Source organism: Nilaparvata lugens, chromosome 8 (genome assembly GCF_014356525.2).
Source record: "Nilaparvata lugens isolate BPH chromosome 8, ASM1435652v1, whole genome shotgun sequence".
NCBI lineage: Eukaryota > Metazoa > Arthropoda > Insecta > Hemiptera > Delphacidae > Nilaparvata > Nilaparvata lugens.
In genome coordinates, this window is record NC_052511.1 from 1923897 (window position 1) to 1987553 (window position 63657).

A 63657-nucleotide genomic window follows, 5' to 3' on the forward strand; every position below is an offset into this window, starting at 1 on the left:
TTCACCTCCTTCTCATGGTTCGTTCTCACCTTATGTCACTAGTCCCCAGCCCATCATCTTTTATCTCACTTGCTTCAATTGATGAATCTGTCTCTTACTCTCTCACTTTTCTCTCTCCTCCCCCCTCTCTCTCTGCTCCTCTCTCTCACCCCATTTTGGCAGGTCTATTTGTTGCCCGGAAAATGCGGCTAGATTGTGTCGCGTCGCGACGCTTTTCACGATGCCCATCATTACTACTTGTGAAAGCCACTTTTCCAATTTTCACTCCTGTCGCTTCTTCTTCTTCTCCTTGTTCTTGCTCTTCTTCTTCTTCTTCTTCATCTTCTTCTTCATCTTCTTCTTGTTCTTTTGTTGCTTACCCTTCTCACCTCTATTTTTCTCTTGTGCTTCGTTCCTGCCGTCGCCTTTCTTTGCTTTCCTGGTAGTCCTTCTCATTTATTTTTTCTTCTCTCCCAAACATATCTTCTCCTTCTTCCTATTCCCATTTCTTATCCTTCTCTTTCTTTTCATCCTACTATTTTTCATGTGTTCGTATCCTGTCTTCTCCATTTCCCATTTTTTCTGCTTATCAAGTCTCCTCATTTTCTTCTTTTTCTTCCTATCCTCACAATCTTATCTATTGTCCTTATCCTGTATTTTGGTCTCATGTGCTTCTGTTGTCTTCTTACTTTCGTTCTGTTTATGTTTTCACCTCTTCATTCATATTTTTATTCATGATATTCTTGAATATCTTCTTGATATTTACATTCGTCTTCGTCTCCACCTCATCGCCCCTTCTTCCAATTTTTATTCGTTTTTTCTTTTCCATATCTACCTCTTCTTCTTTGTCTAGGCCTATTCCTCCTCACTTCTTCTTATGATGGTTTCTACTATTATCTTCTTGTTCTTCTTCTTTTTCTTCTTCTTTTTCTTCTTCTTTTTCTTCTTATTTTTCTTCTTCTTTTTCTTCTTCTTCTTCTTCTTCTTCTTCTTCATCTTCTTCATCATCTTCTTCTTCTTCTTCTTCTTCTTCTTCTTCTTCTTCATCTTCTTCTTCTTCTTCTTTGTTTTCTCTCCGTTTCAGTTGGTCGGTTTTCTCCAATGGAGTAGAAGACAGTAGCCTACTATAGTCGTTTTTTTCTGGTGAAAATTTCTTCGGTTTACCGTACTACGCTGAGACAATGTTTTGGTGTTGCTATTTAGAATTGCGGCGAAAATAGCGAGCGAACTCAATATTTTAGAGATCGAAGACGGTTTGATGTAGTTGTCAATGGTTTCTGGAGGGATCTGGTGGTTCGGAACTCACCTAAAACGATGGAGGATGAATAGATCATGACTTGTTTGATGTTTTCACTTCGAAAACACATGACGTGTGTTTTTTATAAAAATATGTCATGAATCTTGTTATGCTAGTTTATAAATTGGTGTTTTGGAACTCAACTAAAGTCATGATTCTTGTCATGCTAGATAATAAATTGGTATTTTGGAACTCAACTAAAGTCATGATTCTTGTCATGCTAGATAATAAATTGGTGTTTTGGAACTCAACTAAAGTCATGATTCTTGTCATGCTAGATAATAAATTGGTATTTTGGAACTCACCTAAAATCATGGAGGAAGAAAATTGATCAATTATCAACTGTTTTTGGACTAACTTTTGGACAAATTGGGTGGCTTTAAATCAAACTTTAATTACAGGAGTAAAATAGACTAATTTTTGGCATCTGTTCAAGTTTGGGGCTATAGTGAGGTCCCATGTTATGATAGCGAATGATAGGATAACATTGTTGCTGATTATCTGCCTTGCCACTGCCTTCTGTAGAGGATAGCTGATATCGGTGTATCTCATGTAATATTAACTAACTGTTCCTTTTTGTTTAAAATGATCAATAAATTATATTTCATACGTCAAGAAAATATGTTTTTGATTAAACAATAAATTTTCATATTTGAGGTTAAATATTTGGTTATTCACTATTGTATTTCTTCATTGTCAAAGAACGATCTGGCAATGTTGCGGAGCTAGACAATGATAGCGTTATCTGTTTTGTCGAATGGTAGACAAGGATAGCAACACCAATGTTAATCAAATACTGCAATTATAACGTGGACCTAACTGTAGTAAAGAAAAAATACAGTTAGAGAATACCAACATTATCAGTCTATAGCTAGCCTATACTTTATCTTGGTATTAGCCCTCATGATCCCATGAGTAAGTTGAAATTTCTTATCACCTTTAACAGTAAAAGTGTTTGGGATGGACACGTTAAGCCGTCGGTCCCGGCTGCCTAAAAAGCAGTCGTTAGGTCATGTCAGAGGCCCTGAAATTGATCAGTTGCGACCTGAAAAATCTTACACCAGACCTGAGCCAGCCAGGTCACTCGATATTATTATTATTTTTTTTTTAGTTAGAGTTTTAAATCAGTTACTGATAAATATTAGAGAATTTGTTGTCTCAAATGTTATTGTTCTACGGTTTTGCGTTAGATGCATATTATATCTGGATTTTTTTCGACGTAGATTGTTGGTTGTTTCAATATTTTTGCTGTAGTCTGCAATATTAATAATATTGTTATCGTTGTGTTTATCGGCATTTAATGGGATTTTCCTGTGTTGGCGTAATTCGATTTAGATGTCGTTAACCTGTGGAAAATAAAAGTTCAAATATTTTTCAAATTGTTTTCTTTGAATTGTGTATTCTCAGAGTTGCGTTGGTTGTTCCATCATTGAATATTTTGTGTGGATTTTTACAAATTTATCATTCATTATTGAAGCTCTGAAGCTAGTTTGGAAGCTATATTGGATTTTGATCAGTCTTGTAGTTTCTCAAGTTTTGAATTCTTTAAACATGAAGCATAATTTTTTCAGTTCTCAAATTTAAGCCCAGTTCTCAGTAGCAAAAATCGGTTGATTTCAAAAGAATATCCTAAAATCATTCTTAAATTGAATTTAGGTGATAGGGAAATGAATCAGTTCATAGGATTTGAATTCTCCGTGGATGTAGCCTTATTGTTCATCAATTTTATTATAGAGAAAAGATATTTTTTAATAAATTACATTGCATTATTCTTCTCTGATTTTATCAAGTGGATATTTTTTTTTATTATGTTGCATAATTCTATAACTTTTAATGTAGATAACGTCTGTTAAATACTATTCGGTTCCAAGTACTGATGATAATTAGTTTGGTTCATGATTTTTATAAATGTTGAAATATTTCAGTAGTGAGATCTACATTATATTATAATCGCAGTGTTTTATTAACATTGGTGTTGCTATCCTTGTCTATCATTCAAAAAAGCAGGTGGCTCTATCCACTTCTACTTCCGCAACGTTGCCAGATATTTTTAACAATGTAGAAATGTAATTAATTAACAATAGTTTATCTTTCTTTTGCAAATTAGTTATTTAATAATTGAAAAGTTTATTTTCAACGAATAAACTATAATAGATTACTTTAAACATTAATTAACAGTTCATATTACATCAGATATACCGGTATCAGCTCTCCTCTAAAGGAGAAGGCAGTGGCAAGGCAGAGAATCGTCAACTATGTTCTCCTATCTTTCTCCACTGCCATTATAATGTGGACCAGATAGGCATTGAACCGTATGTTAGAATTTTTTCGACTGTTCCATATTGTGACTGTTGACATTTTGATTGTTGTGATCATATTGTCAGTCCAGTCAGTACGAGAACAATGACTGACTACTGTTTTAATATCTTAGACTTGCATTTACAAATACATCATCAAGCATTCATTAAAACTCTTCGTCCACAAAAAATGATTGTTACAGAAGCAGCAAACTATTATCTCTGCTCATTGAAATTTGATACAATTAAAAGTCGGTTTCAGCACAATGGTTATCGCAATATAAACAGTATTTTCAAATTCAACCTTCTGTCTTGTCTCGAGTAAATCTTTTTGTATCGCAATATAAAGCAGTATTTTCAAATTCAACCTTCTATCTTGTCTCGAGTAAATCTTTTTGTAAGTGATTTCAATAAATAAATAATATTGTGTTGCATCTAGAATAACCAAGAGAAATTTTGTAAAATTATTGGACTGTTTCCAGTATTTTAGTGGCTTATTCTATTGGTAAAGTAAGTTCCACGTTATAATGGCAGTGTATGATTAGCAATTGTATTGCTATCCTTGTCTATCATTCAACAAAGCGGATAGCGCTATCTCTTTCTCGCCTTGCTCTGTTGCCAGATCGTCTTTTAACAATGTACAATAAAATTAATAAATTAATCTTAACTATGAAAATGCATTATGAAATTATTGAAAAATATAATTTATTGCTTAATAAAATATAATTGATTATTTTAAACGAGAATGAACAGTTAATATCACATCAAATGGATACACATCTAATGAGGAGTGCACTTGATATTTTTTATGTTTTATGCTTTGTAAAATTGTACAATGAAGTGAATAAAAGTTATTTTTTTATCAATAAACCGGTATCAGTTACCCTGCATAGAAGGCATTGGACAAGAGAGAGGATCGGCAAAGTTGTTCTCCTATCTTTCTCCACTGCCATTATAACGTGGACCTCACTATAGTGTTGTTACAAATGGAAACAAATCATTATCTAAGCTCCAGTTTATTTCAAGTAAACAGTTGCTTCGAATAAATGAAACTAATGTTATCAGAGAAGGTCCAATGTTGTGATACACGGTCCTATTTTAATGAAATTGATCCAAATTTTATCTCAGAGGTCTAGTGAGTTGATACCCTGTTGTTGTTTCAAGCAAATGAAACCAAATTTAATCAGTCCAAAATATTTACTCCGCACTGATAGAGTGAAGGTTTCAGGATTGGAGAAAAATTTCCCTTTCTCACACGAGGTTTCCCTTCTATGAACGTGTGTTTTCCCTTTTCCTACCGTGAATTTTCCCTTTTGGTGACCTGAAATATCCCTCTGTGGCTATCAGGATCTGTGAATTATGAGCAGTTTGCGACCCCTGGCCTAGCTAACTCAGCTGCCCTGATCTGGGTCACTCAGGGTTGTGTGGTAGAGAGGACCAGGAGTCCTAACTCCGCCCTAATAAAGGCATATAATCAATCAATCTTGCAGCAACTCTTGTTACCTTTGCTCCGAAAATCATAGAAATTTATCAATTTGGACTACACTCCTTCCAACTCGTGCATTTAGTACGGTTTAATTAACTAAGCTGAACCAAAATAGCAATATAGGATTTGTTTGTTGTTGTATTTGAAATCGTTTCCACTGAAAATTTATTTTAAGTCACCTCATTACCCATGCACAAGTCTGTTGTTCGAGGGTGGCATCATCATCATCATCTCTTAGAAATGAGGGAAGCTAGTTGGAGGTATCCCCCAGTTTTGTGTTTTTGTTGGAATTTTACAACATTTTCGTCTCTGAAAAATCATCAGAATCCACTCAATTAGGTACTAATCTCCCAGTCTCAAGCTCACGTCTCTTCGAATTTTCTTAATTGAAAATTCATCATAATCAATTTTAAATTCCTCGCTAAAGTCTCTGGATCGTGGTTGACATCATTATCGTCCCTTGAAATGCTAACAGAAACAGAATTATTATTGGTGAAGCCAGGTGGAGGTGTCCTATTTCAAATTTGGACGTTTCTTTGAACCTGGAAATTGTCTGCTTTGAGAATTGATCGGAACTTGATTATCCGAAGTCTGTAGCTTGTGGTTGGACATCATTTCATGAGCGGCTGAGAGACAGTTTGAAGGTGTCTTACTTTCAAATTTGAATCTTGTGTATTCTCTGAAAAATTCTGTGTTATCCATTGAAAATTCATTGTAATTTATAATCCGCCTCATTATTCATGCACAGGCTACAAGCACATGATTTAAATGAATCAAACAATTTAAACGACTATAATTATGTGACCTAAAGAATTGAGAGGAAGTGGGTGATCGATTGAGGTGTTCTATTATTAAATTATTTTTTTTTTTATATTTTATTCCCTGAAAATGCTTGATTTTTTCACTCCTCAACTGTCACTGACTCTCCTCGAGGTCAATGCCCTCGCACAAGTCCCAGGATTATGAGGGCATCATCCTCAACAAAAAAATGAGGTGGTGATTCTCTCCCAGGTGGAGGCGTTTTGCCCCTTTTGGAAGATTCGTTGAACACAATAAAATACCCAGTTTTCCTTTAATTGATAATAATTATTACTCTTGGACTTTTCTGGATTTATGTATATGCCTTCTTGTGTGAATGGCATATTTTTATGGTAATTAATATTCAATCTGCAACTGGGGGGTCACAAATAAGGTGAGGTGGTTAGTTTGATGTAAAGGCGGTTTCCTTTTTTTGAATGAGTTCCAAGAATTCTTTTGTTGGATAATTGAATCTTGTAGAGTTTTCCTTGATTTGAGAATACATTGAGGCTTCATGTATGCATGGAACTGTTATTCTAAATTTGTCTCCAGGAGAGAAAAATAGAATTCGTCATCAAAAGTGGTTGCTGAGAGAAATTTTTACTGATTCTAGTGGAGTTGATTTTATTTGTGGTTCTAGTAAGTTTATAAAAATATTCTTGAGATTATTTCAGTTGACCTCTGCCCTACCGAACTGGTCCTGACGCATGCAACAAAAATATTGGAATACCGTATGCTGGCCAAAGCTACAATACTGCGTTCATTATTCTATTTACAGCATTCTTTCAACTATAAATCCACCTCTAGCATGCAACCACCAGCCGATAAAATCCAACCATTTTTCAATATTATCATCTTATTCGTTTGACGGTTGTTGAATGATATTTTTTGTGTAAAAAAAGAAGCTCTATCAATACAAGAATCGCGTCGTTTTTTTTCGTCGGCTATGCTATCGTGTTGTGGCTCTGATTTTCGTGGATGGTGAGAGGGGAGAAGCTTGCTGGGTTAAAATACCCCACTCCGCATGCTCCTAGTTTTGGGGAGGAGTCTCGCTGTTTGGCTCGGCCAGCTGTTCAGCTATGCCACGTACCGATCAATATCCTAGTCTTTACGCTGGTGAAAAGCACATTTCACTTTAAAATTGACTGATATTACTTGAGAAAATATGTGCAATCGTTTTTAAAAATCCTGTTCTTTGCTTGTGCAGTGTTACATTGTTTAGTTATTTCTTAGTTTTTGGAAACTTTTGATATAAAGTTGAGTTGTGCGAAAGTGGGGCGTAGTCGCAGCGCTCGGAACAGTCGGACTGGTAGTCGAATCGCGATCGCGACGATGTCCTTACGAGATGGGCAACTTGGTTTTGGCTTCTAATTTTTGCCAGATAGAGTGGTGAGTAGTTTTATATTTGTGCTGAATTAATTCTATTGAAATCACTGGAATTAATTTTTAAAACGTTTATCAAGATAGGTTTATCTGTTCATCTGTCAGCAGTTTGTTTTAATTGCGTCTTCTGCTAATATGGTCTCACGGTTTCGAAACCTTTCCACCACTATGTTGTTTCCCTGTTTACATTCGCAGTGACCAGTGGGTAGGATGACTAAAATGTTCAATTATTACGCGCAATGCTGCAATTAACAGTATATTGTTAGAGAAAATCAGTGTCTGTGATAGTTTTGTGTCATACTTTGTTACATATTTCATTTACCGTACGGATTTGTGGCTTCCATTTGCTCACCTCTCATGCATTGTACAGAAAATCTCGTTTACGGTATCGTATTTTCTTGTATGCTGCCTTCAGTTGTTAATTATATCGCTTGAATTATAACCTCTAGTAATCTGTTATCAAACTATGGTTGTTCTCTTGTAGTAAGCGCTTGTTTATTTGATTTTTGGGTTAAATCTCGTTTTATTACCATCTTGTGTTGTATGGTACAGTACGGTAGGCTTATGTTAGCCATGAAGACTTGACAAAAATTGAATTTTTGTATTTTGATGTCTAATTTTATGGTATTTGTTTGGATTGACCTCTACAAGTAATTTTTTCGTTGATTTTTCTATTTACCTCATGTATCTTGAGCTTGTACTGTAAGCGAATATCATATTTGTGTTTTATTTCATTCGTAAAAAAGTAAAAATTTCTTTTATAATCAAATACCCCAATTTTTGCTAATATTAATCATTGCTCTAAGTAAAAAAGCATTAAGTTATTTGTTTGTTCTTATTTACCAACCTATTTGAGAAAAATTAGCCATTTTTCCAAATGTAAAAAAGTGACCTAACCTAACTTTAGGTACAATACACTATTGACGTACCTTATCCGAAATGTTCTACAAATATAATAAAGCAAATATTTCAAAATATAATGAGGGCTTTATACATTGAAACAATGTCTTAATAAATAGATTAAATAACGATAAATAAATGTAAAATTGATGCATTTTGTATAATTTTCTTGTATTTCTTCTGTTTGTTTCAGATCTCCATCAACAATCATGGGATATAATTCCCAGGTATAATATCTTAGTCACCAAGGTAATTAGTCATTTTTTTTATTAATTTATTATCTCAATTGGAACAAGTTTAAATTGGGTCATATAAAATTCCAATAATCAAAATACTTGATCATTCTCTATAGTTTGATAAAAATTACTAGAGTTTAATAATTCAGTCGATATAATTAACAACTAAGGGCAGCATACAAGGCCTCGTCTCGTCCCAGTACACAACATTTTGTTAAATCAAACTTTTAATAGACGAAACATTAAATTTAAAGTTGAGCTTCATCAAAAGGTTTTGCCAATATTGTGTATCATGTTTTGTTATTGTAGAAATAATATACTTGAAATCTATTGGAAAATGATGAGTTTTACAAGTAAATTTGATATTTTTCATTGCCTAGATAAACATTTTCTAAAAATATCAATTTTTGAAAAAGTTATTCAATTTACCAAAAATTACCAGAAATAACTAAAAATTTACTAAATTTTACCAATTTACTAAAAATTACCAAAAAATAACTTATTTGGTTATTTCTGGTAATTTTTGGTAAATTGAATAACTTACAAAAATTGTAATATTTAGAAAATTTTTGTTCAACTAGATCAACAATATCACAAACAATCTATCCTCTAAATCTCATGGATTTATCTCTTACTGAATTTGTAATGTTCTGTCCCGAAAATTTTAACTTTAGGCGCTCATATCTCAAAAATTAATGATCGGAGAAAAATTGTTTTCCTGAGAAAACTTTTTTATTTTGATAGCTTGAATGATATTCAAATCGAAAAACTTGAAAAATATCACCAGTAGAAAGTTTATTTTTAGCCTTTGCACAGCCTTAAAATCACAATGCTGTAATATTGTAATTACATATTTTTTTACTGTACATATTTTTTAAAAGTATCTATGTAATTTTAATACAGCTATGTTCTTTGTTTATTGATTGGTTTGCTATTAATTTGATTGTGTTTTTTATGACAGGTGGAAGGTGAATGGAGAGTAGTGGTTGGTGTGAGTGCATTGGCAGTATTATCAGCTAGCAGCAGGGAGGAGTCAGCACAAGCACCAATCAGCTGTTGTACCTATCAAGTGCCTGTGAGCAGCAGTGTCAGGGATGCCGTATCAGTATCAGTATCAGTGATGATCCCCGAGCAATCCAACCAAATCAAATGTTCGCACACTGGTCAGTCATTTTCATCATTCAACTATACTCTGTACAATATTACTTTTTACTTTGGATGGACATGTGCAGCAAAGAAAGCATACACCGGTAGGGATACAGAGGCGCGATGTTGCCGTTTTGAAGCGGCCAGCGTTCTCCAACTTCTAGTGTCTGTTTATGTGCTTATAGGTGTGCCAAATACAGTGATTAAAAGTCATAGGTAGAAGCGCATTTGCCAATTTGTCAGTCGTCTGACTGCTTTCAGACAGGAAACTTCGCATGTGTTAAGGTGTGTACAGATTTAGGCGCCGCGAACAAGAGCAATTCACTTTTAATCAGCTGATGCCAAGCGTTTTATATCTGTATGTTACGGTTTCTGTAGAAATACAGATATAGTCAGCTGATTAAAAGTGAATTGCTCATGTTCGCGGCGCGTATATCTGTACGCACCTTATCACATGCGAAGTTTCCTGTCTGAAAGCAGTCAGACGACTGACAAATTGGCATCTCCGAGGCGACCTATGACTATTAATCACTGTATTTGGCTGATCTCCCTCCATTTTTCTGCGCCGCATATGTCTCCCAAGTCAGAAGTAATTTTTTACGGACTATAATAGCCTATGGGCCCGGACACACAGATATTCTATAGGTATTTGAACCTATAACTCTGAGAAAAACTAAAATTGAAACTCAATTGAAAACTTGAAAATAGAATCCAGTATAGAAACAGTAAATTTGAAACATAATAGAAGCCCTAAAAACTAGAGTGAGTATTAAAAAGTAAATTAGTGTGGCTTTTTGGTGATGGGGAGTCTTTTGCGAGAAAGTCGTACCTCGTCTGGAAATATAATTTGAACCGTCAATGGGTCTAATTACGACTTTGGTCGAATACGATTCAATGTATAGATGTCGAAACCTATAGGATCGCAGATCTCTCTGTGTGACCGGATCTTAATATATTGATAAAAAACATCTGGACCATCTAAAAATTGGAAAGTAAATTCAATAGGAAAAACTTGAGACTATCACACAACGCATAATATTATTCATTTATTAGTTCATAACCCAGTTATGAGTAGAATAAAATGCTTAGGGCCAAGCCATAAAAAGCGTTTTTCAGATGATTCGACAGGGCAGGAAGCTCTCAGATTGGCTGATTGGATTGGCGTTCGGGAATCAGCTGATGATCGGCCAATCGTCAGAATACACCTGAAAAAGCGCTTCGTCATGAACCACTTTTCATATTCTTTCTTTAGTCGTGGAGTGATAAACCGTGAAAAATACGAAGTAGGCTATATAAGGGAATAATTTTTACACAGAAATTATGTTGAGACATTCACCAGGGAACCAGTCTACTAAAATCGTCTTCATGAAATGCTGCCGCCAGATACGTTTAAATGGGCTATGACGTTGATTTGGAGCTCCTTATTAGTTTGGAAGCTCTACCCTCAAAGTCGTGTTGTGATTTTGGGGAAAAGGTATACGTTACTAGTGGCAAAGTCAGGTTTTTATGGCGGGTGATCGAAATTATCCCATTTCATTTACTGGAGAAGCCGTTTGGTTGCACCACCAGTACGGTTGTCATGGATAACAACGATTCCGGAAGTCATTTTAACTGACGTCTTTGATTCTCTGACACCATTCACGCACATCATGAATAATTATAAACTCTCCTGTGTTATATTTCCATGAACGTTGTTGAACGAGGCAACCTGCTATAGATGATTTTAATTTTGTAATGTCAGTTATTTATGTTCATGTTTATCAAACTAATTACTTGATTATTTTTTGATTTGAACCAGTGATTTGTGTTATTAATGTTGTTTGTTTTGTTCTGTTTGTTGCAGTAGGCTGTGAGCGACGTGTGGTGGGGCAAGCTACTAGGGGCAAGGAGGGGCGCGGAGCTGGCCCCCTCCTCCCCCTTGCAGTCCAGCCTCCAACTTTTTCTCCTTCTTCACCACTTCTCTTCTTCTATTTGTCTCCTTGTTCTCGTTTGGCTTTTGTTGAAGCAGCGTCTGTGATAATAACCAGCTCAACTACAACCGTGTCGACAACGTTAGGTGTTGATGACAATGATGATTTGATGATTATGATGATGACGACGACAGCGCGGTGCAGCTCGACACCGTCTACTCCGTCCGCGCTTACCTTCGAACTAAAAGTGAGTTCAATTTCCTAATTATTTCGGCTTAAAATGAACTAAGGGCCGGTTTCCGAGCTCGGGATTTAGCCAAGTTCTAGCTAGACTTTGAACAGCTGGAGTCAGAAAATCGGCTTTCCGAAACGGGGCGTAGTCGCAGTCCACGTTTAAATAGAATTTCGAAAAACTAGAAAATTGAACACAAAATAAAATAAAGAGAAAATAGTGTAAAGTTTAAGATATTTTGAATTATTTAAGAATGTTTTATTTCGTCAAGTATAAACGTTTTCAATTATAGAAATGAGAAAATATTGTAATAAAAATTGCGACTACGCCCCGTTTCGGAAAGCCAATTTTCTGACTCCAGCTGTTTAAATTCTAGAACTAAGCTAAATCCCGAGCTCGGAAACCGGGCCCTAAAAGCTTCTATTATATTTCAAATTTACTTATTCTCATAGTTATAGGTTCAAATACCTATAGGATCTCTGTGTGTCTGAGTCCGAGCTCGGAAACCGGTCCTAAAAAGTGAGTTCTATTTCCCAATTATGAGGATTGTCTCAGGATTAAGTTGAACTATTGTTTTATAACCTTGTATATGGCGGTAAAAGGCTGAAATTCTCAGGGAACTTTCATCGAGGTTTAGTGGCAGTAGTAAAATTTTCTCATGCGGCAGCCTTGGTTTATTCGTCAGTTACAAGCAATACCATAGAGAAAATATAGTATAAGAGGATATTCCATTGTATAGGGCGTTTGAGTTCCAAATTTCACTGGCAACTCAAGTCGATAGTTCTAGCTAGTAGTTGATTTTCGTCAAGCTATGTGACAGCAGCTCATACTGTGCTGTTCTTACACTCTCACCCGGTCAAAACAGTCATAATAGACAGTAATCGGCTTGAGTTGATAGAGAATCGGCTTGAAACAGAAACGACTCATACCATGGGTTGTCTGCTTTTGCAATCTCTGTATGGTAATAATAATATCGAGTGACCTGGCTGGCTCAGGTCCAGTGTCAGAGTTTTCAGGTCGCACCGGTGTCATGAGTTTTCAGGTCGCAACTGATCAATTTCAGGGCCTCTGACATGACCTAACGACTGCTTTTTAGGCAGCCGGGACCGACGGCTTGAGGTAGGCGCACACAGATCGTCATCGGACGGACGGCACGCATCGGACGATTAGATTTGATGCATTGTTTTGAATTGGAGCGCGCAAACCTATCCGCATCCAGGTATGCGCACTCCAATTGAAAACAATGCATCAAATCTAATCGCCCGATGCGTGCCGTCCGTCCGATGATGATCTGTGTGCGCCTACTTTCAACGTGTCCATCCGAAACACTGGAGTGGCCCGTTGTAAATTGGAGTGGCCCGAGATAAATATCTTGCCCGGGCCGGGCAACATCTCTATGGTGATAGCTTTAAAATGTTCATTTTCAAGTTGACAAAGATACTGGTAGAAGTGGTTGATGTCGATGTCAAACGAGGACACCGACAGTAGAGGACTCTTCTAAAAGCACAGTAACGATAGTGGAGGACTCCGACCGTAGATGACTGCAATTCAGTCCTCGACTGTCGCGTCCCCGGTAGAAGTATATCCTCGCGTTCACAACTGATAAGTGTTTGAATGCATTCAAATCATTCCAGTCCTGAACTTGACATGCTGCATGCAACTTGAGCTCCGCTCAAATCTTGTTGATGAATGCAGCTAATGATGATGATTATGATGATATCACTCCCTGCCGTGTTACTCTGTTACAATGTCTAGAAAAATCGCTATCCAAACTCTTTACAGTGGCCTAAGATGAGCATTTATCAAAATTGCGACGATTCCTCGTTCATCCAATGTCCAGGATGTAAAATTAGCTTTGACCGCTCATCCAAATCCATTGTTCTACAATTGAGGCACGGCTTTGTAGCGACACATTAAGCTGCGTACACATATTCGCGCTTCCAACCCGCACCGAGCACGCTCCTCCCTCGTACCGCCCTCGTACCACCATCGGACCACAGTCGCCCCGCCCACGCACCCATCATGAACGTTACGGAAGATGTTAGATTTTCTCGCGTTCCCCGGTCGAAGCACTCTTGCTCGCCGGTCGATCATCAATCGCTCTGCTGGAGTGACGTTCGGTTGCGGAGCAGAGCGACAGTCTGTACGCACCTTTAAGCTATTGAATATAAACGTCATACTTTGCTTCAAATCCTAATAACAATTTATTTTAGATATATATTATCACAATTAACGAATCAAGAATATTATCCTTGTATGTAATATATTTTAAATAATACCACCGATCCCAGAAATGTATAATAGATTACTTTGAACTCATGAATGAATTTGATTTAGTTGTTTTGTTGTGTGTTGCAGTTGAATGCAATGTAATAAATAATACTACCGATTCCAGAAATCGTCTGAACTAATGAATGAATTTGATTACCAATTCCAATTCACTAGAAATTTACAAAATAACACTTATCAACTAATATACATTGGTGTGGCTGGAAAAAGAAGCCTTGAGCTCCAGCCACGAGTTCGAAAATATTCTTTAATTATTGATTGAGTTGTATTGTTGTTTGTGTGTTGCAGGTGTCGAATGCAATGGTTGCCTCCGATGGCAATACTTGCAGTCTGAGTGCACAAATAGGGCACCACCCCACTAATAATCTAGCAAGTAATAATAACCGACAACTACTACCACACATCACTTCTCAGGCCAAGGCCACGGCTACAACTACTACTCACAAGTTTGGTGCTCCTTATTTTCACAATAATAATCCTACTGATGGTGAAGATGATGATAGATTTAAGATAGTTTGTGTGAATGACGAGTGCACTAGCAATGTAAGGTCATGCCCCCCGGCGGCGACAGAACATAATACAAACATTCCAATGCAAGAGAGAGAGAAATCTGTCGCTGCAACAGTCGGGCAGAAGAGCTTTAAATACCACTGTGATCATAACGATAGTGTCTCTAATAATAATTGTAATACTAGCGATAAGATTAATGTAGGTGTGAGTGAGTATTGGATGTATGCGAGACGATGGGGCATAGCGGCGCCCCGGCTCATGAGACTGGCCGGAGGCGGCGAAAGCTCGCTGAACAACTCCAGTGCCGCCCCCGGCGGCGGTGGCGCAGGATGGGGTGGTGGAGCTGGAGGCGGCAACGCGGCTCAGAACAACAATAACGCAAACCAACAAACTGGTTCTTGGGGTGGCAACGCAGCTGCTCAGCAGCAGCAGACTGGCGGTGGAACCGCCCCTCAGCAGCAGAACAACAACGGATCTGGCGGCGCCCAGTGGGGCGGCAGCGGAGGCGGCAACGGTGGCCAGGGGCGGCAGACGGGAGCCGTGGCGGGGGCGGGAGCGCAGCCAACTAGTCAACAGCAGGCAAACACTGCCCAACAGAACAATTCAGGCAAGTCAAACCAACTATATTAACTTACAATAAAATAAGAAACTTCTACTCTACTTACAAATTTATATCCAAAGAACCCTCTGGCACCTTGGGCCAGATCACATTGAGCTTTTCTTTCGGACGCCAATCCTATCAGTCAATCTCAGGGAAATATCTCGCTGGTATGAACCCCGTCATGACTGATTATTGAGTTAAAACTCTATAATGAGTGCAATAAATAGACTGCTCAACTTTCAAATAATTGTGAAAATAATGCAAGGCCTAATAAGAAAAGATCTGAACACAATTCAGTATAATAAAAGAAACAAGCTGTTTTTGTAAGAATATGTTTGCATTTAAGCAAGGAAGTGGAATGTGGAGACGGCAAGTTACTGATAGCTTGTGCTTTTTATTACTCCACATAAAATCAATTTCCATTTATGGAATTGGTGGAAAGTGACTTGATGAAAAGTACTGGCCGAAAATTGATTGCCGTGTTTACTTTTCTCGAAAGTGTATGATGACTTTGGTCGCACTTATATGCAAGTTGACGCGTGGTCATGCATGACCCCAAGCGTGTGCACATGAGAGACATAATCTGGAAAAAGACATAGGAACACTCACACTAACGCATTAATTTGCTGGTGGCTTTCAGTGTGAGTGTGAGCAGCTACAGACAGGTCACATGCTTCTTTGACTGTTTCCCAATATTGTTTCTCATCTGCACGCTTGGTAGTGCATGATCTCTCGCGAACTATGTCCATCGAATGTGATATCTTGATAAGCCGCATATGTTTGTGAATGCACTTCAAGTTTAAATTGAGCACCTCAGACGATTGACAGACCATGAGTGATTGTCTGTCGAAAACCTTGAAGAAATGAACTTTCAAATATAGATGTAGCCTTATTTTTCATCAATTTTACTATAGAGAAAATATTCCTTTCAATAAATAAAATCGCATTATTCGTCTCTGATTTTATCAAGTGGATAATTTTATTTATTGGATAATTCTATAACTTTGGGCCCGGTTGCACGAAAGCCGGTTAAATATTAGCCATGATTAATATCACGAGAACCAATTAGAGAAGATTTTTTGAAAAGACGGCTTCTCTGATTGGTTCTCGTGGAATTAATCACGATTAAAATGTAACCGGCATAAAGACATTTTCAAGAAATCGGAAATGAATATTGATCCATTTTTTGTTGTTTTCATTAAAGACACTATTTTTATTCTATTGAATTGGCAACATTTGTGATGAGAATCGTCGGAGGAGGTGTGTATGATTTCTGCCAAAATTGAATTGTGGACTAATTGAATGGTGAATGTGTTTGTAGGTAATAACGGCGGCATGAAGCCGGCTGTGTCAAGTGGCGGGGGTCCCGCCTCCAACAACCAGCAGTCACAACAGCCGACGTCCACCTCGCAACAACAGCAGCCCAACAACAACCAACCGAACAACCAGCAGCAGGCTGGCAACAACAACAGCAACAACAACGGAGGCCAGCAACAACAGCAGAACGGAGGTGGATCTTGGGCGGCGGCGGCTGGAAAAGGTTTGGCCGCGTCCACTCCGCCGCCTTCGGCCTCGTCGTCTGCCGCCTCCGGTGGTGGTAGTGGGGGTGGCAACGGTGCCGCCCCCGCTTCGGCATCCACCGCGGCGGCTGCTGCCGCTCAGCAAGCCGCTACCAACAAACAGCTAGAGCAGGTGAGGCAACTGCTCAGGTTAAATACCTACGCTGTAAGTTTCGTTTTTATATTTGAGTTGTTTCTGGCATTGTTAATAATTTGAATTTGAATTTATTTCTCATTGCATGTACAATAATAAAATTGTTTGGCAATCGTCACTTATAAAACAAAAGTGTTTTATGTCATAAAACCATCTAGTCCTTCAATTTTCTCTTGAGCTTCACTCCATTGTCAATATACCTTAGATGGTGCGGCAGGGAGTTGATCAATTTTTTGCTCATATGGGTTGGATTTTTCTCGTAGAACGATGTCCTATGTTGCTGTATTTTGTAGTTCCTTGAGCGAGCACGTTTTATGATTGTGTAACAAGCGCTCATGGAACAACTACAGAATAAATCAACATAGGACATCGTTTTACGAGAAAAATTCAATCCATATGAGCCAAAAAACCTGATGTTCAAGTTTTGATTGAAATGTGGAGCTTGACGAAATTTTATTTGTAGAAAATCAGAGGTGATGACAAAAATGCTCTGTTGCTGTAAATACATTTTTTCGCTTGTGCGTGGGTAATTGGAAGTGCGAGGGTGATTTGATGTGATGAATGTCCATGCCTTTTCGGTGGGATTCGAACCCGCGACCAGGTCGCACTAGCAGACTGAAGGGTGCAACGAACGCCTTAGTCGACTCGGCTATCCTGGCCAGACTTTGATGAATATCTTTTATAACTGCGATCAATATAGATTGTTCACTTCAATACCGACTTGTCTTCATTCTATAGTTGGTTATGGGAGTCTAGAAACGTACTAAACAAACATGCGAGTGTGAGAGTAGTTTTGGAGCAGCAAGACCGATTCACATCGATGCGTTGGGCATAATTATTCCATACAAAATATTGAAGCTTGAATAATTGTAAAATAGAATAATTGTAGAAAATCATGCCTATAAGACGCATCGGTGTGAATCGGTCTTGCTGCTCCAAGAACCACTCACACGCGCACAATATTCATCGCACCACTTTTTCTATATCTTCTATTGTTTTCGGAATATCCGCTCTTGAAGGTGTGACATTTATTTATTTCTTTATTGTAAAAAAGGTTGTAATCATAATTTTATGATCATGGAGGAAAACCTAGGCTGTGCCTGTACCATTTCTCTCCAAAATTTCGATGGAAAATTGATGTTCACCAAAGTATTATTAGGTTTTGAAATTTCTCATTACTGCTTGTCCACTTAATTTCCGGTCCTGGAATAGTTATTTGAAAATGTTGAAGGTTGACGTAAGAGTAGAATAAATGAATGCACCATAGAAAACGATAAATTGAGAAATATTGCTCTTATTTGAATACAAAATCACAAACCTACTCACTGTAAAAAAAATCTCGAGAACGTTTTTTATTTATTCCTCAAAAAAATATATTCACAGAAACAGAAATATTACATTAGTCTATGAAGAAATATCTCCCTGCAAAGGTAAAAACCTGAGCGCAGGAAGTAGTCTATATAAATTCTGATCACAACAAAGCAGCAAGAAGGCGAACTATTCTAAGCAAAAACAATGCATAAACTATTTTGATTATTTTTCTTATGTGAAATATATTTCAACATTTATATATTCACTTATATATATATTCACATATATATATTCACATATATATATATATATATATATATATATATATATATATATATATAATAACTTATATTTTTCTACATTATTAAGTATTCCTACAAATAGAATAAGACATAGTTATGAGAACACTTCAGACAGACAGAAATACACAAACTACAAAATGAAATATTGAGTTTTGAAAATTCAGTAAGTTAAGCAAGTAAGTTTGCCTGCAATTTTTGGCTATTTTTGCTATCATGCCATATATCTTTCAATTGATTTTTTAAATATAATATTGATTGAATGTTTTTCAGTTGAACACAATGCGCGAATCGCTATTCAGCCTGGACGGTTGGGGCGGTCAACACGTGAACCAGGACTCGACATGGGACATTCCGCCCTCGCCCGAGCCTCCTTCCAACAAGGATGGTAGCGGCGGAGGTGGTGCTGGAGGTGGCACGGGCAACGGAGCCGCCCCTGGCGCTGGGGGCGGTGCGCCTGTTTGGAAACCAAACATCAATAACGGTCAGTGCTCAAATAAATCTTGATTCGTCCCCACAGAAAAATTGTAATTATATTGGCCCGGTTGCACAGAAACCGGTTAAATTTTAACTGTGATTAACTTTACGAGAACCAATCAGAGAAAGTTTTTTTTGAAAAGACTGCTTCTCTGATTGGTTCTCTTGGTATTAATCACTGTTAAATTTTAACCGGCTTTTGTGCAACTGGGTCTTTGAGTATTCACAATCGTTGAGTTAGCCAGCTAAGGGTCGTTTTCTCCAAAATTGGTTTGACATTAATTAAACCCGTTTAATCGATGTGATTTAGCTTAGTTGTACTCTCAAGTTGAGACTCGGACAAGATATCCTTGTTGCTATTGTATTGTCGAACTTGTCATGCACTGTCCTTGTATAATACCAAATTATGTCTGATAGTAATTTGGCTTCGCTTGAGGACAACAATAAATGAAATTATTTCTTAGTAGAGTTGATGGCTCTTCCATCTGCTCAGAAAATGATTTCAACATGCTTAAAAGTTTGACTTTATAAAAATTAATCTACAACTTTCATCTAAAATTGAAACTTCCTTGAGAGCTATGATGATTTCCTTGCTTGAAGACGCTCATATTTTTCCTTGCCGGCTGTGCCGACAAGAATTATCGATTTCTACCACTTTGACCTTTAACGGGTTAGGCATTACTACCTGTTCCGAACCTCTGCGCCTCTAAAATCAACCTACCTCTTCCTGGGACGTCCGCGATCTCTTCTTTCAATATAATCTATTCTTCATACATTAGGGTCTCTTCTCAGTTTGGGGAATCCTATTCTTACTATAATATTGTAAAAATCATAGATTTCTATATTGTAACATGATTGAGTTTTTATCATATTTCGTGTAATTTATGATGATGTTTTGGTTGTGCTTAGGAACTGAACTGTGGGAAGCAAACCTGCGCAACGGCGGCCAGGTGCCGGTGGTGGTCGGGGGCGGCGCAGGTGGTGCCGGTGGCGGTGGAGGCGGCGCTCAGAAGACGCCGTGGGGCCATACGCCCAGCTCGAACCTTGGTGGCACTTGGGGTGTGGAGGACGACGACTTGTCTGACGCCACCAATGTGTGGACGGGAGTGCCGCCTCCGGGGCCACCGCAGCAACAGCCGCCCCCTCAGCAGCAGCAACAGCCGCCCCCGCAGCAGTGGGGCAACAGTCAGCCCAACACGCCTATATGGGCAGGTATGTTTAAACCTGAGATTCAATATTTTCAGTCAAAGTGCATGGTGACGTTTAAGGTGCAATTCGTTCGTGACGACTCGAGACTTCGCAAATGGAGTTCATAACCTATGAATTCATTAGATTTAATGATTCATTAGATAGATAATAAGCGTAAAAGCAAAGTAGTCAACACTTCAAATTTATCTGTCCAGTCAACACGTTGTCACAGTCAGCCAGCTGCCTCAATAAGCTGGCCCAGCCTGGTAAGCTTGGCCGCGTTGATCTTGCCATCCACACTGCAATGTGACCAGTGCCCAATAAGGGCCAGCGACATATCCATGATAGAAATTGAAAATATGAACTTGAATGAACACAATAAAAACTGAAAAAAGTACCTCACGTAAAAATAAATTTTAACAATTAGGTTCATAGCAACTCAATTATGAGTATTTCTGTATGACATTTTTCTTTCTCTGAGTGCCCACATGATTCTTTCTTCTGTATTGCATATCTAAGATATTTTAAGTGCATATTATTCCACCTGTCATTTTTTCTCCTGGAAAGTAGATTCAGAAATAATTCTAAGATAGGATTTTTATAAAAACCCATATTTCTATTGTTAGGTCGCTTTTTTGTTATTTAATTTATTTTATTCTTAGCTTGTTATTTATTTTTAATCTAATTTTTGAATGAAGATGTTGTGTAATGTTTCAAGGAGACATACGGGTTTAACCTGTTGTCTCCATCTATGTTGTATTTATGTAAATAAATTACATAGAAAAAACAGCACAGCAGTCGACAAAACAGGAAACATCACGCATTGGTTGATAAGTGTGGATGTGTGGTTTGCCAGCGCTTGCCTTCACTAGCCTAAGCTGGGCTGGCTTCGGCTCGGAAAAAATTGGAGCGATGGCCAATGAAGACGAGCGCTGGCAAACCACCCATCCACACTCTGCCGCTGGTCGTCATTTTTACGCATTTGGCCATCATGTGGATGCGGCATCACAGAGTATTGGTTTTGAATCAATTCATTATTGATATTAATCATTTTCTACATGTGAGCCTATTCGTCATAATACCAAAAACGGCCACATTAGAGTCTATTCCGTTTTTAAAACGTGTTTTTTTCTCTCGTTACAGCTCCAAAGAAAGAGAACGATTGGGGCGGAGGTGGCGGTTCGCAGTGGGGCGGAGGCGGTGGTGGTGGAGGTGGCGACCACATGATGATGCGAGGCGGAGGCGGTGGCCGGGGCGGTGATATGGGCGGATGGCCGCCACAGCAGCCGCCCCCGCATCATCCCAGCCAGCAGCCGCCTCATCCCAGCCAGCTGCCCCCGCATCACCAGATGCCGCCCAACAAGATGCCACCAAATGCCAACGGTAAGCACAAATTGTATGGCTTACGTTTTTAAATAAATATGTTTCTGCTTCGGGAGCTCGATCAAGACTACTCATTTATTGAATGAACCTCTCAAGTGCCAGTTGCACAACAGCCGGTTAAATTTAACGGACGTGGCCTATACTTGTTTTATACTTGTCGTTGGCAATAAATGGATTTGATTTGAACCGTAAATAATTACACGAGAACCAATCAGAGAAGCCTTTTCAAAAACGCCTTTTCTGATTGGTTCTTGTGAAATTAATCACAGTTTAAATTGTATCGGCTTTTGTGCAACCGGGCCTTAATATCTTATCAGGTGATGAGATAGTAAAAGCTGTAAACAAGTTAGAGGAGCGGCAGCAAGATATGTTGAGATATGTTGTAGGTCGTTTATGTTCCAAATTTCACTGTTGAAACAAGCTAATCACTTTCGACAACTGTATATTATTACTGTTTTGGCCGGGTGTGAGTATAAGAACGGCACAGTATGAGAGATTCCCAGCGACAAATAGCTTCACAAAAAATAACTACTAGTACTATCAGCCTGAGGTTGTATTATAGAGAAAAAATAGCATAAAATATCGCATGGTATTGGTCGTCTATGTTCTAAACTTCGTGTCGACTACTATCTATTTATTATTACTGATATACAAAAAAGGAGAGTGTGTAAGACAGGCACAGTATGAGAGACTACCAACTACTAGGACTATCGGCTTGAGTTAACAGTGAAATTTGCTACATAAACGCTCTATATCGTGGGATATCTTCTTATGCTATCTTTTCTTTACTGTTTACTGAGGATATATGTAAAAATTATTTGGTTGTCTGATGAATGATTGAGATTGTTGATTGATTGTATGATTGTGTTGGTTTTTTAGTGAACCAGTGGCCAGGCCCGCCGCCCAAGGACATGGGTGGCATGGGCAAGGGTGGAGGTGGTCCCTCTGGCTGGGAGGAGCCCTCTCCCCCTGCTCAGCGACGCAACATCCCCAACTACGATGACGGCACATCGCTGTGGGGCGCACAACAGCAGCGCAACACTATGCCAGGTCAGACACCACTCTATTATCTACCTCAACTGTCTAAGCTATCCAGCACCACTCTATTATCTAGCTCCGCTTTCTAAGCTACCATCTGTCCACGTGTTACAGCTTTCCTATTAAGCCCCGCACATACACACACACACACACACACACACACACACACACACACACACACACACACACACACACATCGATTTTTGTTCGTATGGTATTTTGCCGTTCATATAAATTTTTTTAGATGTAACAGATGATGTTTGTCAAGTTCCGTTTAATCTAATAGAATTCATAAGGACGGCAAAATATCTTACGAACAAAAATCGATGTGTGAGTACGGGGCTTTAGGGTTCGATCTCATTGATGCGTTTAGTGCAAGCTTGGTTATGCATGACCAAGCGTGCAGATGAGAAACAAAATCCGGAAAGAGCAAGCTGCTCTATCGACTTGGCAAGACCATCGACTTGGCAATATTGTAGACTAGGCATTAACTTGGTGTCCTTGTATAATACCAAATTATATATTGTAATAATAATTTGGCTTCGCTTGAGGACTACAGTAAATGAAAACACATTCTGAAAGCAAAGGAAGTTGTTTGTTTTCTTTGTTGAATGGGTTTGCTACAGACATGCTTCATGATTATAACTTTCGTCATTAGATTTGGATATATTTACTTGTATAATGTTATGTCATATAAGTCAGTAGCTAACATTCTATCATCTTTCTCAGTAGTATTAGATGTGAATTATATGTCTTTCTAAGTCAAAGTGAGTTATCATAATTAGAACTAATTATTTTTAGCATTTTCTGGATTTGCTTTGAACCAAGCTATCAGTTTCTATATTGTGAATAAACTCCGGAATGCAAATTATTTGTTTCAAGGCAATCATTATTATTAATTATTATAAGTTCGTAGGCGGAATGAATGATATGATAATTTATGGATCATTTGTGGTGGTTTTTAGGACAAAACAAAGTGTCGCACTGGAAAGAGATGCCTTCGCCGGCATCGATGGTGGGAGGCCGTGGAGGCGGCATGGGAGGCGGTCAGATGGGCCCCGGGGGCGGCGCCATGCCTGTGGGGCGTATGCCTACCAAGGACGGCCCGCTGTGGGGCGGTGGAGGCGGCAGTCGAAACGGAGCCTGGGACGGAGGTAATTTTAAAATTTTTGATTTGTCCTAGTCAGGTGATACTACTACATTTTATCTACGACCGTGTTTTAATTTAAACATCAGAACATCAAATTAATTCCATAAGAGTCGTATTTTCCATAAGAACGAAGCTCACAGTATATTGTGGGTGAAGCGCTATTTTTGACAATTCCCCAGAAACCGACTGTGGCTAAGATTAAACCAAACTCAACTAAACCAAAATATAAAGCGTTTTTCAGACGTGGCGGCAGGGCAAGAAGCTATCCGATTGGCTGATTGGGTTGGAGTTCGGGAATCAGCTGATTATCAGCCAATCAGAGCTGCTGCCGCCCTGCCGACTCACCTGGAAGCGAGTGAAGAAACGCGTCGTATATCTTGGCTCATCTAATGTGAACATTATGAAACGACTTGAATTTGAATTATTCAGGCTGGATTTCACCATATTCACGCTAACGCTTCGTTTAGTAATCTCCAGTTAACACTAACTGGTGATTTTTTTAACCACAGTTCGAGAAATTTGATTTCTCCAGCGAAATATGTCAGATAACGCTGCGTTACTGGACGAGAGATAAGAGTAGATCAAAGTGGCAGTAAGCTGCCATTACAATGGGCGAATAGTGTGTAAAAAAATGAATAACCTGGTAATCATCAATGTTTGGGAAGAACGTCAATGATTGATAATGTTTTCAAAATCGCCCAACTTGGATTCAAGTAAACTTGACTAATGTAAACGCTCCTTAATAAGAGAATAAAGGCGAACACTGAGTTATTCCTCTCCGGAATTTAGTTGGATTAACTTTCTAAGATTTTACTAATTTACGAATGTATGATTTGTGGTTTCAGGACACGAAGTTGTTGGTGGTGGACCTTGGGGACGACGGCAAGCAGCAGGTGGGGCCCGGTGGGCAGTGGGGCGGAGGAGGTGAGGTGGGTGGCTGGAAGGGTGGTGGCCCCAAGCAGATGCAGGGCAACCCGAGTGCCTCGTGGGGCGCAGATGGTGGGGCCCCCTCTCGGCGACGGCCCCTTGCCCCTGGATCCGTCCAGCTGGGCGCATCAACCTAAGCAGGTCAGTAAGATAGGGAGGCATTGTTGGCACAAGTGGGTGTGTGATTCTTGTCAATAAAGAACAATATTAATTTAGTATATTATTGTTTATCAAAGAGGAAATATACCATAAGAAGATACCCCAGGCTGTAGGGTGTTTTGTTACAAATTTCACTGTTTGTTCAAGCTAATTATTATTGTCGACTATTGCCGATTGCTAGGACCAAGCCACACGAGACGTCTTTTCAGTCGGCACGACAGAGAGATAGCTCTCTGATTGGCTGATTGGGTTGGCGTATGGAAAGAACTTCCTGTCCAGCCAATCTGAGAGCTTCCTGCCGACTGAATAAACGACTCGTGTGGTCTGGCCCTTACTGGGTTGGCCGGTTGAGAACGTATTAACGGCACAGTATGAGAGACTACCAGCATCACATAGCTTCACGAGAAGTAACTACTTGGACTATCGGCTTCAACTTACAGTGTAGCAATTTGGAACATTTACGCGCCTCATACCATGGGACATTTTCTTATGCTGTATATTGTCTATTATTTTATTCGCCCAGAAAATTTATTTTCTAATGATTCAATCATAGAAAAAGTTTACAATCAAAATTGTTGATATTCAATTTCAGTTGAAAATTGGTAACGGTGCTGAGTTATGAAATGAATAATGCTCTATTCAACTAATGAAATCTACATTACAATTGCATGTGAAGCACAAAAGCATTTCATAATTGAACATTCATTAAAAAAGTAAATAAACAGAATCCCATGTGTTGATAGAATATATACAAAGAATAGAGTTTTGTGCTTTGTCGAATTACAGACAAGGATAGCAAACCGGTGTTGATCAGGTGATGACTTATTATGTGGATCTCTCTATACTTTTGTTGATATTGATGCATTTTGTTTGGTGTTGCAGCCATTGAAGCCCCTGACAAAGGAGATTATATGGGCCAGCAAACAGTTTCGCATTCTGTCGGAGATGGGCTTCGAAAAGGACAAAGTGGAGACAGCTCTGCGCACTTTCAACATGAGTCTAGAGGACGCCATTGAGTACCTGAACGCGGCCAACTGCCCTCGCGGGGGCGGCGACTGGGGCCGGGGTGGAGGCGGCGGAGGCCGAGGTCACTCGCCGCCCCCGGTTGGACCGCCGCCGCCGTTTGATGCACAGCCGCCGCCTCCGCCGCAGTTTGCGGCGGCCGCTGCGTCGCAGCGCGGGGGTGGTCAGGGTGGAGGCGGTGGATTCAATCCGCCGATTCCTGGTTTCGTGCCGCCTGTGAGTTGATAATTATAATTTCTGTTATAGTTCACTAATAATTGAATATAATAAGCTATTCTGAAATAAGTTTCAATACAAGATGGTTGAAAGAAGTATTTCATTACTTATTTCTTAGGCTAGGCGCACATCAGTTAGAATAGAATAGAATTATGTTAATCCACCAATAAATACATTTCAATGTACATTAGGTGTCGTCAAGAATAAAATCGTATAAAACTAACTGAGCCAATTCATACACAACTTATAATCATCACTCAAAATAAGTATTTATTACACGACGGGCAAATTGAAGAATTCTTCTACATTATATAATGGGTTCTCTGTTAGCAGATTTTTAACTTGTGTTTTAGACAAGACAAATACATGATCAGACATGTTCAGTCACAATACTTCACATTCCTGTTTCTGACGCAACACACACGATTAGTCATTGCAATTAGACATGTCTTCATAAGCAACTATGTGAAGTATTGTGACTGAACGTGTCTGATCATGTCTTGTCTTGTCTCGACTAACTGGTGTGTGCCTAGCCTTAGGCAGGCCATTAACGGTTAGGACATGCATGATGAACATGATGTGTATACACATTTCGTCATACATTTTTCAGTTATCGCAACGAAAGGTTTCGAGGAAAATTTTGCTACCCTTAGGGGTAGAATTGTGGGATTCAGTACTTTTATGTTGTGATATCTTCGAATTAAAAGAAGAATTTACAGCAGGTCATGCAATGCAAAATTCAAAGAAATACTTTTATTTGTACCTTTGAGCATTATCAATACTATTTTAGATTACTGTGCAGTACATTTTCAAAGTCAGAGTACCCATTACCGATTTCCATTTTTTGTAAATAGATTTCTTCCTAACAATAATTTCATCACTGGTTAGTGACATTGCTATTTTTATGCCGCATCCACACTATCGCCCAATGCGAGCAAATGACAACGAGCGTGAGAGTGTGGATGGCTCCTGGTTTGCCAGGGCTCGCCTTTGTTGGCCATCGCTCCGATTTTTGTCGAGCGAAGGCGAGTGGCCAGCCGAGCATCCACAAATGGTCGTATTGCAGTGTGGATGGCATGCGTGGCCAACCTCACTAGCTTGGCGACAGTGTGGACAAGTAATAATCAGTGTGATCAAGTAATTATACCTATTCCCACAATATTTTTTTGGCCTAATTTTTTGAATTTGTATATCTTTTATTGTTAATGTAACTGTAGCATTTCGATGAAATTGTTTCTAAGACACAAGTAACATGGAAGACATGAGTGGTATTTACTTGAATAGTAGAAAATTATCGGCGTCAAGATATCAGTATCGAAACTAGAGTTTTGTGTTGATAAATTGTTGTTTAAATTTGTATGTTTGTTGTTGCAGTCACAGTTGAGGCCAAGCAATCAGCAGCCAGCCTCCAACCAACAACTGCGTATGCTAGTCCAACAGATACAGCTGGCTGTCACCGCCGGATATCTCAATCATCAGGTAATTTATCTTTTTCCTTTTCATCATACATGAAAACTTTTAGAATAACTCTCTTCTATACCCTTCTCTATTTTGTTCATTAATTAACACTTGAAGATTACAGTTCGATACATGTGTGAGAATAGAAATAAATGAAAGGGTACTTTGATTTTTCCTGAATACTTTTTTTCGGAAGAAATAGGCTAGGCCTATCCGCTGTATCCTTCAAACTTAGTCATTTTCTATATTAACGATTTACTCATAATCTGATGAGGCTAGTAATTGAAATTTAAGGTTTAAAATAGTAATAATTGAAAGTAGAGTTGCCAACAAATGTGGTTATAACGTGGCCTGTGATGTTTCAGATCCTGAACCAACCTCTGGCGCCTCAAACACTGCTGCTTCTGAACCAGTTGTTGCAGCAAATCAAGTTGCTACACCAGTTGCAACATGCCCTGCAACAAAACCCCATGGCCAAGAACAGCAACTCACTTGGCATGTCTGTGCAAATCACTAAGACCAAACAACAGATTACCAACCTGCAGGTATGCAATGCACTTGAACAGAAAAGTACTACAAATGTGTGAAACTCTTCAAGTTTATGCGGATGATGTCCACATTTCTGTGCGATGATTATCTAATGAAACGTTTATTCTTGTTTAAAATGATAAATTATATTTTATTTGTCATGAAAAAATACTTTTCAATGATAATTTGATAATGTTTCTTAATTGAGATTGAATATTCTGCAAAGTTTGCTATCCTTGTACCAGTGTTAATCAAATACTTTCATTTTAAGGCTGTGCAAAGGCTAAAAATAAACTTTCTACTCGTGATATTTTTCTAAGTTTTTCGATTTGTCTACCATCAAGCTATCAAAATGAAAAAGTTTTCTCAGGAAAACATTATTTCCCGATCACTACTTTTTGAGATATGAGCGACTGAAGATTGAATTTTTGTGACAGAACATTTCAAATTCGGTAAGATATAAAATCCATGAGATTGAGAGGATGGATCATCATGGTATTGTTGATCTAGTAAAACAAAAATTTTCTGAAAATATCAATTTTTGGAGAAGTTATTCTATTTACCAAAAATAACTCAACTAAAAGTTATTTTTGGTTATTTTTAGTAAATTGAATAACTATCTTAAAAATTGATATTTTCAGAAAATTTTTGTTTCACTAGATCAACAATACCATAGAGAATCTATCCTCTAAATCTCATGGATTTATCTCTTACCGAATTTGAAATGTTCTGTCCCAAAAATTTAAACTTTAGGCGCTCATATCTCAAAAAGTAATTATCAGAAAGAAATTGTTTTCCTGAGAAAACTTTTTCATTTTGATAGCTTGATGATATACAAATCAAAAACTTGGAAAAATATCACAAGTAAAAAGTTTATTTTTAGCCTTTGCACAGCCTTAACGTGGGCCTCACTAAAGTTTCAGTGCCTCACTATAGATCAACTGGTGGCCGACACTTGAATCCATTGGGTTTAAACAGTGTCTTAAAATGTGGGCCATAAAGTAAAGGATTGACTAGTTTAATTTGTAGTAATCTCATTGTTATCTATATTTATATTCTATACTACTTCATTTTTCATTTTATATTGTATTTTACTTTTATTTATAACATTGTAATTGTAATTATGGTTTTGGAAACATAAATATTTAATTTGATTTGATCTAACGTTATTTTCTATGTAGCATTGATAGGGAAAAGTTGCAGTAAGAAATGCGCGCTATTTTGGTTGTGAATTTGCCAGACTAGACTACTAATGTCGTGCTTTGCGTTGTTGCGTTTTACAGAACCAGATCTCAGCCCAGCAGGCGATCTACGTGAAACTACAGCAGAATCCGCAACAACAGGCTCATCAACAACAGCAGCAACAACAACAGTTGTCGCAGAACGACTTTTTTGGCGGCGCAGGCAAGGGCAATCCACACGACCCCCTGGCCGCACTCCAGTCAAACTTTGCCGATATAGCACTCAAGGTATCAACAATCAATTCAATAAAATTGCAAGCATTAAACAAAGTCCAGAACTTCATAATTCTGATATTTTTTATTGTATTATTCAATTTTATACTGTGTACTATTATTCTAATGTAATTTCTAAGTTTTTATATTTTGTTGTTATTATTATTAAGGATAAATAAACGATTTTTGATAGGTTCAGGACACACAGCGATTCGTGATAAAGAGTAGTCGTAGTTATATTTATGTCGTGACAAGTATCAGTGATACTATGTAGATATATTTATCCTCGATAATATTCATATCATAGATATCTAAATCCTTCTAAGTGTCACTCAAGCCACAAATAGCGTTTTTTCAGATGAGTCGGCAGGGCAGAAAGCTCTCCTAATTGGGTTGGCGTTCGGGAATCAGCTGATAATCAACCAATCGGAGAGCTTCCTGCCTTGAAAAACGACTCAAGCTGCTTGGCCCTTGAAGTTTGCAACGGTCTGAAACGGCCTTACAGTTTGCATGCGCGGGCTACTCATGCCACACTTCCCTTCGACAAAACATCCATCTACGATACAGAGCAAACACCAGAGCATATTGATCAGTTTTTCCAAGGTCTATAAATACAGGTCATGACACAATCCCGTGATGCATTGCAAAATCGCCATTTTATTGGGTTCTAGTTCACCAATATTTTCAAATTTATCAGTTGTTATTATTATAGATTGAACAACATTATGTGTTATTTTATTATATTGTCCAAGGATTATTGCTTGGCTTTGAATATTGTAAAATGAATTCTTCCCACAGAATAATAATATTTTGATTCCAACTAGGAACTGAATTGTTGATTTTTAGATTGGAAACTTCAAACTCTTTTTGAGGTTTGCCTTTTGTCTCAATGCCTTATGAATCATAGTTACAAGTTACAAGAATAAGAACAATTTTTAATATTAAAAAAATGGATTATTGAACCATTTATTATTTAAATTTCATTATTAAAAATGGAGAACCTGAATTTACATATTATCTGAACCACAATATCGTTTTTAAAAAGCATAATGCATGATTTTGTTATGAGCAGATTGGAATATTTCAAATGTACCGTCATAAAGACCCCACATAATGGCCGCTCCATAAGGGACACGAGTGTCATGACCTGTATTTATAGACCTTGGTTTTTCAGGCGGTTTTAGAGTCGGCACGGCATGGTGCTCTCCGATTGGCTGATCTGGTATGCGTCTGAAAAAACGCTTAATATAGTCTGGCCCCAACATTCATCGCTGTACGTGTTTTGTTCCCTTCAAGTCCACAGTCAATTGGTGTATACATTTGCTTGGCTCTCTCTGTATATTTGATATTTAAAGCATCTAGTGACCTCCTATTAAAGGGGTATAAGACCTTGTCATGTCAATTTTAAAGCTGGGTCATTTTAATTTTATTATAAAAGTGAATCCAATGATCTTGTTTGAGTTGTTGAAATGAATGCTGATTTTGCGTTTTGCTGTGCGTTAGGTGTATACATTTGCTTGGCTCTCTGTATATTTGATATTTAAAGCATCTAGTGACCTCCTATTAAAGGGGTATAAGACCTTGTCATGTCAATTTTAAAGCTGGGTCATTTTAATTTTATTATAAAAGTGAATCCAATGATCTTGAGTTGTTGAAATGAATGCTGACTTTGCGTGTTGCTGTGCGTTAGGAGTCGCAGTCACAGCAGTCGCGCCTGTCGCAGTGGAAGTTGCCATCGCTGCCGAGCGACAAGGACGACGACTTTAGCCGCGCGCCCGGATCGGTGGCCAAGTCGGGAGCGGCCGGCGGAAATTCGTCGCCTAACGCACTCAATCCGCTGCTCAGTCAGCCTGACACGTGAGTCAACCGAATTGCATTCATTCAATGCCGCATCCACATGCTGGCCCAGTCTCTGCAATGTGGCCAGAACAACCATCCACACGCTGGTCCACATTGGCCTTCATTGGGCCAACATGTAGACGCGGCATGATGATTTATAAAATTAGTAGCAAAAGCAGTAGTGACTGACGTAGGAGATTGGCTTGTCAGATCACGTTCATAGCCAGTTTCTCATGATTAAAATTTAACAGGCTTCAGTGCAAACGGGACGTTTTTGTTGATTAATAATAAATAAATGAATACAATTTTATAGTCAGCCAGCCAAAAAAGCACAAGACAAAGTCACACAAATAGAACATGAAATAGACAGTCACACATCAAGAGACACATTGTTACTATTACATGTTGCTATTTAGATTACATTTCCAAATATTACAAATGACAAAGACAATATTGCAAAATTAAGCAGCTAGTTCATACGTGCTAATAATAAGAATTATTAATGTATGCTGATTCTGCTCTGAATTATAGCCGACTGATTACTCGTTGCCATCGCTCAAACTACTTAGTTTTGCTGGTAACGCCAATGATATTATAATAGATTTTTAAATGGAAAATATTGTAATTTTAAGTTTTTGTAATGTATTGTATATGAAAATTTTTATATTTTTCACATTTGTAAAGTTTGTTTAATGATTTTGGCACTAAATATTTCTTTCTTTCTTCTTCTTTCTTTCTCGTAAAATTCACTTAATTTATAAAAAGGATTGTTTGCCAGCCAATCGTGCACCTTCAATTTGAACAGTTTTAGGGGTGTTCGCAGTGTTTGTTGGAGGTGTAGCGGTAACTTATTATACACCTTTTGCCCAACTGCTTCAAAACTGTTTGAAGATTTAGACAATCTTTGGTATTGAATAGATCTGTCTATTTGTTTCTGGTATTAACAGAGTGAACAGTATTTCTTAATTGATAACGATGCAGATTCTCCTTAGTGAATAACAAAACAGAATATATGTACTGATTTATTACTGTCAGAATTTTATTATTTATGAATAAAGGCCTACAGTGTTCTAAATAAGGTGATTCCGTGATTATTTGCAAGACTTTTTTGTAGCATGAGAATATCGTTAATGTGCGCTGAATTTCCCCATAGAAGAATACCATAAGACATGAGACTGTGAAAGAAAGAAAAGTATGCTGTCCTTGAATATATTTTTGGTACTGTATTAGCAAGGCTTCTCAGCAGATTGATCACTCTACACAGCTTAGTGCTTACATATTTGACATAAGGCTCCCAAGTGAGTTTTGGATCTAAATGAACACCTAGAAATTTTATACTAGATGAGTATTTTAATTTTGAGTGCTTTTGAACTATATTATTATTATTAGTGTATGGCTTTTAATGGTGGGGAGACTCAAGGGTAGTTGCACCTTGCCGTAGTCCGTAGTCCAAAGTTCCCTAATGGGAACCGGACACTAAGGTTATTGTGAGCACAATACTTTTCACTTTAAATTTTCACTTGTCACTTCGAAAGTTATTTTTGATGTTAAAAAGTCCAAACATAAAGTCCATACAAAACTATTATAGTCCAAAAAAGTCCATACGAAACCGATGTTGAACGATTTTTATTTGTTGTGTTTGCAGTACATGGTCGGTAGGCCGTAGCAGTGACACCGGGTGGCCGGACAGCAGTAGTAACCACCACGACGGGGGCGGCGACAAGGACTGGCCTGGGGCGGTGACGGGGGTGGGCAGCAGCCAATCAGCGGCCGCCTCCTTCACCGACCTGGTGCCCGAATTTGAGCCGGGCAAGCCGTGGAAGGGCAACCAGATGAAGTCCATTGAAGACGATCCCACCATCACACCCGGATCGCTGCAGCAGGCTAGTGCTGTGCTCACGCCCAAGGTCAGTGCATCAACATTTCAGTTGATCATAAGGTTCTCTTCACACTTAGCTACGCTACGCTCAAATACGTCCTGTCTCCCAATGTTGAATCCAAGCTAAGAATCTGTCCCGTTCACATTCGTGACTTTAATACATTGGGAGATATGACGTATTTCAGCGTAGTTCAGGCCCGGTTTCCGTGCTCGGGTTTTAGGTAAGTTCTAGACTTTGAACAGCTGGAGTAAGAAAATTGACTTTCCAAAAAAGGGCGTAGTCACAGTAAATAGATGAAGCAAAATAAATCTTACTGTATTTTCTCATTATTATAATTGGAAATAGTTATTTGTGCAACTAGTGCGCAAAGTGACAGTTTGCTGCACTGAAAGAAACGTTTACGCCCGAGCCGTAGGCGAGGGCGGAATGGTTTCTTGAGTGCAGCAATCGAACTTTGCGCACGTATTTCACATTAAATTTTTCCTACAGTTACCATTGAATATGAAAGGTGGGTAATTATGGGTAAAATTCTCTGAAATCCATCAAATGTTTTTCTGTATAATTTTATTATTAATAAAAACCTTAATTTTTTTAAAATTGAACAATAATAATTGAATTATAATGATTAGTAATTCAATTGAAAATTTATGTGACTGCTTGAAGGGGGTTTATCTAATGTAAGCATTGAAATGACTATAATCAAGGCACATAATGACAAGGCAACGCTGTTCTCCACTGCCATTCATTATAACGTGGGCCTCACTATGAGTGCAGTTACCAACTTAATTTTGATTTTGCTGCACTGGTGCTCCATTAACGTACTAACTATTTTGCGTTGTCATGCTGCAAATCTGGAGTACGCAAAGTACTCACTTTGCGCACTAGTGCGGAAAAGTGATTCTTTGCGGCCTGCAATCAGTGCAGAAATGGTCACTTTTCAAGGTATCTGTAGGAAAACGTTTTTTCTTGACACAATGAAACTTTCCTAAATGATTTAAAATAGCTTAAACTTTACACTTTTTCCTCTTTATTTTATTTTGTGTTCAATTTTCTAGTTTTTTCGAATTTAATTTAAATCTAGACTTTGACTACGACTACGTCCCGTTTCGGAAAGCCAATTTTCTGACTCCAGCTGTTTGAAGTCTAGAACTTAGCTGAATCCCGAGCTCGGAAACCGGGCCTTAGTGTAGCTATGTGTGAAGAGAACCTTAAAATAGTGAAGAGCTTTTGTACTCTTCATAATTACAATATTTCTTTAAGATATCAGTATTGTGATCTATCGGTTGCTGCCTCTGCTTTTTGAATTGTTGATGCGATGTTGGAGATTAATTTCACGGAGTTTCGATAAGGTTATTTTCAGGGACATTGGCTAAATGTATTTGTTTTTACAGGGTAATTCAGTGGTGACCTCGGTGGCGGACGACATGTTTGGCCGCGGAGGCGGTGGAGGCGGCAAGGTGTCGCCACCCCCGGGGCCAATGACCGCTGACATGCCACCTATTCCATCGCTCTCTCTCTCCTCCTCCACGTGGAGTTTCCAGCCTACCTCGCAGTCCTCCTTCAACAGGTTGGTGATACATTCATTATTTATTCAAGGAATTAGTGAATTGATTATGTAACCTGATTTTCATGACAGAGGAAAGCGGTTGAAGTGGGAAACAGTTACCTCTTGTTACAGAAATACATTTCATGTTATGTGGCGTCTGCATGGTGAAGAGGTCGTGGTAGACGTAAACCTCTTCCATAACACTGAATGTATTTGTGTTACCTTTACTCCGCTTCGAACTCTTCACTACCTCTATCTCTTCACTATGTTTGCTTATCCTAAGGCTCAACTCAGACTACCTCGACTCAAATCGTACGACTCCAGTCTCTCGACCTTACGACTTTCTTGCTCATTGTCACTACTTCAGTCCCATGCTACTCTCCATTTTCTAACCATACTTATTAAAAATATAAAATCTAATTCGTCACTACTTAGCATGTAACAATTTTATAATAATTATTATGAATATATTATCTAATTCGTATTATTGTCTTATCTAAAATGATAAAACATCACTTTCATAAACCATAACCTCACTTTCATTAAAAATGCACGGTACTACGCAACTCAAGTCGAGGCTCGAACAACATGTGGAGTCGACGCTCGACTCAGTCTCACAGTCGTAAGGTCGCGGAGACTAGAATCATAGAGAAACAATAGCATAAGTAGATATCCCATGGTATAGGGCGTTTATGTCGCAACTTTTACTGTTATCTCAAGCCGATTACTGTTGATTATTGTCGAATTTTACTGTTTTGTTGGGGTGAGAGTGTATGAACGGCACAATATGCGAGACTACCAGTGTCACACAGCTTCACGGGAAGAATTACATGAACTATCGGCTTGAGATAACAGTGAAAGTTGCGACATAAACGCCCTATACCATGGGATATCTACTTATGCTATTGTTTCTCTATGCTAGAATCGACTGGTCTGAGTGTCAGCATTTGAAAACACACATGCTGCGTCGAGGAGAGACTAGAGTCGCAGTCTCTTCATGACCTGAGTCGCGTAACCACAGTATACATACAGTACGGAAACTTGGCTAGTACCCTGACGCTAAAATCCGCCATCTTGTTAGGAAGCGCCGCCTTGTAATAGTATTGATGGTAGGTTTGGATCACTCTAATGATCCGGATCAATTGATCTGGTTCACTGCTACGAGCCAATCAGAAGACCAGGATTGGAACTTCCCAAGGTCACGTGACGTTTAGTATTGGCGTCATGTAAAGAGCATTGGTTAGATAGGCGATTGAAGTTTCCATTCTGTATATTCTGTGGCGTAACTGTGAGTTCAGCCTAAGACAACTTATGAGACAGGTCGAGATACTCAGCTTTTATAGATTGTTTTTTTTAAACTATTAAGGTGGAATTACTTAGCGACGGCCACAGCCACTGATTTTACATTGATTTTCACTTGGCTATAGCTACAATCCAATGTATAGTAGCATTTACAATATAGGCATTGACATGATCATGTATGTTCATTTTTAAAGCTTCCCCGAGACTAATTTATTAGAGTATAGGAATTGTCAAAAATTCATCTCATCGAATCACCCTCGCACTCTATTACCCCGTGCACAAGCATAAAAGCCCATGTGGGCAACATTATGAATGTTCTTCTAATGCAATCAATTTTGATATGAAGTCAATTTTGCTCTGCATCGGATACTAAGGTGTATTGTTTGGTTTTGCAGTCCATTGTCGAAGATGAGTATGTCCGGAGGCGGTGTAGGCATGAAGACCAGCAGTCAGGGAGTTGGCTGGGGCGGCGGAGACCCTCACGGAGGCGGCGCCGACATGTGGAAGAGTAGACAGGGAGGCGGTGGAGGTGGACCGCCCCCGGGCCTGAGCAAGACACTGCCTCCGACTGCAGCGCCCTCCAACGGTTGGGGCTCGCTCAGCGGACGATGGGGTCCCCCTCAACACACCACTTGGGGCCAACCGCCACCTGCGCATGCTCTCTGGCTTCTGCTTAAGAATCTCACGCCGCAGGTATTTTTCTGCAACTTGTTCTCTATTGAAAGTAAATTTAAAATAGATTTCTTAAAGGCCAGGTTTCGAGGACGCTTGTTAAATCTAATTGATAATTAAATCGATAAGTTTGATAGTCTATTAGATTTGATAATTTCCTTAGAAACCCTACTAAAATGAGATGAATTATACAATAAATCTAAACAGTTACTTGCTTTCACTTTTGTCTATATCTTTTATTTCTCTAGAAATTCTCTTGCCTCTTATTACTCTATCAAAATTCAAATCAATTCCTCAAAATAAAAACAGATTAATTTTTCTATATATCTCAACAGTTACTACGTTTCACTCTACTATTTCTAGTTCTACCTCCTAAAGTCTACTCTACCACAGAATACATACAGAATGGAAAGTATCAATCTAACCAATTGATTTTACTATATATCTCAACAGTTACTACGTTTCACTCTACTATTTCTAGTTCTACCTCCTAAAGTCTACTCTACCACAGAATACATACAGAATGGAAAGTATCAATCTAACCAATGCATTTTACATGACGCCAAGACTTGAGTGCACCAAGACCACTTCACGTGATTGCGCCATCTTGTTATAAATTAGAATTACCGCAACTATTATAATGCTAGACTTTCTTTTAAGATGGCAGTTTTTTGGCTTCAGGATACTAACTGACTTTCCATTCTGTATGTCTTCTGCAATCTAACTACCTATTTTTTTCTTCAGAGTACTCCGTTCTCTCTTCCCGTACTTGAGTATCTGTATGAAGTTGGATTGTCATACATCAGTATAAGTGAGAATATAATTTTCATGAGTTCTGAATGGACTGTTCACACTCAGCGAGTATGAAGAGTCCCATTGGAACTTATGGGAATAATATTCTTACTGTACCGGCCACTTTCACGGACACTGATATGTGGGAATTCATCTTGACTCTACCGTACGTTTCAAAAATGATTTTGTAATAATAATTAATTGATTGATTTCAGATTGACGGCTCGACACTGAAGACTTTGTGCGTGCAGCATGGTCCACTGCAGAGCTTCCACATGTACTTGCCTCACGGAATAGCCTTTGCCAAGTATAGCACAAGAGAGGAGGCCACCAAGGTATTAGCTCAAATTAGATATCACTGTTATTATATATTTGATCGCTTAGTGATGATACTCTTCAGTGAGCATAACTTCGGGTACATAATTTGGATACATGGATAGAAGAACAGGGGAAAATAAGAAGTACAGTGCTAAGAGCAAAATGGCTCACTAGACTTGCGGGAAGGTCCCAGCTGGTGACTCACTAGACTTGCGGGAAGGTCCCACCTGGTGACTCACTAGACTTGTGGGAGGGTCCCACCTGGCGACTCACTAGACTTGCGGGAAGGTCCCACCTGGTGACTCACTAGACTTGCGGGAAGGTCCCACCTGGTCTGAATACCATAAAGTTCATTTAATCCGTTGATGGCCCCTAGGACTAGTATCCTTCAGTCGGAACCGACAATATTGTTTTGTGCATAAGCCTGTTATGCCTTCTCACTTGAGTGTAATAATTCTATATAACTGAATAAATAAATATTGTTATCGACAAATTGTTGGCACGGTTGTCGATGGTGTTTATCGGATAACCCGGTTGTAATCATCTGGTTTATAACTTTTGGTTATAAGAGTGTCTTAACGATTCTCATATTAAAATACAGACTAACGGCCAGAACACATTTAGCTTTTCCTCTAGCATTTGTTGAGACGTTTTTCAGGCGCCAATCAGAGAGCGTCCCTCCCTGCCATCTCTAAAAACGCCATCTGAAATCGCTTGGAAAAACGCTGAATATGGTGCGGCCCTAATGCAGGTTTCTACTCGACGATCGGTCTCTCAGGCTGTCTAGTTTAGTGTTTGCCAATGTTTTATGTTTGAAAGTTATAATCAGTAAATATCCAATAGGTACCGCAACCCAATGAACATGAAATTTAAGTATGTCGACAAGTTTCTCGAAAATTCCAAGCTTTACCACCGTAAATTGATGTTATCCTCCAGTGTCGGGAGAAGCAACACGTTTTTAACGGAGTCGTGTATAATTTTTCTAGTACAATGATAGTTTTTTTGTGCAACTGCGTTATTGAATCATAGAATAGAATTATTACTTTATTCTTGGATTATAGAATAAATTATTGCTTTATTCTTGAATTATAGAATAAAACTATTGCTTTATTCTTGAGGTATGACATATTTGTTAATTATTGGGTGTGTTGTTTAGGCGCAAAACGCATTGAACAACTGCGTGCTGGGTAATACGACAATATTTGCGGACGTGCAGCCGGAACGTGAGATTGTGGCGTTGCTGAATCAGCTGGGCAACAGTGGGGGCGGCGGAGGCGGCAACAGCCAGGCGGGGGCGGCGGCCGGAGACGGCAATTCTCCGTGGTCGTCCTCAAGGCAGCCGCAGCCCAAACAGGTTGGTGATTAACGTTGACTCTTATGGCAGTGTTCACACATAAGGAACCAGTGATTAGCATTGGGTACGTTCTGGGAACACAGTAAGTTGTAAATTGTTCCATGTCTCGTGACTGGTGCAAAACTACTTGTTTCCATGGAACGCCACTTCAAAATCTTTCGTTCAAGCTTTTAGCGCGCACTTTTGGAGTAAATTTCCACGAAAGAGTATCGTCATAGAGAAACAATAGCATAAGTAGATATCCCATGGTATAGGGCATTTATGTCGCAATTTTCAATGTTAATTCAAGCCGATAGTCCACGTAGTTCTTTGCCGTGAAGCTGTGTGACGCTGGTTGTCTATCATATTGTGCCGTTCTTACACTCTCACCCGGCCAAAACAGTAAAAATCGACAGTAATCGGCTTGAGTTAACAGTAAAAGTTGCGACATAAACGCCCTATACCATGGGATATCTACGTACACTATTGTTTCTCTATGATATCTTTCACTAGCTGCGTAAATGAACAAAGGTTGCTGTACAACTAGAGAAGTGTGCACGTCTTCTTCTTCATCACTCTCAATTATTTTTGTAAAGAAGAAATCATTCATTGAACATTATTTTAATTATGTATTCTATGGTAGACCAACAAGCTATCTGCGCTTGCGCAGACGGTTTCATCCTATCGACCAATGAAAGCTCCTCGATATGGTGGATTGTAAATGCAGGATTTATTCACCGGTAATTGGATTTTGGAACATTTACTGTCAAAATGGTTCTCATGGGTCGCGGAACTTTTTAACGGTAAATTGTGATTGGATTTGAAACAATCCACCTGGATCAATTTACCATGGAACGTACACAATATTATTCATCCATCGATTCGATGAAAAAAATTATTCATTGGAAATCATTGATTTTAATGGATATTTTTGAATTGGAAATTGTGTTATGAAAGTGAAGACCCATACTTCACTTGCATGTGTTATTCAATTTAAATTCGGGAGAGGAATAGCTCAAGGTTCTCTCTCAAATATTTAAATAGCAATATGACGTTTGAGAAAATTAATAAATTGTTACTGTCGTAGTTTTGTCTTATTGAAAAACATATTTTCATAACCGATCAATCCGTATTTAGACAGTTTTTAATATTAGAAGTGATTGCAATTTTCCTGTTTTTTTCAAATAGGTTTAATATAAATAAAAATATTAATCTGAGTACCCTTGAAAATTATTTTGTCCATAAGGGTAGTCAGATTAATATCAAAATCAAATCAAATTTATTTATTTACCAATTCACTACAAATTCACAAAATAACACTTATCAACTAATATACATTGGTGTGGCTGGAAAAAGAAGCCTTGAGCTCCAGCCACGAGTTCGAAAATATTCTTTAAATTATTTGTACATTTGCCGTGATAATATTCTAAAATAGGCTACAAACTAAAAGATAGTAAACCAAAAACCAAAGATATGTATAAATAAAAACAAAAATCAATTCTTGAATCAAAAATCAACAAGCCCAATAATAGAAATAGGTAGGCTAATATAGAAATTATAATAATAATAATATAATAATAATAACAATAAAAAAAAAAAAAATTCTTCTTTCAGGTAATCAAAAAAAAAAAAAAAACCAGTTTAAATTGAGCGTGTTAAAAACAAGTTATAATTATAGTAATTTAGTTTTCGATTTTAAAAAAGTAATTCTCTTTTACCCAGGATCTTATTTTATTTAATTTATTACTTGTAACTTTATCCCTAATGAAATCGTCTGGTATTCTATTTATTAGCTTATCGCTCTGGAACTTGAATTGATGATTGCTGGTTGTCAATGCAGTGAAATTTATACTGTAAGCACTTACACTTGCTGGTCTTAAATTGTAAGTGACATTGCGTTGAGTAAATAGATGTGTATTTTTATTTATGAATATAATTAAGTTTGTTATGTACGTTTGGCGAAGCGTTGGTAAGTTTATCTCATCAAATATTAGTCTGCTAGGATAGCGTCTTGGTCTTCCTAGCGCAGCCCTGATGATATGCTTTTGAATAGTAAAAAGTTTATTGAAATGGGTGTCAAAGGCTGCTCCCCATACTTCTATATTGTAGTGGAAGATTGAGTGAGCATATGCATTGTAAATTGTTCTGAGAATGTTCAAGTCTTTCAATTGATTAATTTTGTAAAATATTGTAATCAAGTATTTTAATTTATAACAAGATTTTGGATGTGAATGTCCCATTTAATATGCTGATCAATCGTAATTCCTAAATATTTCATTGACTTAACTCTTTCTATAGTTGAACAAGTACAGTTGGGAGTGTCGCAGTTATGATTATGTATTATTAGTTTTAAATGTTCTGAAGGTTGACCGCTTCTATTAGGCGAAAAAGTTATATATTTAGTTTTTATTGTATTTAATGTTAGAATATGACTTTTTAACCACGACTTGACCACTGAGAGACCGCGATTTGCACAGTTGAATGTTTCATCCCAAGTTGAGCCAGAAAAGATTAAAGCAGTGTCATCGGCAAAAGATAGAGCAATACCATTCGGAATGCGTAGTTTCAATAAATCATTCACATAAATCAAAAACATAAGAGGCGATAGTACAGTGCCTTGTGGCAGACCATAATCTTTAATAATCTGGATATCAGTTTCCAAAATTTGGGTTCGATCCTTCAAATAGCTTGCGAATAGTTTTTTCGCTATCCCCCTTATTCCACTATTTTCCAACTTGTTTAACAAGATAGAATGTGGTATTGTATCGAACGCCTTCGCTAAGTCACAGAATACAGCAAGTGTTTTTTTATTACTATTGAAATTTTTGTCGATTATACTTGTCAAATGTAACACAGCATCCTTGGTAGATTTACCTTTTTGGAATCCATACTGGTTGCCCTCAATAAATTTATTTTTTTCAAGAAAATTCAACAGTTTTGCTTTTATAATTTTTTCCATGATTTTAGACAAGTTGCTGAGTAGACTAATAGGTCTATAATTTTGTGGATCATCAAGTTTATTGGATTTAGGAATCGGTTTTATTAAGGCTACTTTAAATTTTCTGGGAAAATATCCTAGTAGAAAGCATCTATTAACTATGAATTCAAGAGGACAAACAATATAGTTTGAAATTTTCTTTAGACATATGCTACTTATGCCATCCGCACCTGGAGAAGAGTTTGGTTTTAGCTCATGAATGTATTTATTTATTTCTGTAACGTTGGTTGGGCTTAGAAAAAAGCTATGTAAGGTTCTAGGTGAGATTGTTTCGGGAATTTCAATTATATTATTTTGAATTAGGTTTTTAGCATATTTCTGGCCTACTGTTGCAAAATGTTTATTTAGTACGACAGCTTCAATTCTAGCTTCAAATTCTTTAGTTTTGGTTTTGGTAATTTCTTTTATGCAATCCCAAGTTTTCTTAATATTACCTTTATAATTGAGAAACTTTTGATTATTGCTTTTGATATTGCTTTTTTGATCAAAATGTTCAGAGTGTTTCTATATCGCTTATATTCCTCCTTCAATCTAATATTAAATGGTTCTTTAGTCAGTTTCCTATGCATCTTGTCTCGCTTTCTTATAGAATTAATAATGCCCTGACTTATCCATGGCTTCAGTGGTTTTCTTTTATGAGGTATCTTAAAAGATCGTGAGCTAAGTTTAATGTGGTCCGTGAGTGTATTTATAAAAGCATCCACTAACTCATCAATGTCTTCAGTATTGCTATTAATATCTTATCCCATCTTTCTTCTTCTAAGCTACGACATAATTTTTCATAATCAATTTTGACTATATCATTAGTCGATGAAATACTCTTAGTTTTTTGTTATTCTGATTTAAATGGATGGTTGTGCAAAAATGATCAGTAATATTTGATTCGATTACAGTTGCTAATATGTTTTCAGGATTTATATTCTTATCTTTGAAATATATGATCAATACATGTCTTAGTATTATTTTGAATTCTTGTTGGTATATTTATGTAGGATTTGAATCCATTTAAATGAACAGCACTCAAGTATTCGTTCGTTAGATTGCAATTTTCTAATAGGTTCAAATTCATGTCTCCTAGCACCAAAATGTATTTCCATTATTAGTATTTTGCAAAAGAGAGTCGAAACTGTTTATGAAATCAACAATATTAAGTGAAGGTGAGCGATAGACAGACAACAGCGTATACTTCTTATCTAGAAATGTGAATGTAATTGCAATCGAGTTAGCTTTATCTATTTCTAAATCAATCAGTTCGAAGTCTATGATGCTATTGTCAATAAACAAGCAGATACCATCGCTTCTTGAATATTTGGATTTTTTATATATAGTTCGGTATCCATCCATAATAAAATTACATTGAGAGTCCTCAGTTATCCATGTTTCTGATAAAATTATCACATGAAATTTTGTTTCACACTGGTTCAGGTAACATATAAATTGATCAAAATTTTTATTAACACTCCTTATGTTCATATGCAATAAGTTGAGTAAACTCTCTGTATTACTATTTAAATAGTTATCCGGCTTGAAGTTAGCAATATCTTGAACCTCCAGCGTATCATAGATACCAACATCAACTGTATCACCTACTTCAAAAGGCATTGGATTGGGTAGAAAAATAAAATAACAACTTCGTTACTCATGAAAAATTCGGCTAGCCACCTACTGCACACGATAAGATAAAGATTTATATTAATGTATTTCTATTTATCCAAATATATTTCTATTTATATTAAAAGTAGCCCTAAAGAAAGAAGACAATAAAATAGGTGTTTATAGTCTAATTTGTATGTATGTTTGGATTAGGTGGTGGATACATGGGGAAGCGGAAGCCAGCTTTGGGGAGGTGGAGGCGGAGGCGGCACGTCCTCCTCGCTGTGGGGGGCGGCCCTCGACTCTGACCGCTCCACTCCTTCCACAGCCTCCCTCAACTCATTCTTGCCCCCCGACCTCCTGGGCGGCGAGTCTATGTGAATACCATCGGAGGCAGCTGATAAGTCGTCATCTTATTATTGACATTATGTTTAACTTTATGATTTCGTCGGTCAGTCTATGCCACTAGTAAGGGCTGCACCAATATCCAATATTTTCGTTGAACGTAGCCTTGGTCATCTTGTAAAGTTTTTCTTGAACGTAACCTTGAAAGTGTTGAAGGACTCTGATTTGTTAGCTCAAGATGCTGATCTTCATTAGTAAATCTTAACTCTGATGTATGATTGATTATCATGAAAAGTTTATCATCATCATGATATGTCTGCTTGAAAAATTGGAGAAGTAGAAAATAACTTTATAAAGTAGCTTCTTCATAAAGTAACCGTTTCTTAAAGTAACCGTTTCTTAAAGTAACCTTTTCATAAAGTAACCTTTTCATAAAATAACCGTTTCATAAAGTAACTTGTTCAAAAAAGTAGAACAGGTCAAATTGCGATTCAAGTTCGATGATATCTGACAAAGTTTAAGTTTTCATAAAGTAACCTTTTCATAAAATAACCGTTTCATAAAGTAACTTGTTCAAAAAAGTAGAACAGGTCAAATTGCGATTCAAGTTCGATAATATCTTACAAAGTTTAAGTCTATTTATCGTGTTGACAATGTGTGATTGATTTTAGTTGAGTCTATATTTCAGTATTAGATTTAGACACGACGAAGGTTTCTCGTTCATTCCGTTGACATTGTTTGAGTTTGACCAATTTTAGTTGTGTCTCGAATTGAAATCGTGATTTGATTTGAGGTTAGTTTTTGTTGTGAGCTCTTTACTAGTGGCATAGATGTTTCAACCTTCCCCTACCCTTACCCCTACCCCTACCACCTATCCGTCGTCAGTGTTCTTGTGTATTATTTTTAAATATTATTCCTGATCTCATTATTAATGTAATTAACAGTAAGTTGGCGGTGTGAGCCCGTGAGCTGTGCACCCGCTCTTTTAAACTGTAGTCCGATTTTTAGTGGGAATGCGAGTGAGAGGGTAGTGTTGGGTGTTTTCTATCTCTCTCTCTCTCTTGCTATTCACCCAGTATTTGCCTCTCACTCGCGCCCCTCCCCCCTCCCAACCATTATCATCTTCCACTGATTTATTTTATTTGTGTGAACGGTACACTGAAATTGTCCAGTGTATTTAGTAGTAGAATGAATATTGACAATTCATTCGAATATTATATTATACTGATTACCTTTCTCGCTTTTAAAGTGATGGAATTTCAAATTTTATTTTGCCATTATTTATTAGAATATTATGATTATTGTACTATTATAATTATTATTATTATTACTATTACTTTGAAGGAACTCGCCCAAAAAAATGAAAAAGTATATTGAAAAAAAATGTAGAAAAATGGGTTCCTAAACCAACAAAGCTACAATCAGACTGTTTGTCAAAAGTATTTGAAAATTTAAACATATAAATTTATTTAATAATTATATTTAAGTAAAGAAATATTTTATATTTATATACTATACATGTATGTAGATTGATTGATGAGAACGATGACGAAATTCAATATATATATCTTGAAAGAAAATATATATATTATTCAGAATAATGTCAAATTGTCATTTAATAGTAAAGAATATTATACAGTTCATTTATTATAATTATCAACTTGATATTGTCTATTATAAAGTAGAGCATCGATTCTTGAGTTAGTGTGTGTGTGTGTGGATGTGAGTGAGTGTGGGTGAATGTTTGTATTTATATTTGAAAATCAACTTCTACAATGACGTGTGTTCATAATTGCAAATACATACAATAGATGGATTGCTAAATGTATTCACTGAAATAGGCTGATAATTAATAATAATAATAATAATTGATAATTGAAACTAGTTGTAGGTGTGGCTCGATGCACACTCCATGTCAGATAGAAACGTGTCGTTGATAATATAATATTGATAGTATAATTATTATTACAATGATGAAGGGGAATAACTTTTCTTTCGTTGAGTAGTAAAACTTGTGCTGTGAATTGTGTGTGGCTTTTATAGGTGTTTGTCATTTTTATTTAAGACCAAATTTTTATTGTAAAGCTACTGATACCTCCAACTATATAATTATTACGATGAAGTTGCACAAGATTCAACGCGATAATGTATAGCTATAATATATTTTTGCTCCTGGTGTGCGAGTGTGTAACCGTTATTGATGAGAGTAACAGTTACCGGGAACTGTGACAGACTTGTTGATGCAGCTCTGTTGATCTGAAATCTTTGGTGAAACCATTTTGAAGTGCAAGTGATTAGTTAGGGTGGGGGTGGTCAACCTCCCTTCCTCTCTGTCTAATCTGCCCCTCCTGCTGTTGAATTGAATTATCAAAAGTCTTCCCAAATGAAATTCTAGCGAAGAATGTTTTAAATGTTGCCCGATGGTTTCATCAACGAATTTCACACGACGCGCTTTCTAAAACAAGTTGATGTGTGGGTGTGTGTGTGTGTGTATAAATAATGGTTTAATCAATAAGATAATATAATCAATATGATGTGATTTCATTTGTGCATTACTATCTTTCACTTTGTCAATGTATTTAACATGATAATTAATGCTTAGGAAAATTCAAGAAACTAACTGTAAGATTTGAAACTATTCATTATGCCAATTTTAATTGAAAACTAAAAGGTTTATAGTCTTGTGAACTGTCTAGTTTTTAAGAAGAGTTTATTAATGTTTAGCTAGTTTATAAGAAATATATATCGAATGACGATTTAATTTATTATCAATAGTATACTTTGAGTTGATGAATTTACTGTTGTCTATTAATCTGATGCTGATTGATTACTACTGGTTGATAGTTAGGGACTAGGCTAGTTTATGTTTTAGGATAAGTTGAAAAAGGACAGACAGTTGGAATGGTGATGAAAATAAGAGAGTGGGAGAAAGAACAGCTGTCCCGTCAGCCAATTTGTACCAAAAATTAATTGTTAGGAAAACATCTGTTTTATTCTCTGGTGCTAGGGGTGAAGGGGTTAAATAACCTGCCGTTATGACTGTACCTTGAAACATCATATAATGTGAAACCTCTCCCCCCTACACCCACCCCACTATCGTTGTGTGTGCACGGATGAATTAAACGATGTTGAATCAAATTCTTGGTGAATTTGATGATTAGTCATAGTTTTTTGGTCACGTAAATTTTAAGTGATAGCATTAAGCGTTAGTTGTTTGTAATAATCAAGAATTAGGCATTAAGGTGAACCAAGTTAGGAATGTGTATGTGTGTGTGTGTGTGCGGATGTGAGGTAGATTTGTAAGTTTTACTAAAATTCGAGTACATTATAGGCTATTGTACGTATGATATTATAAATACTGATGATATAAGATGTCCAGTGCACGTCTAAAGGGCGGCGTGTTAATTTAATGTGATAAAAACTCAAATGTTACATTTCATTAACTTTATTTTATAAAGAAAAAGATACAAGATGAAGGCTGTTCAATATGTATATCTCATACTAAAAATAATAATACTGTGTATGTATATTGTATCTCAGCGTAATATTTGATTAGAAATGGCTGTTGAAATAATTATTATTCCTATTGCAAAGTTTGTTTTCGTTTCTTATTTTTTTAATTTGTTCAATTTTACACAGAAGTGTATCGCTAATTGTTTAATTTTGACTACTAAGTACTTGTTTTCCAATCAAATGACAAAAAATATCGAAAAAAATGCTTTTCAAACAGTATATATATATAATTATGTAGAGTATTGAAACGAATCAAAAATTTCTGCTAAAGTAGTATGTAAACAATAATTGATCGTCAGTTGCCTCAGTGAAGAAAACATGCAATATTTTTTACCAAAAACTTACGATGAATATTAATAATAATAATGAGTAATTAATTGTCAAGTGTAGCCTAGTTGTTTGTTCGCGCGCATGCGCATAACTGTTTTTTACGTTTGGTCTGAAAGTGTCTGTTGATGATTATGATGATGATTGAGATAAATAAGAAGAAATGCATACCTCTGTGATCTCCCCCACTCTTATCTCTTGTCATCTTAAACGTATTATCAAATAATAAGCATAATAATTAGTAAGCATATAATAATATTCGAAAGCCATCCTTTTTTGTTTTTTAAAATTATTAATGTAAACCACACGATCTTACAATCAGATTGGACTGAGTGTTATAATAATTAATAATCTACATATTATCATTAATATATCTATGAATATCATGAGGAGCAATCTACTATATCGTTGTGCTCGAAATTTTAAACTTTTGAGAAAATTCAAGTATTAATGGTTTTTTTGTATGTGGAACAGTCCGCGCAAGCTTTACTAGGAAGATTCCAAATTTGATTTTTGTGATCAAGAATGTATTTTTTTGTTTTAATTTTGTATTGCATTTCACAATATTTTATCTTTTTATTTTAAAACGGCCCCCACGTAAATCACTGTTTTGAACAAAAACGTTGGGAGTTGCTTTAAGCAAATATTCTCTATTAGCCCACCAATAATCATCTACTTAAAATTTGAAGGATTCAAATACTTTTCGTTTTGTTTTCAGTTTTATTTTATTTTAAATTGTGTTGTGAGTGAAATTTTCAAAATAGCAATGTTAAGTGCCAATGTTGAGTAGAAATTAATGTACAAACCCGTAAATTTATATCACACAACCAGTCCATAAAATTTAAAGATTCAAATTTGAAGCGCGGAGGTGGCATACAGTGTTGACCACCATATTATTGAATTTTAAATTCAATTTAAGTTGAAACACCACAGTTGAATTTTTAGTTTGAATTTTCCTCTCTTCTGAATGCAATGTAAAAGTGCCACTCGTATATTATAATATACAAACTATTATTAAACATTACTTTTAGCACATGAATAAAACTACTATAGGACTTATTATTAGATATTAATTTTTAATTGTTGTCTCATTGAAAATCTATCTATTGTGTGTTGTAGTAGTGGAACGTTTCTTATTTTTCTAAAAGTTGAAGCAAAGTTTTGTAGAGATTTCTTGAACATTTTTGTAGGTTACTATCTAAGCCAAGACTGGAAGATTGAGAGCAGACAATGTTACTATATCTATATCTGTCAACCGTTTTGTGTTATTGTTATCAATTATTTAGCTTTTTATTTATTATAATAGGTTTTTGAAACTGTATTAAACTTTTTTCGTAAACTGAGTTGTAACCTTTTTATTTGTTCATTCTCTTACTTGACCTGGGTTTGATTCCAGGTTAGGCCTGGCATTTTTATTTTTTCTACCACCCTTGCACAAGCCTAAGGCCCGCACACATACATCGGTGTTTGTTCGTACGATATTTAGCCGTCTTTATGAATTCTATCAGATTGAACAGAGCTTGACTAACATCATCTGTTTAATCTAATAGAATTTATAAGGACGGTAAAATACCGAACGAAAAAAAAACGATGTGTGTGTAGCTAGCCTAAAGCTTTTTTTGGGTTGAATTAAATGCTGCTCTAAAATTTTCTTTTCCTCTTGATTTTGTATCATTTCAAACAATTGCTTCTAATCGAACTTCCTAAGTGAACAGTTTTGACAAATTTTTAGAGCTTGAAAGCTCTAAATTGTATTCAAAACAAAAATCGAAGTCGATTCTTTTACTAAGTTTTAATTCTGGAAAAACTTCATTCTGATGGAATATTTTTATTCTTCTTTGAAAAGACCAACCCAGTAATTCTTATTAGTTAATTACTTTAAACTATTTATTTTGAGAACTTGGTTTGTTCAAAATTATTATTTATCGATTAGTTGGGATGGATGTAGCTATTTGTCTGCTTCAGTCTGTACAGCACACAATATCATCCAAAAAGCATCAATGTTGAAAGTGTTTAAATTTAAACTCTCTAGGGAAGTAACTTAAATTTCTGATAAATTATCAAAAATTGATGAAACTGGAACGAAGACGCAATATGTATTATTTGACCAACAATGTGTACTCTGTGATCCCATGATGTGTTCTTTGTTGTGTGTGATTATAACGAGTGCTGTGTAGTAGTAAAATATTGTAAAAAATTGAACAATTTATAAAAAAAAACGATCAGTTTCGATTGAAGTTACACAAAAAGAAACGAAAAAACAAGTAGAAATAATTTAAGATACATTGCTTGCCTCCCCGCGCTCATATTACATCAATAGTAGTTTGAAGATTTAAAAAAGTTTGTGTAAAACTGCAATCTATCTCTGTCGTCCGTCGAAAACTGCATTATGCAGTTGTATGCATTCCAAGCGAATGCAGTTTAGGTGCATTTAAATCAGCGCTACAACCATTCAAGGCGGAAAAACAAAAAGCTCAATCCTATTGTTAAACTTACTCTACTATCTTGTCAATCATTATTATCAGTGTAGGCCTACGAACAGTTTTAAGGTATTGTGTGTAAAGTTTCTTCGTCCTATCTCTCTTCAATATTCTTTAGATTAGCCTCTTAGAGATTGTTTTGATCTGACCTAACTCTTCTAAAGACTGTTGATCATTTCGTAAGGTATTGTAGGATGTCGTTTCTCTCTCTCTCAAACAACTACTGGATCTTATCTTTCTTCTCTTTCCAAAAACATAGTTTAGCCGAGTATATTGCAGCAATTATTCACGTAGCGTTACAGCAATATTTATTGTGATAAAATTCCGAAAGTACGTGTATCTGCTCACCCGTCTATACAAGTACGTGATCAGTCCCCGCCCATAACGAATCAATTTTTTTGGGAGAATAATGTATATTTTCGTGTGTAATAATGTCTAAATTTCTATTGTGTCTATGCCGCCGAGGTGAAAATATCAATACTAGGAATACATAGTATATGTTTTTATAAATATAAACACCACACCCTCTACCAATCAGTGTAAGAAACTGCAGGGTTTCTTTTAATATTCTGCAAAAAATATCTCAAGATGGCAATGATTTTTGAAAACTATGGATGCGCTAAAATTGTGATTATACGTGTGTGTATTTGTAGTAGAAGTTCATTCGTTATCTGTAGGTAAAGTCGTGTTTTTTTAGAATAAAATACAATTTTTGCCGCTGATTGTAATAATTATTGTAGTTGACAAAATGAATTATTGTAATATCAAACCCCGTTTTTGTAGAAGACAGATGATGATAACACCACATTTAAAATAATATTGAACAGGATGTTTGTAGTAGTATTTTGAGATGTGCATTTACAGTGTATTAAATGTTGTAAAGTCTGAATTTCTCACAATTTTCCAAATAATCTTGAGATGATTTTGAAAGTGAATCATCTTAAACTCAGTTGATCAGTCTTCTTTTACTTGTGAGTCTTCTTTAGTAGTATCTCTTCTCGATAATTCCTTCCAATGTGTTCTTGTTTGTCAGAATTTATTACTGTCGCTTAATCTTGGATTAACTGCGATTAATCTTGGATTAACTACGATTAATCTTGGATTAACTGCGATTAATCTTGAATCAACTGATTGCGATTACTTATCTTAATCTCGATTGTGATGAGTTATGATCCTGATCAAATAGTCTCTTATGTGATCGGTCCATGATTCTGGTCGCTTAATCTCTGATTAGTTCATGATTCTGGTCGCTTAATCTCCGATTAGTTCACGATTCTGGTCGCTTAATCTCTTGATTAGTTCATGATTCTGGCCACTTAATCTCTGGTCAACTGATTGTGATCAGTTTCGGCCGTTAGCTAACCAACGATCAATGTTTTAAGACATTCATTCCCGTTGAGAAATTTCAAAACCTTGTATAGTTAGTTTTCTTCCATCATTTACTTATTGACAGTATGTGAATAATAACTAAGTTAGGTAACTCGTTGTACTCATATGATACATACGCTTGTTGTTACATAAATTATCATTATTATTTAATTAAAGTTTAATTAACTATCGGTTTGATTTAGTGGATAAATTGCTGAATGGACAACTTTTCACTGAGTTGTTCTACTGTAATGTGATTGTAGGTTAAAGGACTCACAAATCATGTACAAAATGTTATCTCATAATTGATTGATTATTATTATTAATTACAATTACTACTGAAGCAATTATATCTATATTGGTTGAATTTAAGTAGTATCCTCCACCCTGAAGGAGTGGGAATGAATGTATATATATAGTGAGATATAAAACTAGTGTTTTAATCTCGTTCAGTGTTTAAGTGATAGGTTTTAAGAAGTATTTATAGGGTTTTTGGGTTTTCATTAGTTTAATTTTTATTATACTGTTATTTTTTATCACAAGAGAGATAGTTGATACCAATTTATTCAGAACGGACGAAGAAGGAGATGTTTTTGTTTTGCTATTATGTTGAGTTTTTCATCCTGTTAGTTGTAAGTGAATGTAATGTTGTTTTCATTACTGCACTAAACGAATAAATCATCCTAAAATTCGAGTGAAATAATTATACTGGGACGTATGAAACTAACTAAATCTGGCGGGGTCAGAGAAGTTATTTCTAAAAACAAAACTTGGAAATTTGTTGACTGAATGCTAAAAAATGACAGACTGCAATGCAATGCATTTTGTATTGGCTTGCCTATATATAACGTGTGTGTATATATAACACACTATACCACCTCTTTGAATCTTGGCTTATAATCAGCATTAATGTAAACAAGTATATCCTCCAACTAAGGTGCTCATCTAAAACTGTTGTAAACGATTACTTAAAGAAATCTGGACAAAAAACGAATAACATTTTCAAGCGTAGTATCAAACTTAGTAAACTCAATCTGTATAACTACTAAATATATTTTTCCATTTTATAAATTCTTGAACTAAAGTTTAAACTAGGTTTGAACTAGAGTTAATTTAACGGGTTTCTCATCACTAGGTGGTGTTCAACAATGCGTATATTAAAATAATTTCTGAAAATGTTGCAACAAGGTTGCCAACCCAATTAGTATGAATTTATTATTGTTGACATGTGTGTGTGCGTGCGCACTAGTGTAAATGTGCGTGAGTGTGTGTGTATTGATGATAGCAATGCATTTGTTTCCAAACCTGGGAAATAATCATAATAATAGTCAGTAAGATAGTGATGTAAGTTGGTATTCGAGAGAGATTTAACTTTTAGATTTTGTAGTAGTAAAATATTGATGAGGAAATTCATTCACATCTTCTGTAGCCTGTAGTTGATTTGGTATGTAACTAAATAATGTTGAGAAGTAATTTTTTGAGATCATAATACCCCCTACTGTCTCTAGTGCAATTTGTTTCAGTTACTTAGTGTCTAATCTAGTTTTGTTTTAGGGTAATTATTTTTTAATTATTGTGAGTTTATGTACAAGAATGTTTCCATTTTGTAACCTATTAGACTGGTACATTTGACTAAACTATTTTACTTTAGTCTTCATCTTACAATCTTGTTTCAGTTATAATTATTATTAGTTTCTCTTAGTTTGCTGCATCACAATAATTACTAAGTTTTGTGGGTATTTTTTCATAAAAATTTGCTCAATTTAGGTGTGTGATGTTGATGATTTTGTCTAAATTTTGTTGTCAATTTCTGTCTATATTTTGTAGCCTATTGATTGTGATGATTGGGCATTGGCGCCTCATGTAATCTTACCAACATTTTCAAGCTTCTCATTCGCAACTTTGGGTATAACAATTGTATCATATTCATTATGACAGGGTGTTTTAATTGATTAATGGCACATTTTAATCTACGAAATTAATTCTAATTGATTGAATTCTAATCAACGAACCTGCCTGACTAATGAGAGAGGGTTTGATTGCTCTCTCATTCTCTCTCACTCTCACACACCAATCAACCAGGCCTGCAATTTTTCAAATCAATAAAATTCAAATTTCGAATCTGGTAATCGCAAATGATGATGATGATGATGATTACGGTTGTGATAAGATGACTTCGACAAGAAACCGGATAAACACAAAAAAATTGTTGCGGTCATTCAGTGCCTTTTGAGGGAAATACAAACAATTTGAGTGCAATTTAAATAACGTGTTCAGTAATCAAAGTAATTTTAGAGACTAAGTGAGTAACATTTTCAAGGTTTAAAGCCGAGTAAATTCCAAATAATTTGATAATATTCATATCTAGTGAGTGTGTGTTTGTGTTGAACTTCTGAGATTTTTGTTCTCTCTAGGTAGTTGTAAAGTAAGACTTGGTCGAAACTACGGTACACTTTTAACTTTTTATTTATAATTATTGTTTGATAGATTCAGAGGTGCACTGTTCGAGTATGTATGACTTGAGTGAGTGTATGTTGGGTATGTTGGACAGTGCATTCGACTGATAAATTTGAGTTTCCTTGATAGTTAGGTTATGATCAACTACTCCAAGATACTACTGCCATCCAGAATAGTCTTAGATTAATGTTATTATGTCTGCCAGTGTTATCATGTAAACGTTAACAGAAATACGGTGTGTCTTTTCAAAAAGTTCACAGCTTTCCTTGGCAATAAATGAAAAAAATCGCTGTGTTTTTGAATAATATTTCTCGCAAGCTAGTCAGTGTTAATGATGATAATTTTGAGAATCAGCCCCGGATAAGAGCAATGTGGTGGGGGTTTATTGGTACAAATTTCTCAAAATCTTTGATTATTATAATTTTGTACTTCAACCCCCTCCACACTTCTAGACAGAATCTTCGAATCATGCTTTATCGTAATCTGTAAACTTGAATTTAGTTTATTGTAACCATCTCGTTGTTGCAAACTGAGGCCTTAATTAATTATTAAGTATTCGAATTCATTAATGAAACTCAACATTCCTGTGTCTATTCAATTTATGTTTTAATTTTTCTATGTTTATTGAATCACGTTGTGTTCAATTCGTTTAGCAAATTTAGCAGAATAATTGCAACTCTAAATTTCGTAATGATACTTGATAGACAAATTAATCTCATTTCTGGTCTTATTAGTGAATTATATAATATGATAGATGTTAGAAGAACCCATTCTGTTATTCTATATATTTTCTAAGCTAGATGTAATCATTGTGAGTTACCAAACGAATGGGTTATCATTAACGTTAGTAATTGTCGTTGAAAAGTAATTTAAATCTATAATTGAAGTTTGAACATTTGTTGAACCTCGCTAGGCCTATCAAATATAAGTCATCTTGAAAAGAAAAATCAGAATTGATTTTGATTTCTGTTAAACCAAGAGATATTGGTTAGCAGATAGGCTTCCAAAACTTTGGATATATCATGAATGAAACTACGGTCTGTCTAATCAGTTGAGATATTCTAAAGGTAGTCTAATGTTTTTTGAATGTACAGTATTGTTGAATTCAAAATGCATTGTAGATTTGAATTTTATTATAGGAGATTTCTTGCCAAAATTAATGTTTATCAAAAGAAAATCTTAGATATTCTTATTAACGGTCTATAATCCGTTGTGTTTGAACGCATATTAATGAAATTGATTGATTAATTAATTGAACTCGTGGAATAAATACTGAAACATAGCTGGGCCAATTAACTTACAGCAAAAATTATCAATTTCCTTGAAAAATTAAGTCAATTGCGAAATTTGAATAAATAAACGTAAACTTCTGTAGGTTCTCAGTACTCCGCCTGAACAAATTTAGAATTTATTCAAGTGATAGATTTAACGGGACCATGTGTGTTGCTAAAAAACACACATTTTAATACATTTTTTCTCAAACAACATAATTTTGTGTTCCTATTAACTAGGGCGGTGTCAATTTTTTTGTTGATAAATTAGAAAATGTTAGCAGCACAGTCTTCCCTAATTTAGAGAAAAAAATGTCCGAGTCAAAGTCTTTCTTTAACATATTATATTTGTATATGTATTCCAATATAGTACAAGTTAGTGAGTGAATTAACATAACATAACATTCTTTCTGTAATGTAAACGAAAATGCGCTACCAAATAATTATAATACTACTGTGGTACATGTATTGTTTTGTTACATCATTCACCAAATGATAATTAAATGAATTTTATAATAATTACATAAATTTATGTAACAGCGATTGAAATTTGACAAACTTGTTTGTTGACTGAATAAAGATTAATACTCAATGAGTTGAAAGAAAATGGAGAACATTGACAAAAAAAATTGAAAAAGTATTGACTAGAAATGGGAGATAGGTTTACTTTGAATAGTTTCATCTCTCTCTAAAAAAAATATCAAAAATCCTTCAGCTGGTTCTTGGTGAACAAAACGCTTACTTACCAAAACCATGTTACGAATTTAACAATTTGAAATTTGAAAAAAATCAACAGTTTATTTTTCTATTACCAATTAAGATACTGTTGATACTAATAATAACTAAGAGTATAGTTTTTGTTTTTGTTTCCCAGTACAATATTGTTTTGTCACTAGGAATTGTGTAATTTTTAAAGAGAAAAATAAGTAAACTTATCATTAGTATTTTTAAAACAATGTGTGGATACATTGATCGCCTATATAAAGCAATTGCCATAGTAAAAATATTAATATTTTGTCTGTTAGTTGTTAAGATGTAAGATTAGTCGTGGTTTGGGGTTTCCCTAAACGAGTGAAACATTTCAATCTTCTGTATTATCTCTCGAATACCAACTAGAAATAATGTATGAATATGTGTGTATTTTAGGATTAATCATGTACGGGTTTTGAATGAATGCGCTGGACATTAATAATTATTTCCTCCTATCGAAGACTGTTGGCACGTTTTTTAAAACAAACAATAAATTATTCTACTAATAAGTAGTTCATCTCAGTACAAGCTCTATTTATAATAATACGGTAATAATAATAATTGTGAAACGAAAAACCTACAGACTAGACAAGATCTTCCGAACTGCTTTTGGGATTTAAAAGACATTGAACATTGTAACATTGCCTCTACTTAGCGACACAAATTGACGAGCGAATGTGTTTGTGAATGAAAATAAACAGAAAAAACTATGGATGAAAAATGATCATTACTATATATTATATATTGACATGTTTTCTAATCTAATTGTTGTGATACCCTTTCATGTTGGAAATCTGTGTGCTTAATAAAATCTATATATATATATTAACTTAGTGAAAAAAGAAGTAAAGTAACTCCAAATATCATAATTTAAATTACACAACATAGTCATTAATGGTAATAGTTATAGTATGAAATCTATCTTTACTACTTGTTAGAGCACTTGTGTCTGTGTATTTATATATATTATAATAATAGTGTAATAATTGGACAGAATATAATACTACACCTAAGGTACCAAAATAGTTTAATATTTGTATTATGTGTAGGGTAAATTTCTGATACGGTTGATTGCTTATTTTATAAACTTGTACAAGGGTTGACACAAATGTAATATGTCTTTTTATTCGATAAACTATACAGTATATAAACTTGCTAAATAATATTAATTTACAGTAATAAATTTTACAGTGAGAGTGTTGAGATTGTTGCATTATTACAGATATTTGGCAATTTATCGATGTGCAAATAGACAAAAAAGCTTCTCCAATTACATGGCAATAAGGTGAAGTGATTCTCTTTTCCAAAAAAAAATGTTTGGAAGATTATTCTTGGGTCATCAATTTTTCCTTTTTATGTCATCAATGCTTTCTTAGAAAAGTCTTTGTGCCGGTTGCACAAAAGCGGGTTAAAATTTAACCGTGATTAATTCCACGAGAACCAATCAGAGAAGCCGTCTTTTCAAAAACGCCTTCTCTGATTGGTTCTCGTGGAATTAATCACGGTTAAAATGCAACCGGGTCTTTGTATATTTTTGTGTACCTCATTGCCTGCCAACAATACTGAAATAAGCATATCTTCACATCGTTCCTCTTTTTATCTTGTAGTAGTGTAAAGGGGTAATTAGCTGAACATTCATTTTTATAAAAATCCACTTTTATATTGTTTAAAATTTGAAACATTTCCCGAAATTCAAGTGATTGTCTTTGTATTTCAAATGTAGATTTGATTTTGAAAGAAAATTTGAAGACCGGTAGATTATTTTTATTACAAAAAATGTTTGTGATTATCTATTCCCCTTGTCAATGTTAATTAATTTCCCCAACTTTGATAACTCGAATAAAATGCTCATCTATTTTGAAAGTATTATTAGTGTAATGTTTAATTATAATTATTTAAACGCTAAAAAATTCAATGTTGATAGACATTAGTTTGCTATAAATTTGAGAAAGTCATGGTGGATCTCCAATGAACTGTCAGGTTGTGTTACGAAAATACACGTGAAAAATGCATGAAATTTGTCTGATTATCTATTATTATTCAATAATGAAAAAACTGGACTGTCGTCGTTTAGGTACCGTATGTGTTAGATGTTTTATGTATTATACATAGTATATACATATGTATTCTAGTTTATCTTATGGCACAATGAGAATATTATAATAGAACAACAACAAAATACATGAAAGGCCTAATTTGAAAGCTGTGATGTGCCACCCTTACCACTTCTCTATTTATTTTCTCACCCCGATATAAAAAAAATCTAGGCAATAATCTCCTTTCATTTTATCTAGCAGCATTAAACTTGTGTTTACAATTTTCACAAAAACTTCTAAATTTGTTGTTACCATAGTCATCTCTGAAGAACAAACAATTCTAACGGTTGTGTAGTGCCTGTATACAAAGCAAATAATACCAGTGTTCCATTTTTAAATAAAGACAAAATCAAAGCGTTCGTTTTATAAAGAGTATTATAATTATTAATTACATTAAGGGTAATGACGATTGTTATGATGTAGGAGTAAGTGATTGTAATAATATTGAAAGTGAAGTTGATATCAGCGAGTGATTTTGTGCCCATTCTGTATAACATGATTCTGACACTATTTTCAAAGTTAATTTGTTGTTATTTCGCTGTTAGACAGGTATCTAAAAATAGACTTTTGAAGATTCTCTTGTAAGAAACTAACATACAAGCTTTGTTGAAAAAATAGACAGGCATCTTAAGGTGCCTACAGATAATATACGCGCCGCGAACATGAGCAATTCACTTTTAATCAGCTGACTATATCTGTATTTTACAGAAACAGTAAGATACAAATATAAAAAGCTTAGCATCAGCTGATTAAAAGTGAATTGCTCATGTTCGCGGCGCGTATATCTGTACGCACCTTTACATGCTTTTTTGAAGAAGTTCAAAAATGTTTTGAAGATTCTCTTGTGCAAACTAATATACAAGCTTTGTTGTAGATAAAACAATTTGGAAGCTTGATTTAATTTTTCATCCTTATATGGTACCTGGTTTGAGTTTAATTTCTATCAATTTTTTCATCCTAAATACACTGATGTGATTCCTCCTCACATGAGTTATGAAAGTCTGTACAATTACGCTTAATTACATACACAAACTGATAGGTCATATTTATGACAATCGGTAGAAGTTTACTATTAATTTTTGTCTTTTTTTATAAATATAAATTCAATGCAATCCGACCTGAATTAATTTTGTCTAGTCTGGGAACAATCAGGTGATTGATTTTAACTCGCGTCTATCTTATCAGTGCTGAAATAGAAAGTGAAGAGCAGTCTTTAGTAGGGTATTTTTAATGTGAATAATATCATGAAGAGACCTGTCCCCCACTACGCTTATATAGAATTCCGTTGAGACTTATGGATTATAGTCTATAATGCTTGAGATGTGTGTGTACTGTGTGTGTGAGAGAGAGAGTGCGCGCGCGCATTACATTATAGATAATAATTATTTCCACCTTATACGTATTGGAACAAATATGTGTATAGTGATGTATTGTCGTGTCTTAAAATTCAATAAAAATAAAGTTATTGATTTTAGCGGTCGCATTGCATTGTCAATGACAAAATTTCACATAACTATATTATTATGAAAATGATATATATATTGATATGAATGTGATCATTAACGGTTAATGAAATTTATCAGTATATATTAATAAGTGGTAAATTAATTGTGTTTAAAGTGCTTTTTTATTATTAGAGAAGAAGTTATGGATTTGTCTATTTGATTGATGATACCTTTTGTCTATTATTATTAAATTAAGACCAGAATGCATTCTATTCAATAAAGGATGTCCGTATTGTATATGGTGTTGATCATTTAATGCAATAATATTCCCTGATCCTTCCCATGTCCTCGATACCTACTTTTTCGCCACACTGCACAGAAAGCAGCTGTTTTCCAGTCCCTACGTAGATCTGAAAGACTCTGTTTGCAGAAGACTCTCGTCTGACGTCAGAACAGGTTTCTTTCCGGCTAAGGCCGGAAAGAGTACCCTTTCCGGCCGCTTTTTGAAAATGTGTTTGGACAACTGCGACATATGGTGCATTGTGTTCAGGAGGGTGAGATCGGAAATTTCCACCCCACATTGAGTACCCTACGACGTCTGGTTCTCGAGATATGAGACATCAAAGTTCCCCCCCCCTCATAAAACATTCTTATTCAATTTATTACTCTTATATAGCTGATGCCAAAAAGTTAGGCAGCTTCGTGGGTCACATGGTGTAACCTACTCACAGCTGATGCAATGCACCTATTTATTGTCTCTTTTGATTTAAAAATCATCACCTAAGCCAAGCTAGATGACAACTCTACTTGACAACATCAGCTGTTGGAACGCACAAGAGACCCACGAAACCGCCTAACTTTTTGGCGTCAGCTATACCTGTAGTGTGGCGAAAAATATCGTACGCGACTCTCTCAGAAAGGTGTTCACGGTATTCGGATAACATATTCCCGGGCTCTGCAAGCCTCGACCGGGAAACTATCCTCATACCGTAAACACTAACTTTCTGTGCTTGTAGCGTAATATACTATTTTGCTTTACTCATAAATGGAAGATTTTGCAGAAAACGATTTGAAATTATAATTTTCTACACCAAGTAATTCCATAGATTAAGGATAGCACAAGAAGGTATCCCATGGTATAAGGCGTTTATTTTCAATTCTCAATGTTAACTCAAGCTGATAGTCCACGTACTTCTTTTTCGTGGATCTATACGATACTGGTAGTCTCTTATACTGTGACGCTCTTACACTCTCACCCGGCCATGATAGACAGAAATCGGCTTGAGTTAACAAAAAATGGTTGAAATTTGGAATGTAGATACTCTATAGGCCATGGGATATCTTCTTATGCTATCCCATCTATGGTATGCTTCTATGGTAATACTTCCTTGGAATATAGCGAAATATTTCGCTAAGTGGCAAATATCATACAAGCTTTTTGTGATCCTTGGTTTTTAGCGAGAAGTTTCATAGATAAAAATAGCTCAAACAGTAATAGGCCTAGTGGTAATGCATCTATATTATCGTCATTGTCAATACTAGTATCTGGCTTCCATAACACTACTTTTAATAGTGTGAAAGTAAATCTTGAGTGATAGTGTAAAATTTTAATAAATTGAAAATTCATTCTTGTTGGTTTCTACTTCTAGTGGATTCGAGATGAACCTTCCATTGTTAATATTATCCTATCTGGTTCCCATATCACTCCTTTTATAGCAAGCAAAGTATAATTATTATTGATGGAATGAATGCAATTGATATAGTTTTTATTGCATTAATACAATAATTATCGATTAATTACTTTGTGAAAATAATTAAGGACTGAAAATTTGTTAAGTGAACAACTATAAGACTATTTATTTATTTATTTATTAATTTACAATGGAGACAACGGGTTTCCCCAAACATGTCTCCTTTACAAGAAAATGCAAAATCTTAAAATATAATATATAGAAAACTTATAAAAAATCATAAAAAGAAATAAGGTACAAATGGTAATATTTTCTCTATTACATATGGTAATAAGGTACAAAATGATAATATGGAAAAATACAATACGGTAATTTAAAAAAAAAAATATATGAAAAGATGAGATGAATACAAAGCATCGAAATACTACTCATAGAAGGTCCAAAAATGGATAATATAAAATTCTAATAACACAAGTATTAAAAGAATGAAATAACCAAAATATAACTTATTAATGAGTTCCAAGTCCCAAAACATATGCACACCCACACATACATGAAAAAATGATCGATGTAGACCAGATCACAATATCAATGCTCAGACCAGACCATTGTATAGAGCTTTTCGGAATTTAGCGCGAGAGAACCAGAAGAGATCTAGGTGCCCGGACAAACTATTGTAGCTTCTCTGAATTCTGTTGAGAGGAGAATTGTAATTTCTAAGTGTTCTGGAACGAGGAACCAGAAAAGAAAATTCAGATCGACGAGCCACAGGTGAGATATAAATATTCATTTTAGATAGCAAGTATGATGAATCAATTTCATTATTTAAGAGATCAAAAAGAAAAATAAGTGCTCTAACATCACGCCTAACTTTTAATGATGTAATATGGAATAAAGTTCTCAGTGACTCTGTTGGGAAATCAAAAGGACAAAAACGATTAAATTTTTTATAGAACATGATTCTTAAAAACTTATTTTGAAGCAGCCGTTCTAGAACATTTATTCTATCCATATGATATGGATTCCATATCTGTGAGGCATATTCTAGCAAGCTTCTCACTAGTGACTTATAAATCAGAATCAAAGGCTCTACATCACTAAGGGCGAACAGGTCCTCAGAATAAACCCCATTTGTTGGTTGCCCTAGCAGCTATTGAATCAATGTGTGAATTGAAGGAAAAATCTGAAGAAAAATTCACTCAGTCGAATACCTACTTCATATTATAATATCGGGGACCGAGCTTCGGTCTGGAGTACAAAAGCATAAAAAGTTCATTAGAAAGAAGAAATTACCGGTATAATAACATTCATACAGAAATGTTCTTTTCCTACAGTTACGTTGAAAAGTGGCCATTGCTGCACCGATTACAGAACGCAAAGAATCACTTTTCCGCTCTAGTGCGGGAAAAATTTTTCTGCACTCCAGATTTGCAACATGGCAACGCAAAATACTTAGTAGGTTATATGGAGCAACAGTGCAGCAAAATCAAAATGAAGTTGGTAACAGTGACTGCTGTGGCTGCTATAGTGAGCAGAGGTGCAAACAAGCACAACGCGCTAATTATTATTAATTATATATTATAACCAAGGACAACATTTTTATTCAATGACAATAAATTAAGGTTTTTATCAATAATAAAATTACACAGAAAAACATTTGATGGATTTCAGGCAAATTTACCCCATAATTCCCACTTTTCATATTCAATGGTAACTGTAGGAAAAACTTAATGTGAAATACGTGCGCAAAGTTCCTCTGCTGCACTCAAGAAACCATTCCGCCCTCGACGTTTCTTTCGGTGCAGCAAACTGTCACTTTGCGCACTAGTTGCACAAACAACTATTCTAATCACAGTAAATTGAGATTTATTCCCAGAGGAATGCAAAAATTTCCCTCACAAAGGCCCCAGTTGCACAAAAACCGGTTAAATTTGAATCATGATTAACTTCACGTGAACCAAATCGAGAAGAAGACCATTTCAAAAGATGGATCTACTGGAATTAATCAGGATTGAAAATGACCCGGCTTTTTGCACCGATTGCAAGATCAATACAACATTTCATGCTTGAGATAAAAATCCCAAGTGAAAAAAAAAAACAAAATGGCAGCTATAAGGATGACCGCTAAAAATACGACATTGTAGTCTCCTATCATCCAGGAACAATACCCTAGAATGTTCGACACTACTATGAAACACTCTGTATATCTCCTCTTCCAGCATATTGCAAGACTCACTGATAAATTCCTTGCAT

General features: G+C 36.0%; 1 protein-coding gene across 1 annotated transcript; it reads left to right on the plus strand.

Annotated features, from left to right (window-relative positions):
- The first annotated feature begins 9311 nt into the window (after window positions 1-9311).
- LOC111059685 (protein Gawky) lies at window positions 9312-46156 on the plus strand. Its single transcript, XM_039435047.1, has 22 exons — window positions 9312-9539; window positions 11366-11679; window positions 14242-15070; window positions 16386-16756; window positions 18661-18871; window positions 19774-20076; window positions 21196-21435; window positions 22315-22485; window positions 23439-23627; window positions 23865-23877; window positions 24469-24691; window positions 25592-25948; window positions 27323-27427; window positions 27772-27951; window positions 29218-29403; window positions 31079-31245; window positions 32873-33134; window positions 34499-34674; window positions 36351-36648; window positions 37635-37754; window positions 38894-39091; window positions 43875-46156. Exons 1-22 carry the CDS (start codon window positions 9497-9499, stop codon window positions 44040-44042), a joined length of 5124 nt encoding a protein of 1707 aa, XP_039290981.1. The 5' UTR covers window positions 9312-9496; the 3' UTR covers window positions 44043-46156.
- The last annotated feature ends 17501 nt before the right edge of the window (window positions 46157-63657 follow it).

Bases quoted from the DNA above. Each gene is read 5' to 3' on its own strand.
- LOC111059685 (XM_039435047.1), top strand. From the start codon at position 9,497: ATGATCCCCGAGCAATCCAACCAAATCAAATGTTCGCACACTG. The intron at 15,071-16,385 runs GCAAGTCAAACC...ATGTGTTTGTAG, and splicing joins TGCCCAACAGAACAATTCAG to GTAATAACGGCGGCATGAAG. The intron at 34,675-36,350 runs GTTGGTGATACA...TTGGTTTTGCAG, and splicing joins TCGCAGTCCTCCTTCAACAG to TCCATTGTCGAAGATGAGTA.